This window comes from Cnephaeus nilssonii, assembly GCF_951640355.1.
Source record: "Cnephaeus nilssonii genome assembly, chromosome: 5".
Classification (NCBI taxonomy): domain Eukaryota; kingdom Metazoa; phylum Chordata; class Mammalia; order Chiroptera; family Vespertilionidae; genus Cnephaeus; species Cnephaeus nilssonii.
The window spans coordinates 6,302,036-6,374,124 of NC_137076.1; the positions used below are offsets into that span (position 1 = coordinate 6,302,036).

Sequence of the window (72,089 nt, forward strand, 5' to 3'; positions counted from 1 at the left end):
GTTGAGAACTGATTATCAAGAACTGCTTATCAAAGTTCGCATTGTTGATCAGTTGTTAGAATTCGACCACCATTGTTTGGACTTAATGAACAATGGCATTTTTTGGGATGGGCAACGACGAAAACATTTTGTAACTGTCTCTCAGACGGTACACATCGTACTGCGTGCTAGTAAGCTAGTTAAACAAGTGATGTCATTACAAATCAGCTATTCAGATAATTTAGGTAAGTAATTTATTTATTTATTTCATAAATACATAAATTTTCTTGAATTTATCAGACAGTACTCGTATTATTTATATTTTATAGTGGCGGCAAAAAGTCTAGCGCCGGCCTTGAAAGTGACACTTACGACTTACGTTAAGGCAAATTCATGACCTTTTAAACAACGACAGCAATCTATTAAAAAAAAAATTCACTCAAATGAGAAATATGCCAAAGAATAAAATAATACTATACATAATTTTTTATTTATTATATTTGTAAATTGTACTTATGTTGAAATTTTTTTTAAAATATATTACAATACTATTTTTGCGTTCTATGAAAATTTTTGTTGCTCCATATAGACCAAATTTTTAATCAAGAATCCCCCACCCCCCCTCAGTCAGTGGTGTCCCGCTTTACCAATGTTAAAATCTGGTCCCCTTAGACAAAGAGCACATTATCTGGAAACCAAGAGCTATTGCAGTGGAATCAGTTTCCCTCTGATGGATCCTCAGGTGGGACTTATGGTAGGGGACCCCTTGGAGGTCCAGGGTTGCCATTTGGTGAGGGCAAAACAAATCCCACCCCCAAGCAGTGTGTCTGAAGGAAGCCAAGGTCAGCTCTGGGACGTCACAGAGGTAAAATCTTGTGATTCACTGCCACCTATTGGAAAATAGTAGAAATACCTCTTCAGAGAAAGCTGATAGAGGAAAGTCAATAATTCAAAAATACCTAAACAGAGGAGACCAGCAAATACCATGAATAACCATATTAATGAGGAAGCTCAGAAAGAAAATGAAAACCTCCAGAAAGCAAGCTGCAACACATGGAAATATTTTATTTTTTTAATATATTTTATTGATTTTTTACAGAGAGGAAGGGAGAGAGATAGAGAGTTAGAAATATTGATGAGAGAGAAACATCGATCAGCTGCCTCCTGCACACCCCCTACTGGGAATGTGCCCGCAACCAAGGTACATGCCCTTGACCGGAATCGAACCTGGGACCTTTCAGTCTTCAGGCTGACGCTCTGTCCACTGAGCCAAACCAGTTTCAGCCACATGGAAATAGTTTATATAAATGACAGAGAATTCAATATTGTGGTTCTGAAAATACTCAACAAGATGCGAGAATACAGATAGGAAATTCCGTGCACTCAAAAAACAAATTAATAAACAAAATGAGTACTTTACCAATGAGATTAAAACTTGAAAAAGGAACCAATCGGCCTGGCTGGTGTGGCTCAGTGGTTGAGTGTCAACCTATGAACCAGGATATCACGGTTCCATTCCCAGTCAGGGCACATGCCTGGGTTGTGGGCTCAGTCCCCAGTAGGGGGCGTGCAGGAGACAGCCAATCTATGATTCTCTCTCACCATTGATGTTTCTATCTCTCCTTCTCCCTTCCTCTCTGAAATCAATAAATACATATTTTAAAATAAGTAAATAAAATAAAGAAACAGAGGAAAGAAGTGTGGAATACCACCAAACAAACTCAACAGACAGAAACACAAAGGAAAAGAACCAGTAGAGGCACAGAACTACCAGAAAACAAAAGATAAAATGGCTACAGGAAATCCTCATACATCAATAATTATCCTACCCCTGGGTCCGGGGGAAGCTAGATCCCGGGTCCGGGTGAGGCCGTGCGCCCCTGGATCCAGGTGAGGCCACGCAACCCTGGGTCTGGGAGAGGCCACGCGCCCCTGGGTCCGGGTGAGGCCATGCGCCCCTGGGTCCGGGGGAAGCTAGATTCCGGGTCCGGGCGAGGCCGTGAGCCCCTGGATCCGGGTGAGGCTGGGTCCCGGGCCCGGGAGAGGCCACGCGCCCCTGGGTCCGGGTGAGGCCATGCGCCCCTGGGTCCGGGTGAAGCTGAATCCTGGGTCTGGGCGAGGCCATGTGCCCCTGGATCCAGGTGAGGCTGGGTCCCGGGTCCGGGTGAGGCCGTGGGCCCCTGGATCCGGGTGAGGCCACGCGACCCTGGGTCTGGGAGAGGCCACGCACCCCTGGGTCCCGGTGAGGCCATGTGCCCCTGGGTCCGGGTGAAGCTGGATCCCGGGTCCGGGTGAGGCCGTGTGCCCCTGGATCCGGGTGAGGCTGGGTCCCGGGTCCGGGTGAGGCCGCACACACCTAGGTCCGGGTGAGGCCACGCGCCCCTGGGTCTGGGAGAGGCCACGCACCCCTGGGTCTGGGTGAGGCCATGTGCCCCTGGGTCCGGGTGAAGCTAGATCCCGGGTCCGGGTGAGGCCATGTGCCCCTGGATCCGGGTGAGGCCGCGCGCCCCTGGGTCCGGGTGAGGCCATGCGCCCCTGGGTCCGGGTGAAGCTGGATCCCGGGTCCAGGTGAGGCCATGTGCCCCTGGATCCGGGTGAGGCTGGGTCCCGGGTCCGGGGGAAGCCGCGCGCGCCTGGGTCCGGGTGAGGCCACGCGCCCCTGGGTCCGGGTGAGGCCACGCGCCCCTGGGTCCGGGTGAGGCCACGCGCCCCTGGGTCCGGGTGAGGCTGGGTCCCGGGGCCGGGTGAAGCCGCGTGCACCTGGGTCCAGGTGAGGCCACGCACCCCCTGGGTCTGGGTGAGGCCACGTCCCCCTGGGTCCGGATGAAGCCGTGACCCTGGGTCCGGCCGAGACCCAACCAGAGGGAATCGAACCTGCGTTACCACCATTTGTCCACCATCCAGAGCTGAGGGGGTCAGTGCCGACATGTACACATAAGGAACTGGTGGACATTGATATTGGGTCTCAAAAGAACTGTTGGTCCAGAAAGAAACTCACTACAGACTGATTCATTTCCCTGTCAGCATAACTATTATTGCTCGTCGCACATTCAATTCTTATAAGTATATCTCTAGTGACACATGATCTCGCTCATCTAGGGGAAATGATGAACAACATAGACTGATGAACAAGAACAGAACCAGAAACAAGGAGGCATCGATCGGACTATCGGGCCTCAGAGGGAGGATAGGAGATGGTGGGGGAAGGGGGGAGAGATCAACCAAAGGACTTGTGTGCATGCATATGAGCCTAACCAATGGTTAAGTTCAACAGGGGGTTGGGGCATCCGTGGGGAGGGGTGTGGGATGGGAATGGGGGGATGAGGACAAATATGTGACACCTTAATCAATAAAGAAATTTAAAAATAAATAAATAAATAAAAATAAAAAGACACTGACCATCAAATAAAGGATTAATAAATAATAAAAATTTTACTGCATTAAAAATAATAATTATTATTATTATTATTATTATTATTATCCTAAATGTAAATGGACTGGATTCACCAATAAAGAGGTACAGAGCAGCAAAGTGGATTAAAAAACAAAACCTAACTATATGATGACTCAAAAAACATATCTAAGCTGCAAAGACAAAGTTAGATTCAAAGCGAAAGGGTGGAAAATGATTCTCCAAGCAAATAACAACTACAGAAAAGCAGGTATAGCCATACTTATATCCGAAAAATAGATTTCAAGATAGCATGAGACAAAATGCACATTTTATACTGATAATGGGGATACTACATCAAGAAAACATAACACTTCTTAACATATATGCAGCCAACCAGGGAGCACCAAAATATATAAAACAACTACTCACAGAACTAAAGGGGAACAGGTCAAAACACAACCATAGCTGGGGACCTTAATACTAGATAGGTCAGCTCTAGATAGATCATTCAAACAGAAAATCAAAAAAGAAATATTGGCTTTAAATGACACACTAGACCAAATGGACATAATTGACATTTACAGAGCCTTTCATTGCAGAACATCAGATTACACATTCTCCTCCAGTGCACATGGAATATTCTCAAGGACAGACCATATGTTGGGTCACAAAACTAGCCTCAACAAATTCAAGAAGATTAAAATTATCCTGTGCATATTCTCTGACCATGATGCCTTAAAAGTAGAAATAAACTGCAAAAAGGAAGTAAAGAAACCCACAAATACATGGAGATTAAACAACATCCTACTAAAAATAACGGGGTCAAAGAAGAAATAAAAGATGAGATCAAAAGATGTATAGAGACCCCTGCTGGTTTGGCTCAGTGGATAGAGCTTTGACCTGTGGATCAAAAGGTCCCGGGTTTGATTCTGGTCTTGGGCACACACCTTGGTTGCAGTTTCCTCCCCTGCTTGGGCCCTGGTTGGGACTTGTGCAGGAGGCAACCAATTGATGTGTTTCTCTCACATTGATGTTTCTCTCTGTTTTTCCCTCTCTTCCATTCTCCCTAAATATATATATATGAGAGAGAGAGAGAGAGAGAGAGAGAGAGAGAGAGAGAGAGAGAGAGAGGAGAGAGAAATGAGAATGACTATACAACATATGAAAACTTCTGGGATGCAGCGAAAGCAATAATAAGAGGGAAGTTTATATCATTACAGGACTATCTTAAGAAACAGGAGAAATTCCAGATAGACAACCTAACATTACATCTTAAAGTACTAGTAATTGAAGAACAAAAGCAACCCAAAATCAACAGAAGCAAGGAAATAAAAATTAGAACAATAAAATAGAGAACAAAAAGACTATACAAAAATTTAATTTAAAAAGGGCTGGTTCTTTGAAAAGATTAATAAAATCAGAAATGAAAGAGGAGAAGTTGAGGAGGAAACTGGTCTTGCAGAACTTGTTATCAATGCACTGCCCTGGGGGCGGGGGGTTGTTATCGCTGCCCCAGGACAGATCATCAGATATGGCCTGGGGACCCTCAACACCTGGGGGCCTTCCTGTAAGCCCACGAAAGGGGGCAGAACCATAGCTGCAAGACAAAGACCCCAGCGGGATATATATAGACAGGTTCTCTGCATGTTTCTTCACTCTGATTTGGAAATTATTCCCAGAGTCCACTAGTGTTAATAAATGGGGTCCCTCCCTTTCTCTAGGAAGCGTGCTTGGTATTTCTTTGGTCTTCTGTAACAAAGTCACCACAGACATTACAGATATACAAAGGATCATACTAAAATACTATGAAGCACTATGTGCCACCAAATTCGATAAACTAGAAGAAATGGATAAGTTCCTAGAAATATATAACCTTTCTAGACTAAATCATAAAGAACTGGAAAATCTAAATAGACCAATCAGCAGTGAGGGAATTGAAGCAACCATCAAAAACCTCCCAAAAGTAAAAGTCCAGGACCAGATGGCTTCACCAGTGAATTCTACCAAACATTCAAAGAAGATTTAAAACCTACCCTTCTCAAACAACCAAAAAAATTGAAGAAGAGGTGATTCTTCCTAACACATTTTATGAGGCCAAAATAACCCTGACACCATAATCTGGCAAGGATAACAAACACACACACACACACACACACACACACACACACACACACACACACACAAAACAAAACAAAACAAAACAAAAAAAAAACTACAGACCAATATCTCTGATGAATACAGTTGCAAAATTCTAAACAAAATACTAGCAAGTGAATACAACAGAACATCAGAAAATAATGCATCACAATCAAGTGGGGTTCATTCCAGGGGCACAAGGATGATTCAACATATGCAAATCAATCAAAGTAATATACCACATTAACAAAAGAAAGTATAAAAATCATATGATCTTATCAGTAGATGCAGAAAAAAGTATTTGACAAGATATAACAACCATTTATGATTTAAAAATTCAATAACATAAAATAGAAGGAAAGTACCTCAACATAATGAAGGCCATATATGATAAACCCTCAGCCAATGTTATACTCAATGGCAAAAAACTGAAAGCTTTTCCTCTAAAATCAGGAACAAGACAAGGATTCCCGCTCTTTCCACTCTTATTCAACATGTTGTGGAAGCCCTAGCCAGAGCAATAAGGCAAGAAAAAGAAATAAAAGGCAGCAAAATCAGCAAGAAAGAAGTAAAAGTGTCATTTTTTTGCAGAGGACATGACTCTGTATATAGAAAACACTAAAGACTCCACCAAAAAACTATTAGAAACAACAACAAAATACAGTAAAGTTGCAGGATTGAAATTCAATGTACAAGAACTCCAATGCCTTCCTATATTAACAATGCCTTCCTTTCATTAACAATGAAACTTTAAAAAAATAAATTTTAAAAAATTCCTTTTTCAATTGCAACCAAAAGAATAAAATTCCTAAGAATAAATTTAACAAAGAATGTGAAAGACCTATATACTAAAAACTGCAAAGCATTATTAAAAGAGATTGAAAAAGTCACAACAAATTGGAAAAATATTCCATGTTCATGGGTTGGAAGAATCAACATAGTTAAAATGGACATATTACCCAAAGCAATATACAAATTTAATGCAATCTCCATCAAACTCTCAAAGAAATTTTTAAATAAGTAGAACAAAAAATTTGTATAGAACCACAAAAGAACCAAAATAGCTAAAGCAACACTGAGGAAAAAAGAACAAAGCCAGAGATATCACACTACCTGACTTCAAGTTAAACTGCAGAGCTACAATAATCAAAACAGCATGGTATTGGCAGAAAAACAGACACATGGGTCAATGGAACAGGATTAAGAGCTCAAATATAAAACCACATGTATATGGGTAGTTAATTTTCAACAAAGGAGCCAGGAACACAAATGGAGTAAAGAAAGCTCTTCAATAAGTGATGCTGAGAAAATTGGAAAGCCACATGCAAAAGAATGAAACTGGACTACAGTTTGTCCCATTGTACAAAAAGTAATTCAAAATGAATCAAGACCTAAATATAAGATCTGAAACAATAAATTACATAGAAGAAAAGCATAGGTACTAAACTTATGGGTGTTGGTCATAGAGAACATTTTATGAACTTGACTCCAAAAGCAAGGGAAATAAAGGCAAAAATAAATGAGTGGGACTATATCAAACTAAAAATGTTCTGCACAGCAAAATAAACTGGCAATAACTAAAAAAGAGGCAGCTGACTGAATGGGAAATGATATTTGCAAAAAAACAGCTCCAACAAAGGTATTTAATATCCAAAATATATGAAGAGGAGAAACCAAGATGGCGGCATAGGGTAAACACCTAATTGTTGCCTACCACAACAATTTTGAAACTACAACTGGAAAACAGAGCAGACATCGTCCAGAACCACCGGAAAGCTGGCTGAGCGGATGCTCTACAACTAGAATAAAAGAGAAAGAGACGCTGAGCTTCGGGAGCTGTGGAGGTGCGGAGATCTGTGAGCGCGGAGAGGGCCAGCGGCTGAATACACAACTGGCTTGCTTGCGGCGCGGAGAGGGCGGGCACCAAGTGCACGGCTGTCTCACAGTCCGGGACCCATCACTCCTTACTGTCCACCTGCTCACTGCTCCTTACCACTCGACTCGCTGCTCCTTAGTGCTGCCGCAGAGGTCGGAGAGGCTCCGGCCACAGCCGCTGCGCTTGCCAGCTGTGAGCCTGGCTTCTGGCTGAGCAGCGCTCCCCATGGGAGTGTACTGACCACCAGGGGGCAGCTCCTGCATTGAGCGTCTGCCCCCTGGTGATCAGTGCACATCATAGCGACCAGTCATTCTGGTCATTTCGCCATAATGGTCGCTTAGGCTTCTATTATATAGATAGTATAGGAAGTCCTAGCCACAGTGATTAGACAAGAAGAAGAAATAAAAGGCATCCAAATTGGAAAGGAGGAAGTAAAACTCTCATTATTCGCAGATGACATGATATTGTACATAGAAAACCCTAAAGACTCCACCAAAAAATTACTAGATTTAATAAATGAATTTGGCAATGTAGCAGGATACAAAATCAATACCCAAAAATCAAAGGTTTTTTATACCCCAATAATGAATTCTCAGAAAGAGAAACTAAACAAACAATCCCACTTACCATTGCAAAAAAAAACAAAAAACAAAAAAAAACTAAGATACTTAGGAACAAACTTAACTGAGGATGTAAAATACTTGTACTCAGAAACTACAGGACGTTGAAAAAAGAGATAGAAGAAGATATAAACAAGTTAAAGAATATGCCATGTTCATGGATTGGTAGAATCAACATCATTAAAATGTCCATACTACCCAAGGCAATCTGCAGATTTAATGCAATCCCAATTAAAATACCAAACGCATATTTCACAGATCTAGAACAAATACTCCAAAAATTTACATGTAACCAAAAAAGACCCTGAATAGCTGCAGCAATCTTGAGAAAGAAGCACAAAGTTGGAGAAATCACAATACCAGATTTCAAGTTATATTACAAAGCCACCATAATCAAAACAGCCTGGTACTAGCACAAGAAAAGGCATATAGATCAATGGAACAGAACAGAGACCCCAGAAATCGACCCAAGTCATTATGTTCAATTAATATTTGATAAAGGAGGCAAGACCATACAATGGAGTCAAGACAGTCTCTTCAATAAATGCTGTTGGGATAATTGGACAGATACATGCAAAGAAATGAAACTAGACCACCAACTCACACCTAAACTTATGGTTTAGGACTTAATGGATAAAAGACTTAAACGTAAGTCATAAAACCATAAAAATCCTCTAAGAAACCGTAGGCAGCAAAATCTCAAGATATGTCTTGTATCAATAGGTTCACAGATACATCTCCTAGGGCAAAGGAAACTAAGGAGAAAATCAAAAAATGGGACTATCTCAAAATAAAAATCTCCTGCACAGCAAAAGAAACCATCAACAAAACAAAAAGGGAGCCCACAGTATGTGAGAACATATTTGGCAATGATACATCTGATAAGGGTAAATATCCAAAATATATAAGGAACTCATACAACTTAACAAAAGGAAGACAAACATTTCAATTAAAAAATGAGCAAAGGGCCTAAATGGATACTTCTCTAAACTGTACATACAGATGGCTAAAAAACATATAAAAAATGCTCATCTCACTGATCATCAGAGAGATGCAAATTAAAATGACAATGAGGTATCACCTTACACTGGTCAGAATGGCTACCATTAACAAATCAACAAATGACAAGTGCTGGCGAGGATGTGGAGAAAAGGGAACCCTAATGCACTGCTGGTGGGAATGCAGACTTGGTGCAGCCACTGTGGAAAACAGTATGGAGTTTCCTCAAAAAGTTAAATATGGAACTGTCATTTGACCCAGTGATCTCACTTCTAGGAATATATCTTAAGAAACCCAAAACACCAATCAGAAAGAACGTGTGCACCCCTATGTTCATAGCAGCACAATTTACAATAGCTAAGACCTGGAAACAGCCACGTGTCCATCAGTAGATGAGTGGATAAAAAGCTGTGGTATATTTATATCATGGAATACTATGCAGCAGTAAAATAAGAAGAATCTCTGAGATTAAAAATGGCGGCAGAGTAAGTGGATGCTGCACAGACATGCTTCCAGGACCAAACTGGAATTACAACTAAAATACAGAAAAACTTCCTGAATATCAACGGAAGACTAACTGGAGAGAACCCTGATACTGAAGACAGAAAGTGGAGACTGCACAGAGACTGGTAGGAGGCGTGGAGGTGCAAAAGAGCTGGCTGGGTTCCACAGACAGCAACTGAAGTCCTGGAGAGATAGCTCAGCTGTGGGGGTTCCACTGAGAACTCTGGGGTCTAATCCCCAAGCGGGGCCCCCCAGGAAAGAGCACCAGAACTGAGAAGGGTACCCACACAACATCTGGCTGTGAAAAGCAGTGAGGTTGCTGCCTGCCAGGGAGAGACGGCTGGAAATACAGGCACCCTCTTAAAGAGCCAACGCAGAAAATTCCCTGTGCAGACACTCACCTTGTGCTCCTGTGGAGGGAGGACAGAGTGGACTGGAGATATGTGAGCAGAAGCCAGGATCAGGGGCTCTGGGGTTAGAACTCAGAATGCAGACACCCCGGTTTTCTGTGCTGAATATTCCCTCACGTTGCAGAGGTCATCTTTCTCATGCAGACATTTGCTATGCAGGCGGCTTTGCCTGAGAGGAAGACAGTTGACCTACAGTGAAGGTCCTACACTATTGGAAAACACCTTACCCCACAGGGCGGAATTTCTGAGGCCCATTTAGAGACTAAGAATAACAATTAGCCTCCAGGCAGAAGCAATTGCCCCATCCTATTGAAAAAACTCCCGCCATACCTGTGGACAATTGCCTGAGGGCTAGTCAAGACAGAATCCTATCAGTCTGTAGGCAGAGGCATGTTGGAGAGTGGGAATTTTTGAGCACTACTGAGGCCATAGACTATGCCCCAGATAGAGTTGTCAGTGCTGACACCAGGCCAGGCATTGAGATATGGTCTCATGGCCCCTTCCCAGCACGTAGGCCTTCTTTCATAGAACACTGTCAGCTTTCTGAAGAACAGGATGACCCTGTAAATAACATGGTCATCCATAGCATGATCCTGATGTTGTTTGGGAAAAACTGTTTTGTCTTGGGTTACTTGTTCTGCAAAAACAGGATGTGGTAAATGGGCTTAAAAACGGTCCTACATAAAGGGTCGCTGCTGCTCTCCCGACTTCCTGCATGGAGAATGGCAGAGCAGTCACCCGGCCGGCTAATAAAGGCTCCCTAAATTTTAATTTGGTCTGGACTCCAGTGGTTGTTCACTCGCATTCGCTCCACAACAGGCAGTCTCTGGAGGCTTTGAGTTTTTGCCTGATATATTAGTCAGAAACAGCTTAAGAGGCATAGCAGATCTAATACATAGTCACAAACCCAAAAAGGCAGCCAAAATGAGGAGACAAAGAAACACTAGGTCAAATGACAGTTCCATATTTAATTTTGTGAGGAAATTCCATACCATTTTCCATAATGGCTGCACCAGTCTGCACTCCCACCAGCAGTGTACTAGGGTTCCTTTTTCTCCACATCCTCACTAGCATTTGTTTGTTTATTGATGGTAGCCATTCTGACAGGTGTGAGGTGATACCTCATTGCCATTTTAATTTGCATCACTCTGATGATCAGTGACTTTGAGCATTTTTTCATGTCTCTTGGCCATCTGTATGTCCACTTTGGAGAAGTGTCTATTTCGGACTTTTGCCCCTTTTTTAATTGGATTATTTGTCTTACTGGTGTGGACTTGTATGAGTTCTTTATATTTTTTTTTAATTAACCCATTTATCAGATGTATCTTTGGCAAATATGTTCTCCCATACAGTGGGCTCCCTTTTCATTTTGTTGATGGTTTCCTTTGCTGTGCAGAAGCTATTTAGTTTGGTGTAGTCCCATTTGTTTATTTTTCCTGTTTCCCTTATCCTAGGAGATATATCAACAAGTTTTACTGCCTGTGTTTTCTTCTAGGTCCGGATTTTTATGGTTTTAAAATTTACATTTCAGTCTTTTATCCATTTTGAGTTCATTCTTGTCCATCATTTTTCATATTGGATGTTTTATACTTCAGAGTTTCAAAGTATCTTTTACTCATGTAATCTGCTGTCGATTCTATCTGATGTGTTCTTCATTTTATTGTTTTCTTCATTTCAGTCTGTTCTGTGTTTTTTTATGGTTTCTAAGTATGAGTTCTCATTAAGTTCATCTATTCTCTCCTTAAGTTGTTTGACTATCCTCATAATCTAGTAGATAGCTTGCCTTAATTTTGTTTTAGTTCTTTTTCTGGACTTTTGTTCTGTTCATTCATTCCGACATTTTTGTTTCCTCATTTTGGCTGCCCCTCTGTTTGTTTCTATGTGTTAGATAGATAGATCTGCTTTGTCTCCCAGTCTTGGAAGGGGGGGGGGGGCCTTATGTGGTAGGTGTCCTATGGGGCCCAGTGACTCCCTGATCACCTGAGCCAGGTGTTCCAGGGGTGTCCTTTATGTGGGTTGTGTGTGCCCTCCTGATAATAATTGAGCCTTAATTGTTGTTGACACATCAGTGGGTGGGATTGACCCTCAGGCTGTCTAGCTTTGAAAACTGGCCTTGAAAACTGGCCATACTATAGCAGATGAGCTATTGTATGGGAGCTGTCTCCAGGGATCAGGATTCATTTTAGCAGGGCTCTGGTACCTGCTGAATTTGCCATTTGGGTGCATTGTTTGTGGCGCTAATTGGGTGGTGTTCTGATGTGGTGTGAATCTGCCCATCAGGTGTGTTGACTCTGGGGCATCTTGAAAGCAGTGACTCTGGGGCATCTTGAGGGCAGTTATAATGCAGATCTAAGACAGCGTATGCCTGTTGCCCAACACAGGGCCACCTGGTAGGAGCTACAAATGGATCTGAGGTTTGTAGCTGCCTATGCTGTGAGCCAAGACTGGCTGCTACTAATGCCAGACTTGGGGCCACTTAGAAGTACTGAACATGCAAAGGCCAGACACTGCGTCTTTGGGATTTGTGGACCTTTGAGGGATTTAGCAAAATCCAGAGTGGCCTGAAGTCAGCAGGTTGTGAAGAACAGCCACTGAAAAAGTTTTGGGTTTGTGGGAGGGTTGGTTGTAGCAGTCTCATGGAATCACCACACAGGGGAGAGCAATGTTAGCCAAATTGATGGAGAAAAGATATGGCACCCACCTGAGCCTGCTTGCTGTGTGTGTGAGTCTCAACATAGGAACAGTTGAACATGCCAGCACTTCTGCATGGAACAGAGCTGGCCCTTCATTCCTGGCCCTGAAGCCAAACAATTCCGTTCCTCCCCATATGTCCTGGGCCCTTTTTGAACTGCTGCACCAGTACTGGAGCTTGGAGCAAGTGAGTTCATCAGGGAGTAAGTCCATGCATGGGCCCTTTAAGAGGACACCTTTAAGAGGTCTACAGCAGCCCCTGTCTCACCTGAACAGAATCCCTGCCCATTTTCACAGCCACATGTTGTGGAGCCTCTTCCTAGCACTGGTGGTCCAGGCTGGGGGAGCCTGGTGTGAGAATATGGTCCCTCACTCCTCAGTGGGAACTCCGCAGCTGAGATATCCCTCCTGATTCTCAACCACCACACGTAGGTGGGAACCAGTCTGTTTTGCTCTCTACTCCTCTTACCAGCCTCAATGTGTCTTCTTCCAGCCAGCCTTCAGGTAGGTGGTTCTCAGGGGTGGTTGTTCTGTAATCTAGTTGTAATTATGGTCTGGTCATGGGAGAGGCAAGCACAGCATCTACCTGCTCAGCCGTCTTCATCCTCTATACGTTGCCAGAACATTTTCCCTTGTTTAAAATCTTTGATTTCATCAATTTCAGTATAAAATCCAAACGTCTTAGCATGGCAAATAGTCCTTTTGTTATCTGGCTTCCCCATTCTACTCAATGATTAACATCTGTCATTCTCTTGCTCCTCAGTTCTATTCTTGAGTTTCCACAAAAGTGTCATTACATAGGCAGTCTCCTTTTATTTGAAATGCGTATCTCACCTTCTGGAGGGTACTTATCCTTTCAAATTCTGGCTCAGATATCACTGCTTCCGGAAAGCATTAGATATCTCCAGGTTTCCTTGGTTAGATTCAATCTCCTCTTTATCCTGCTCAAATCTTTACATTCTTACACTGCAATGTATTATCACAAGTCACCTATTTGCCTGTTAACCATATTTACATATTGACATAATAATTTGCTTATTCATCGGCTAGCCCCTGAATTCCACCTCATTTTTCCCGATTCATGGCTTCTCGAAGGGCTGTGTCTTAAAACTCCCAGCCGTGCAGTATATAGTTCCTGCCACAAAGCTGTGATTTTTTTTTTAATTACTGAGTTGCTCATAAGTACTTTTTGTTTTCCTAAAATTTTTGACACGAAAGAACACCAAATAAGAATAACATACTATTTATATCATGAAAATATTGATGTACCTTTTAACATTTTACACAGGTGTTAAGATTCATTGCCCTTCTTTTGAAAACTCCTCTGTTGTGAATTTATATATTCATACAAGAGGCCCAGTACACAAATTCGTGCACGGGTGGGGTCCCTCGACATGGCCTGCAGGGATTGGGCTGAAACTGGCAGTCCAACACCACCAGTCCAATGCTGCCTGCCGCTCCCACTCATCCTGGCCCCGCTGCACCTGCCATGGGCTTGTGCCCAGTTAGTCCTGATTGGGAGAGGCTCACGCCACCACAGTGGCACTCACCAGCCGTGAACCCTGCGTCTGGCGCCCCTCCCGAGGGGTGTGGAGAGGGGGCCAGGACATGATCGGCCCTCTGGGCGGGCAGTGAGATGCCCTTGCCAGCTGGGCTCTGGATCTGTCCCACTGATGTTTGCACCAATTGTTGAGAGCCACCTGGTGGCTGCTTTTATATTGTTTATTCCTTGCAGAGCTCTAGGGAGGAAAAGCGGCCGCAGTGCCTGAGGCCAATTTCCAGGAGGCCAGAGGCACTGTTGAGATAGTGCTGGCGGCCAGTCCGTTGGTGCCTGGCCCATTCTCCAGCAATTGGACCTGCAGGACTACTGAGGGAGTGAGTGGCTGCCGCTGGGCTGGTGGGCTGCTGGGACAAGTCAGTCAGCTGAGTGGCACTCCCGCAGTGGAAGCGCAATGACCACCACTGGGCAGCTCCTGCATTGAGCAACCAATCAATGAGTCATTTGGTCACTTAGGCTTATATATATATATATATCCATATAATATATATATATATATATATATATATATATATATATACATATATATATATATATATATATATATATATATATATGGCTTTAAACTTTACTGATTTTTCCATTTAATACATCTAAGATGAAAGCTCACATTCATAACTTCAGAGAAAAAATTCTGAGAACAGAATTACAAATTGGATACAAAATCCTCAACTCACAGCAATTACTAGAACAAAGAAAGGCATCAGACTTTATTTCTATTTTTAAATGATATCCATGCACAGTTTGACATAAGGTCAGGAAAGGTCAAACCTCAGAAACTGAGAGGTAATTTTTACTTCATTTTTATATTTTATTTGGTCCTTTTCTCCTAAAAATGTATTTCTTTGATCACATCTTTTATATGCTATTAAAATGTTATTTTAAAAAAGTTTTTACCAGTTTACAGTTGTTTTATGAGAAATCCAGTACACACACACACCCCTGGCCCAGATGTTACTGACAATAACATGCCTAGTGTACACTGCTGTAGAAATAAAACAATTCTATTTGACAAATGCCCAAAGTTAATGTCTCTTGCTGTGAATTCATTTCAGGTTATTTTAAAAAGTGTCTACAGACATGAACACTTTCCTCACTATTACACAGTCAAGAAATACCCTTGGAATTTAATATCTGATGACTAAATTATAGAAATGTTTTTTAAGCATCCATTACATTTATTCCATCTCTCATGTGTTCATGTGATAAGCTTTGGTTTAAGGCTTCCTTACATGCAAATCTACTTTCTAGGGGCTCTCGACAATATGAATTTTATAATGATTAGTAAGAGATGACCTGTGGTTGAAAAGTTTCCCACATGTACTACATTCATAAGGTTTCTCTCCAGTATGAATTCTCTGATGAGCGATACGTGATGAGCTTTGTCTAAAAGTCTTCCCACATGTATTACATTTAAAGGGTTTCTCTCCTGTATGAATCCTCCGATGTTGAATAAGAGCTGAACTTTGGCCAAAAGATATCCCACATTCTTCACATCGATATGGTTTTTCTCCAGTATGAATTCTCTGATGATTACTAAGGGATGAATTACACCTGAATGTTTTTCCACACTCATTACATTTATAGGGTCTTTCTCCAGTATGCATTCTCTGATGTTGAATGAGAGCTGAACTTTGTCTGAAGGCTTTCCCACACACTTTACATTTACATGGTTTCTCTCCAGTATGAATTCTTTCATGAATAATAAGTGTTGAGTGGGAACTTAAGGCTTTACCACATTCATTACAATTATAAAACTTCTCACCAGTATGAATTATTCGGTGTCTATTAAGTCGTGAAATAGAAGTGAAGCCTTTTCCACATTCATTACATCTATACGGCTTTTCTCCAGTGTGAATTCTCTCATGTTGAATAAGAGATGCACTCTGACTAAAGGCTCTCCCACATTCACTACATTTAAAAGGTTTCTCTCCTGTGTGAATTCTCTGATGATAACGAAGGGATGAGCTAGACTTAAATGTGTTACCACATTCATTACATAAATAGGACTTCTTCCTGGAATGAATTCTCTGACACCCAGGAAGGGATGTGCTGCAACTAGATGATTTCCTACCTGGGTTATATTTACAGGGGTTTTCTCTAGCATGGATTTTTTGATGTATGAAAAGGCCTGACCTTCGACTGAAAGACTTACCACATTCTTTACATCTATAGGATTTCTCCACAGTATGTGTTCTTAAATGTTTATAGAGGGATGTACTAAGAGTAAAGGCTTTCCCACATTCTTTACATACATAGGGTTTCTCTCCAGTATGGGTTATTTGATGTTGAATAAGAGCTGAACTTTGGTTAAAGGCTTTTGAACATTCTTTACATTTAAATAATTTCTCTCCACTATGGTTTTTCTCATGTTTACGAAGAGATGAAGTGTTAATAAAGGTTTTCTCACATATACTACATTTATAGCGTTTCTCTGCTGTGTTGATTTTTGGTTGATTAATCAAATTTAAATTCTGTTTGAAGCTGTTTCCTTGTATTTCACATTTTGGTAGTGTTTTTTCTCTAGGAACCACCTGCTTCCTAATAAGGACTGATTTGGAGCTAAGGTTTTGGCCAAATTCAGTATTTTTATGTCTTCTTTCTACACTAAGAATATTTTTGTGGGTGACTGAAAGTATCTGAACACTTTCTTTTTTCTTCTGTTTTTTCTCTAATCTGTCTTCATATATGCAGGTTTTTTCTGATTTGAAGACCCAGGGTCCATTCCTTTTGGATCTTTTCATTATCAACTCCTGAATTAAAGAATCTTGCATTTGAGTTGACTTTGTGGTTTTATGACTGCTCTTCCATCCTGGAGGGGGGGAAAAACAAAATGAAGATGTTTCATGTGATACAGCTTTTGGCTACAGAGACAAAATGTATAGAATAAATAAACATTGATTATCTTTAAATAAGGTCTTGGTATCTGCCCAAAAAATAGTAAGAGGAAAATTTTAGGAGATTTAAGCAGTACGGGAAAATAATCAATGAGAGCTGAAGTATTTGGGTAGAAAAAATAATTTTAAAAAACACATTTAAGATGGTGAGTATAGAGTGACTAAGAGAACTGGTGAATGAAGAATGGAGAAAAGAAGAGTATGAATTAGGAAAGGTAATCTGGGATCAGAGTCCAAAGCCCATGATAGATTCCTAAATTATCTTCATGACATTTCTCTTCTTTATGTAATCATTCCTAATCTGGAAAGTTTTCCTCCATTTCCCTCATGCCAAATTCCTTTGTATCCTTTAGATTTAACTTTCCTTTTCCCCCATAAGTGTTCTTTACAATCAGATTAGCATACCCTATTAACCTCAAAATCTTCCTGATGGCATCTGAATTATATGCAAAATGTTTTGTTGTTCTTTCTTAATTGCATATAAATTCCAAATTTGAAAAATGTCACATATTCTCAATTATTTATACATTATTTTCACACACAAACATGATTCAAATACTTGTAGAAGTTGCCTTACACATCAGTACATTACATGGGTGTTGGGAGGGTTTCAGGGCCAGTTCACATAAGAAGGCATTATTGAATTAAGTTACAGAGGAGTCACAAGTAGACCTGAAGCCAAAAGTCAAAAGCTAGGAAGCAGCCTTGCTCATGCATTAAGCATGAGAAACTGCAAACACAGTAGCAAAGTCAAAGATCAAAAATAAGATAGGCATAAATATAAAAAGGGGTGTTCGCAGCCACCATCCCTAATGCCTGCGCTACCTCCAGCTCATGGAGCTCCAGCCAAAGGAGAAGGGGGGTAAGTAAAGAGGTCTCTATACCATGGCTCGTACAAAGCAGACTGCCCGCAAATCCAAGAAACTGGCTACCAAAGCCACTCAAAAGAGTGCGCCCTCTACTGGAGGGGTGAAGAAACCTCATCATTACAGGCCTGGTACTGTGGTATCAGAAGTCCACTGAACTGATTTGCAAACTTCCCTTCCAGCGTCTGGTGCAAGAAATTGCCCAGGACTTCAAAACAGATCTGCGCTTCCAGAGTGCAGCTATTGGTGCTTTGCAGGAGGCAAGTGAGGCCTATCTGGTTGGCCTTTTTGAAGACACCAACCTGTGTGCTCTCCATGCCAACGTATAACAATTATGCCAAAAGACATCCAGCTAGCACGCTGCATACCTGGGGAACGTGCTTAAGAGTCCACTATGATGGAAAACATTTCGTTCTTTAAAAAAAAATTATCTTCTTCCTGTTATTGGTAGTTCTGAACATTAGATATTTTTTTTCCATGGTGTCAAAAGGTACCTAAGTATATGATTACAAGTTGAAAATAGGGGACAAAAATTGGGTATTGGTAGTTTTTCCATTTTTATTTGTGTGTGAATTTTTTTAACCTAAATGCAGGGACATAAAGCATTAATGCAAGTCAAATGTTTCAGTGAACAAGTTTCAGCAGTTCAACTTTATAACAATATAAAAAAACCTGTTAAATTTTTCAGGACAATGCCAGCATTTGGATTTTTTTTAAACAAGTAAATTTCTTATTGATGGCAACTAAATGGTGTTTGTAGCATTTTTATCATACAGTAGATTCCATCCATTCAATATACTTTTCTAATTTAGTTGTCCTACATGCAAATACATGTTTTTAATGTTGTCTGTCTTCTGTGCTGTTCCTGCAAGTCAGCTATTAAAATACATTAAACTAAAATATATATATATATATACACACACACACACACACACACACTGTATATATGTACACATAAGGTAAAAAAAAGGACTAATAAGATGAAGTGGTAAAGAACAAAATTAATTTCAATAAATATTAAAATTGGGTAAGAATACAATTCATTGGAAACCAAGATGGCGGCATAAGGTAAACACCTAATTGTTCCCTACCACAACAATTTTGAAACTACAACTGGAAAACAGAGCGCACACCGTCCAGAACCACCAGAAAGCTGGCAGAGTGGAAAACCTACAACTAGAGAAAAAAAGAGAGGGGGACGCTGAGCCTCAGGAGCTGTGGAGGTGCAGAGATCCGTGAGCGCGGAAAGGGCGGGCGGCTGAATACGCGGCAGGCTTGCTCGCAGCGCGCGGAAAGGGAGGGCAGCAGACGCTGCGTGGCTTTCTCGTTTGGGAGAAAAACAAAACCTCCCGACTGCACTGAAATCCAGCTGCGGTCGGGGAGAAACTGGTCTGTTTGGCAGCAGGCAAGGCTCGAGGGCTGCCTTCTCTCAGAGGCACGCAGCCATTGATTAGGGCACGGAGAAACCGGCCCTCTTAGGGCGGCGCAGACGGAAAGCAAGTTTGGCTGCGCCATTCTAAGACTCCGCCCCATCCAAGCTGAGCACAGCCCTCCCAGTGGCTGGATTTCTCGTTTGGGAGAAAAACAAAACCTACGGTCTGCACTGAAATCCAGCCCCAGCTGGGGAGAAACTGGTCTGTTAGGCAGCGGGAGAGGCTCGAAAGCTGCCTTCTCTCAGAGGCGCGCAGCCATTAATTTGGGCACGGAGAAACCGCCCCTTTTAGGGCGGAGCAGACGGGAAACCAAAGCTTGTCTGTGCCACCCTGAGACTCCGCCCCATCCAAGCTGAGCACAGAAGCTCTCCCAGCGGAGACACTGCTGATCCTCACAGCCAACTGGCTTGGAGATCAATTCCCGCCAGTGATACCAACAATCCCAACCACTCTGAACTCCAGTTTCTGGGGACACAAGGGGGACCCAGACGCCTACGGGACTCTCGGCCATCGGTCGGAGAGTGAGAGTGACTTTTCTGTCGGTGTGGACGACACTAGATTTCAACCACTCATAAGGGACACATTCAAGAGGCAGACTCAGTGAGCACCAAAACCCTACTGTGTCTCCAGCACAGCAATTCTTCCGTTATAGACACAGCAGGCCCTCACAACCAATTGGACCGGAGATCAGTTCCTCCCAGTGTACCAACAGCAATCAGGGCTTTTAACCACACCAAGACTTTCCACTCAGCCCACAAAGGGGAGTACCAAGAGCGACCACCTAGGGTGATTGGGGAAGCTGAGCTACCGGCCCCTATAGGTCACCGACCACACAAAGCCACTCCATCAACAAAGGGAGGCAGCCAAAATGTGGAGACATCGAAGTATGTCACAAGTAGGAGAGATAGATGAAAGCAAACTAATGGACAACACAGTGTTCAGACCATATTTATAAGGTTACTCAAGAATCTTCTAAAAACCGCTGAGAAACTTGAAGAGACCTTCAAGGACCTAAATGAGAATACCAAAAAAATGGAAAAGTACCAGTCAGAAATTATGCATACACTGTCTGAAATAAAGAATATACAGAGTAGACCACCACACCCGAAGAGTCAAACCAAAGATATGGAATATGAGGAAGAAAAAAACACCCAACCAGAGAGGCGGAAAGAAAGAAGAATCCAAAAGTGTGAGGATAGCATAAGGAGCCTCCGGGATGGCTTTAAGTGTACCAATATCCGAATTTTTGGGGTGCCAGAAGAGAGAGAGCAAGATACTGAAAACCTATTTGAAGAAATAATGACAGAAAACTTCCCCCACCTGGTGAAAGAAATAGACTTACAAGTTCAGGAAGCGCACAGAACCCCAAACAAGAGGAATCCAAAGAGGACCACACCAAGACACATCATAATTAAAATGCCAAGGGCAAAAGACAAAGAGAGAATCTTACAAGCAGCAAGAGAGAAACAGTTAGTTACCTACAAGGGAGCACCCATACGACTGTCAGCCGATTTCTCAATAGAAACTATGCAGGCCAGATGGGAATGGCAAGAAATATTCAAAGTGATGAATAGCAAGAACCTACAACCAAGACTACTCTACCCAGCAAAGTTATCATTCAGAATTGAAGGGCAGATAAAGAGCTTCACAGATAAGAAAAAGCTAAAGGAGTTCATCACCACCAAACCAGTATTATATGAAATGCTGAAAGGTATTCTTTAAAAAGAGAAAAAAGAAGAAAAAAGTAAAGATAAAAATTATGAACAACAAATACATATCTATCAACAAGTGATTCTAAAAATCAAGTGAATTAAAAATCTGAAGAACAGAATAAACTGGTGAACATAATAGAATCAGAGGCATAGAATGGGAGTGGATTGATAATTCTCAGAGGGAAAGGGGTGTCTGTGTGGGGGTTATGGGAAGAGACTGGACAAAAATCATACACCTATGGATAAGGACAACGGGGGGGAGGGAACCGGGTGATGGGGAGATATGGGGGGAAAAAAGGAGAAACAATTGTAATAATCTGAACAATAAAGATTTATTAAAAAAGAAAAAAAAAGAAATACAATTCATTGAATATTAAATTTTGCCAGGGGAATGGTTGTGCACATAGTTTGGCATTTTCTTCTGGGCTAGAGGTAACCATTTAAAGGGCTCCTTTGCATCTCATTTGAGATTCCTATCTCACATTCACTTTCATATAAATCCTATATAATAAAGAGGTAATATGCAAATTGACCCTCACACCGTCGCACAAGATGGCCGCCCCCATGTGGTCAAATATGGCCGGCAGTGGAGGGTAGTTGTGGGCGATCTGGCCAGCAGGGGAGGGCAGTTGGGTGGGGGGGACCAGGCCAGCAGGGGAGGGCAGTTGGGGGTAATCGGGCTGGCGGGGGAGCAGTTAGGCGTTGAGCAGGGGAGTGGTTAGGGGGTGATCAGGCTGGCAGGCAGGCAAGTGGTTGGGAGCCAGCAGTCCCAGATTGAGAGGGATGTCCGACTGCCGGTTTAGGGATCGGGCCTAAACTGGCAGTCGGACATCCCCCAAGGGGTCCCAGATTGGAGAGGTTGCAGGCTGGGCTGCGGAACAACCCTCCCCGCCACTCCTCCCCTCCCCCCAGTGCATGAATTTCATGCACCGGGCCTCTACTGTGTATATATTCCCTCTACTTGGTGAACATAATGTATTCTACTTTCCTCCTTTCTTCTACCAATATTCACTTCTCAGATCCTTCATGGATAACATTTTCTGTCCCCTCTTTAAAAACTGGTATTCCTTAGGCTTTGAGATTTATTTATTTTTTTCACTCTACAGACTCCTTGACTAATTTTATATGCACCCATATCTTTACTATTTATTGTAAGGGAACCAGGAATTTTTTACTTCCTGCCAAACACCTTCCTAGCTCCTTCTCTCCATCTAAGTCTTGATAAATTAAATGATCAAATCTGAATACATTATTTGGGCAAAATATGAAAGGCAGTCACAAAAAATGGGGTACTTTCTCCAGTGACTATATTAGTCATTGGTTCTAGGTTTGGTATATGTGATGAGAAGAAGATAGTTAAGATTCTGCAATTTGGATTCTAGCTTGTAATAAAGTTAGAGATCCTGCCTTAGGCCTGTATGTAAAGACTGCAGTTTTGTGACCAACACCTTTACTAGAATCCTGAGCATTTGGCACAAATGGTATTTTGTTTCTCATGCTTTACTGTAGTCTCCCATAGTCTCCTAACTAGTCTCCCTGCCCCAAGCCTTGCTCTCTTCCAATTCAGTTTCTACACTGTAGGCAGAGTCATCTTCCTAAAATCTATCTTATCATGTTACAAACGTCCTTAGATCCTCAAATTTATCTTTAATAATTTATATAATAAGTCCTGAGTACTTAACATGGTGATCAAGGTATTTCATGTTCTGACCTTTGTCCACCTGTCCTCATCTCCCTCCCCTGGCTTCTTGTCAGGTATGTTGAGCTATATGCAGTTTCTGGAGCACTCCATGTTTTTTGTATTTCTTTATCTTTGAATGTGCTGCAAACATCCTTTCCATTAACAAATGGTTATTACTGCCTACTATGGGCCAGGTAATGTTTTAGGGAATGTGATGACTAGGAGTTCTGGAGCTTATACTTCGGTATGTGTGTGAGAGTGCTGGGGGAAGTTGTGAAATGAAATGACAAACAATAATAAATGAAAGCCATATGGATATGTGAAGAAAGGGCTTCCCAGGCAAAGGAAACAACAGCAAACAAAAGTGTGGTGACTTCAGAGGAGCAGCCAAGAGGCTGTGTGCCTAGAATGCAGTGAGCAAGAGGGAAAATGGCAAATAAGACTAGCACAACAGACAGGGTCAAGTCATATTAAGGCCTCATATGTTATAGTAAGGTCTTTGGAATTTTATTCTTAGCATGATAGAAAGCCACAGGGAAACTGCATGACCACACTCAAGCTGGCTACTATGCAGAGAACAGACTGGTGGGGCACAAGTAGAAGCAGAAAAGAGATAAATCACGTAAAAGGCTACTGCAGTTATGTAGCTGAGAAAGGAGTGGACGACATATGACTGCATCCGGATCAACTATTAAGAAAGTGCTAACAGGACTGGACTTGCTGATGTGCTGTAGGATGGGTGCTGAGAGGGAGTCAACAATCAAAATCACCTCTTCCCCCTCGGAAGAGAGCCAGCCGAAGGCCTCCTTCCCACTCCCCACTCCCCATAGTGAGGACGCTCTCTACATACTGCCATGGAAAGTTGCCATATCCAGTGAAAGAGCAGAATGATGTATGTTGTGTACTATCACTGGAGTGGACAAAGGAAAGAGAATATACAGGAGTATTTGTTTATATAAGCATAGAAGAGCTCTTCCAGCTACTGCTGCTTCTTCAAGTCTGACTACAGTATCCTACACTTCACTTCCTCCTGCTCACTCACCACTCGTTGGCTCCATTCTGGCTTCTGTCCTCACCACCACCCTTGCTAAGGCAACTATGCTCTCCATATGGCTAAGACAAGATGCTCTTTCCAGGTCTCATCTAACTTCCTCTCAGCAGCATCTGATAGTGACCACTCCTTTTCCTGGAGACATTCTCTTCCTAAGCTAGTGAAGCCGAACTTTCCTCCACGTTCTTCTCATTGTTCACCAGCCTCACTTTCCTTGGTGGGCTTCTCAGTCTCCTTTGTGCACTTGCTTTACCTCCTCTTTGATCCTTAGAGTTCCTCAGGGTTTAGTACTAGGCCCCCAAATCTTCTCACTCTGCACTCTTTCCATGGGCCAGCTTTCATTATAAACATACACCTCATGCATGACTTCTCTACTCTCTACACCCATTTATACAACAACCTACTCCAAATAGCAATTTAAATGTCTCAAAGACACCTCAAATTCAACATGCCTAAAACTCAATTCATGATTATTCCCTCCAATCTTTTTTTTTTAATATATTTTATTGATTTTTTTACAGAGAGGAAGGGAGAGGGAGAGAGAGCTAGAAACATCGATGAGAGAGAAACATCAATCAGCTGCCTCCTGCACACCTCCTACTGGGGATGTGCCCACAACCAAGGTACATGCCCTTGACCAGAATCGAACCTGGGACCATTGAGTCTGCAGGCCAATGCTCTATCCACTGAGCCAAACCAGTTAGGACCCTCCAATCTTTATAATCCTTCGGCTCTGTAAATGACACCAGTTCTGAATTAAACCTTTAAGAGGCATCAGTAATATCTCTCCCTCATAACCCTCAGCTAATCAATTATCAAGAATTGTTTATTCACCCTGGCCAGTTTGGCTCAGTGGATAGAGCTCCGGCCTGTGGACTGAAGGGTCCCGGGTTCGATTCTGGTCAAGGGCATGTATCTTGGTTGCAGGCACATCCCCAGTGGGGGGTGTGCAGGAGACAGCTAATCGATGTTTCTCTCACATCTATGTTTCTAACTCTCTATCCCTCTCCCTTCCTCTCTGTAAAAAATCAATAAAATATTTTTTAAAAAGAATTGTTTATTCTATCATCTAAATATGTCTCAAAAACATCTATTTCTCCCAAGTTCTACTGATAACAATCCTACTATGAACCTTGACTTCAATGACAACTGACTTTCCCGAGTTTCCTCTTATCACAGCCCTCCATTTGCCTTCCCTATGGCTTCATTTCTCTCTACCTTACCCCTAATATGCCAGAGTTTCTCAAATTTGACTCAGAGGCTCTTTCTTGCTCTTACTATAATCTGAACTCCATAAATTAAGTCAAATTCAGCCACTGTTTCAATTAGCCTACCTTGACCAGGATCTCCTAAATTTACATTTCACACCAAGTCTATATTCAGAGGGGTGGTACTCCAAATCTAAGAGGCTATTTGACATCTCCACTTGGATAACGAGGTCAACCAAAGACATCTATATTTAACACATCCAGAATCAAATTTATATCATCTCTCAACTCTGATCTTCCAGTGTCACTATCTCAGTGAATGCTGTCACTGTCCATCCCAGAACAAGCCACAAACCAAGCAAGCATCCTGGACAACTTCATCTCCTTCATCTTCCATATCCAATCCATCTCCAAGTCCTGCTGCTTTTGTCTCCCAAAAGTCTCTGAAACTCGTTTGCTTCTTTCTGTCTCCACCAAGTCATTCACACATTCAGTAACTGGAAGCCTACTCTGACCAGGCACTGTTTTAAGTACTGGGGAAATGGGAACAAATGAAACAGACAACCCAGTATAAGGGCGTTTACAATTCAGAGGAAGAGACAGATAATAAATAAATATGTACTATTAGGCATTGATAAGCACTCTCAGGAAAAATAATGCATAGTGAGGGGGAAAGGATGAGGAGGAAGGATCCAAGATGGCAGCAGAATGGGTGGGAAGTTACACTGACCTCCCAGAACTACCCTGGGAATTACAACTAAAATACAGAACAAGCTGAATAAGCAATTGAAGACTAGCTGAACAGGAGTCTTTTAACCAAGAACTGACAGAAGAAGCCACATCAAGACTGGTAGGAAGGGCGGAGATGGGAAAGTGTTGGCCTCACACCCGTGTGCAGTGGCTAAGAATCCAGAGGGATATCTCAGCTGCAAAGGTCTCCCCTGATACTGTGGAGTCTTAACCCCTATTGGGCTAGCCACGAGAGCCAAGAAAAGGAGCCCCTATGACATTTGGCTATGAAAGTCAGCAGGAATTCTGTCCACCAGGGAGAGACAGGAGTCTGCCAGAAACCCAGGCACCCTCTTAGAGGACCAGCACACAAAGTCTTGTCTGCAGACATTTCCCTTGGGCTCTTGCAGAGGAAGGCTCAGCGTGGATGAGAGTCGTGTGAGGAGAGATGGAGTTGTATGGCTCCGGGATGAGAGCTGAAGGGAGAGCCAACAGGGTCCCTGTGCTGACTCCCTCTCCCACACTGACAACAGACGCCATCTTTCTTGGGTTGAGCACTTCCCTGCATATGGCATCAGCCTGGAGGAAAGCAATAGTTCCTCCCACCTACCTCCCTCTCATCCCACCCTCCGGAGCTCATGCCCAGTGGAGGAGGCAGCTGCCCGGGCCTGGGATGCGCATGTATGGGCAGACCCAGGGAGTTTCAGAGACGAGTTGTGAGATCCACTAGCCCCATCCTCTCAATTCCTGGAGGCCCACCCTGCGGAGCTCAGGCTCTCAACAAGGACTGGGCGGCATCCGGGACAGACGGACTGTGTGGCTCTAGGAAGGGGGCATAGGCCCCTCGCACACCTGACAGGTGCAGAGCCCTCTCTTCGGTTTGGGCCTGATAAATTCTGCTGCCCTCCCCAACGACTCCCTTACACCAGCCCCACCCTGAAGGTCTGTGGGCACCTGGTGGGTGGCCACTGGCCATGGTGTACCCGGGGCTTTTGCTGAGTGTCCTCAGGCCAGCACTGGCACCAAGTCTGAATCTGTATCAGTGTGGTGAACACCACTCACCACCATCTGGTGACTCACTGAGAAGCTACCTCTGGAACTCGCACACTGCCGGAGGCACTTTCTGACACTGAGCTGAACAGGCAGCCAGCAGGCAGAGGCAGGCGGGGGCCAACCTCAGGGTGATTGAGATTTGCACCCTGTTCGGGAGCTCGATGCTAGTGAAAGCTGGCCTTGGTGTGTGGCTTGGCCTTCCTGCATGCACCCAGCCCAGCGGAGGCAGCCCAAAACTGTGTATCACTTTGCAGTTCCAAACAGGTTGCCCAGGGCCAGTCACGAGTAGTGTCAGACACTGACCTACGTGAGTCCCTTTCAAGAGACCCACAGCCAATACACCCACTGCCAGGCTTCAGACATCGAAACAGGATCCCATTAGCTCAACAAGTACATCCAAAGGGAGAGCTAGCAGGAACCAGACCATCCTGAGGAGAATTCTGCTTCATGTGGTCAGCACCCACAGTGCCTTGCACGCTGTGGTCAGAGTCAATCCTCACAGTCAGCCAGCTTGAGAGTTGACCCCATGTAGGGGACATTCCTAGGGCACCCAACTCAGGCGGTCAGGGAGACTGCGCCACTGGGTCTCCCGGGACACCTACTTGGTGATGCTACCCTACCAAGGCTGGGAGACAGCACCCTCCTCTCGCTCACTCCCGTCTGCGCACGCTGGCCTCCTTTCTCTGGAAGCTCACATGTGCCCTTTTCTACGTCTGGAATACTTGTTCCCATCCTCAGATCCACCCTTCCTCAGGGAAGCCTTCGCCGACACCGCTTCCTCCCTTCCTCCCAGTCTCCGTTCTCAGCACTCTGGATCCTTCCCAGGAGGCCCTGGCCATTCCGCACCCCGTGCGCACTCAGCTCATGAACACTTGTCTCCCTACTCGACGGCAAGCTCCACAGCACAATCTGCATCCTTCTGTCCCCAAGTCCCATCCCAGCAGCCTCTCCCATTCCTCTCCCGATTCATCTCTCTAACCCACCTCATAAATGTCGAGATTTCATGGGACTCTGTCCTTTGCTCTGTGCCCTCACTTGGTCAGCTCAAGGCTTCAAATGCCACCTTTGTACCAATGGCTCCCTGACCTCCCTGAGTCCCAATCCCATATACTTACACAGCTGTCCATGGAGAGCTCTACTAGAGTACCTCACTCACATCTCAAATGAAACCAATCCCACACTCAATCTGTCCTGTACCCTTAACAAGCGGCCCCTCCTCTTCCCTGCTGAACCCCACTGCACGAGCCTTCATCCCTAGTTACGTCTTGCCTACATTATACAATGGTCTCCAGAAACCTCCCATACCCAGTTTTGCCTCGCTTTAAATCTATCCCCTGCAATGCTTCCAAAGTGACTGTTTTTAATTTGAAATTACTAAGGAATTCATGAATTATTCTGCATGTGAAAAATCAAAAGATTACATATAAATAACGTCCCCTTTCATCCCACCTATTCTGGATCCCATTCCAAACTTACTGTTACCAGCTAAGCTGTGCCCCTAACTTCTCTGTATATTATACCTTAGACAAACGCCCACATAATTTTCTTTAAACATAAATGGTGACACGTGATAACAATGCCCCTGAACTTGCTTCAGTCCTTAACGTGCCTTGGAGGGAGCTCTGTGCACGTCAGGTGCTCTTTCTGGCCGTATGCCAGAGGAGGGACAAACCAGCTCCTTCAGCGGCGCTTCACTGAAGGACATTACATTGTTTCTGATTCAGACCAAAGTTTCTAAAATGTCAATGGCCACAGAATTCTTCTGCCTAAAACCCTCTGCAGTCACCCATCGCGCAGTTCACATCCCTAAGAAGTGTACCAAAGCACTTTATAATGGGGCCCAATCCAATTTTCCAAAATCGTTCCCTTCATCTCCTTCTTTCCCCATGCACACACCCTGAGCCTCAGTCAGAATGAACTACTTGCAAGCCCTTACATACACCACGTTTGCTGAATGAACACAAGAACGCGGCCCTCCTCTGAAACAACAGGAAAGAGTAAGAAAAGGTCCTGACAGATCCATCACGAAGTGATTAGCAGGGAAAAGGAGGAAGCTTGTGTCTGGGTCCTCGGCGTCCCTTCTCCACCACTTCTGAGGACCAAGAACCCTGGAGAGCCTTTCCCGGCCATCCTCTGCAAGCCCCCCCCCCCCCCATCCACTAATAACCAGACCTTCGCCTGGGGGTTCCCGGGCACCTCAGCCCCACTCACCGAGAGAGGAGCCCCCAGGACTCTCTTCCTCCACCTTCCACGGCTCTTCTCCTTGCTGCAACAGGGAGATCACTTTTGGTTTGGAAAATAGGAGCCCTGTTCATAGACCAAAAAAAGAAAGAAAGAAAAGACTTGGTTTTGTTTTGACACAAAGAGGTAGCTCAGATCTGAGTGGAAACTCGGGGGATGGTACAAAAGCTTCTGTGGGGTCTTCAAGCTGTGCCCACACGATGTGAGGGGTGTGCTAGGAAAAAGGAAGGGACTTGTAGCACACGACTAAGTAATAATTAGTTGTACATTAGAGAAATAGCATAAATATCAGCCTTGATTATTAGGGTGTTATTGGCTTCCTATAGAATGTATAGACTGAATTAAATTTGTAAACAGATAACTATGGAGAGGATTATGTACCAAGTAGCTTGTTTAAAATGAGAAACACAATCTGACTCCCTTTAATGATGGCAGTGGTCAGCAAAGTATGCAAAATCGGCCCATTGTCTAAAGATGCCCTTGAACAAAGAATGGCTGACAAAATAAAAGCAGGTTACAGAGACCACGTGGCCCCCAAAGCCTAAAATATTTACTACCTGGCCCTTCACAGAAAGTCTGCTGACCCCCGGAAAAGACAAGTAGGAAAGGCAAGTGATAGGTCCAGAGACTGGACAAAGCCTCTGCTGAGAGACTTGAAAACAAACCACAGAACCATCGGTGCGAGGAAATAATGCCTTAACCCTGAAGAAAGTTCTAGTGTGTAATGATACAGCGGGAAGGGGTGATTATCAATACCACCCCCCCATTCCCATGGCCAACTCCATGCCTACAGGGGGAATGTGTTTTTAAGGTTTACTTTTAGAGATAGCCCATAAGGACAATCTCACAGCAAACGCAGCAGAAGTTTATTGGACAACCCATAGCACTTACCCAGGGAAGCAGGTGCTAAATTAGCTCAGTTTCTGAACTGGAAAAGAGAATTAGGAAAGGCAAGTGGTAGGTCAATGAAGAGAGTGGAGGGACGCTCCGCTCCCTGCTGAGAGGTGAGCAACCAAACACAGAACAATCATGATGGGAAATGATGCCTCAGTGGGAGGGCATTTCTAATGTGGAACTGCAGGCTATGCCTTCCATGGGCAATTCAGTGCCTACAGAAGGGAAAGGTTTTCACTATTTATTTTTGGATCCAAAGTGTACAATCCTCAGGCAAAACTCGGCTAAAGTTTCTGATGACCCAAAGCTTTTATTCAGAGAAGCAGGTGCTGAGTTACCCCCATTTCTATAGGGAAATGTCTCTCCAGGGCAACTTCCTTACCCAGCGAGACCAGGTTATTGTAGTTTTCCAGCATCACGTCCTGGTACAAGTGTCTCTGAGGAGGACGCAGCTTCCTCCACTCATCCCGCGTGAAGAGCACAGCCACGTCCTTGAACGTCACTGACATCTGTAAAGACAAGCCATCCCAGCTCACCCAGGACCACCCACACAGAGTGAAGAAGGTGGCAGTGGGGCGGTAGACGGGCTACTAGGAAATGCTTATTCAGAGATTTCCACAGCCCACTCCTCGGGTTCGATTAATTTGCCAGAGTGACTCACAGAACTCAGAAAAACAAGTTACTTACAAGATTACCAGTTTATTATAAAAGGATGTACCTCTGGAACAGTCAATGAAGAGATGCACAGGGCAAGCTTTGGGGAAAGGGGCGCGGAGCTTCCCCACCCTCCGGGTGTGCCACTCTCCTTGACTCTCCACATGTTCATTCAGCAACCAGGAAGCTCTCAGAACGCTGTCCTTTTGGGTTTGTATGGAGGCTTCATTACAAAGGCATGATGGATTAAATCACTGGCCATTACATGTACACAACTGGTTAACTCATTACAGGACTGAGTCAACCTCCAGCCCAAGACAGGCAGCGGGGTAGAAGGCTGAAAGTTCCAACCTTCTAGTCAGGGTTGGTTTCTCTGGCAACCAGCCCAACCTTAGGGCTTTCCTAAAGTCACCTCATTAATACAAACTCTGGTGTGATTGAAAAGGGCTGGTTATGAATAACAAAGCATAGCCACTTCATCTTTATTGCTTTGAAGTTATTTCAGGAAAACACCCACATATTACTAATCACTTAGGGAATTATAAGTGCTTTGGAAGCTATGTGCTAGGAACAGAGACGAAGACCAAACATATATTTTATATTATAAATCACAATATCACAGCTGCTCAGTGGTAGAGATGAAATTCCACCTCAGGTGGATGTCCAAGGTGCCATTCTTTACCTGTTCGCCAAACTCCCTGTCAATACCTACTCATAGGTCAAGAAATAAATGAGATAATCCATATAATGGAGATGGACAGTAGTGATTGTCACCCAACGTGAATGTGCTTAATGCCACTGCATTATACATTCAAAAAGGGTTAAAGTGGTAAATTCTGTCACAATAAAAAAGTTAGAATGATAAAATAAATACATACATATGTACATGTATACATATGTACATAAACAAAGATGCATAAAATACTATTCTGAGGTATGCATACCAAAGAGCTGATGGTGATTATTTCCAGATGTTGGGGTAAGAGTGCGCTTATTTTTTTTTGTTAATCCTCATCCAAGAATACTTTTCCATTTATCTTTTAGAGAGAGTGGAAGAGGGAAAGACAGAGAGAAACATCGATGTGAGAGAAACACATCCATTGGTTGCCTCCTACACATGTCCCAACCAGGGCTCGGGCCAGGGAGGAGCTTGCAACCAAGGTACATGGCCCTGACCGGAATCAAACCCGGGGCCCTTTGGTCCGCAGGCTCTATTCACTGAGCCAAACTGGCTGGGGCAGGGTAAGAGTGATTTTAATTTCTTCTTTATATATGCACTAGAGGCCCAGTGCACAAAATTCATGCACAGGGGAGGGGGGCCTCAGCCCAGCCTGCACCCTCTCCAATCCAGGACCACTCAGGGGATGTCCGACTGCCGGTTTAGGCCCGATCCCAAGGATGTCCTAAACCGGCAGTCGGACATCCCCCTTACAATACGGGACTGCTGGCTCCTAACTGCTGACCTTCCTGCCTGCCTGGTCACCCCTAACTGCCCCCACCCCCCGCCAGCCTAGTCACCCCTTACTGCCTCCCTTGCCAGCCTGGTCGCCCCCAACTGCCCCCCTTCCCGACAGCCTGGTCACCCCACACAGCCTGCTGTTCAGTCATTTGGGCATCCCTCACTAACCCCCTGCCGGCCTGGTTGCCCCACGCATCCTGCTGTCCAGTCGTTTGGTTGTCCCTCACTAACCACCTTACTGGCCTGGTCGCCCCACGCAGCCTGTGTTCAGTCGTCCATCTGGTTGTTTCGGTCGTGACGGCCCCTGGCTTTTTATATATTAGGATTTTTTTTATTCTCTGAATTTTTAACATGAGAGTGCAACACATGTATAATAAGATAACTTATTGGCATATGGGGGAATACAAAACAATCTTTTCCTAAAGAGAATTTAAAACCCAACTGGTAGAGAAGAAAAGCTCATGAAATGATTTGAACAATGAAAGAAAAAGTGTAGCCATACAGGACTGTACACCATCTCCTAGTTCAATCCTCATTTCAGAGGTGAGGAACCCAAAATCCAGGGCAGTCAAGACCCCAGGTCACATAATTTATTAGTGACAGAGGCAAGACAATAATTAGTTTTCTTTTAATCTAGTGCTTAGTCTATTCTCTCTCTGGTCATAAACATCCCGTCAGTGAGATATCCACACAGGTCCATGCAGTACTGACGTGTGGGCAGCAGGCAAGGTTAGGGAGAATGCCATACGGGATGCACTCACACACAGGATGAAGATGATTCTGGGCAAGAGACCAACTTGGCTCTGTTGGAATGGAAGGGCAAAACCTTGGGTAAAAAGCAGCCCACATGTGCAATGGGAGGCCCTAGCCACAGCCTCAGATCAAACACCACCAAACTTCTTGAGTCCAAAACAGAACATCACGGTGCAGAAGAGCCTGGTAACACATGGCGGGGTCTGCGCTGTGCTCTGAAGATCACCAGAGCAATGGCTGGACGATAACAGTGTGAACTTAGAGGCCACACACACTTGGGTTTGAATTCAGGTTATTGAGTTCTCTGAGCCCCCATTTCCTTACGTGTAAAACGAGGAAAATATGCCCAGCCTGTGTTACTCAGTGGTTGAGCACTGACCCATGAATCAGGAGGTCACAGTGTGATACCTGGTCAGGGCACATGTCTGGGTTGTGGGCTCAATCCCCAGTAGGGGGATGTGTAGGAGGCAGCCAATCAATGATTCTCTCATTACAGCTGTTTCTCTCTCTCCCTCTCCCTTCCTCTCTGAAATCAATATAAATATTTTTTAAAACATAATAATAAAATAGGGATAACTGCTACACTGTTATGAGAGTGAGAACAAAGGTAAAGCCCTCAAGGCATTCCCAGCAACATTGCCTGTTATTATCAGATGAAGATGAGTAAAGAAAGGACAAGTATTTATGGGTTCTATGAACATTATATAACACTAGAGGCCTGGTGCACAAATCCATGCACCGGGCCTCTAGTATGCATACAAAATCTTTGGTTAATCTCTTCCCGCCCCTCCTCCTCCCCCCTTCCCTCTGAGATTCATCAGTCTGTTCCATGTTTCCATGCCTGTGGTTTCCTCTCCTGCATTGAGCATCTGCCCCTTGGTGGTCAGTGCGTGTCATAGCTACTGGCTGGTGAGCCAGACGGCCAGTAGCTTAGGCTTTTATATATATAGACTAGAGGCCCGGTGCACAAGGGGGGAGGCTGTCCCTCAGACCAGCCTGCACCCTCTCCAATCTGGGATCCCTCGAGGGATGTCCGACTGCCCATTTAGGCCCGATAGGGTGAGGGTTCCTTTGTGGTGTGGGGGCGGCCTGGGCGAGGGGCCTGTGGTGGTTTGCAGGCTGGCCACGCCCCCCAGCGACCCAAGTGGAGGCCCTGGTATCTGGGATTTATTTATCTTCTATAATCGAAACTTTGTAGCCTTGAGTGGAGGCCTGGGCCTGCCAGGGTGTGCGGAATGCTTGGCTTCCTCCACTGCCCAGGAAACCCAAGCCTCCTGCTCGCTCCATGGCTGCAGCCATCTTGGTTGGGGTTAATTTGCATACTCGCTCCTGATTGGCTGGTGGGCGTGGCTTGTGGGTATAGCAAGTGATGGTTAATTTGCATATTACTTTTATTAGATAGGATTATGTGTCTATCTAGCAACATTAATGGTATTATTACTAGAAAAACATTGTTCAGCTACCATGATGATATTTTGCTAGGCCCTGCTCTAAACACTTTGCATGCACTAGTTCATGTGAGCCTCTCACTTAAACTATAAGGTAGGTACTTTTTCTTATTCCCATTTTACAGGTGAGGAAACTGATGTACAGAGAGGTGAAACTATTTGACCAAAGCCCAGAAATGACAAGAGGACATGGGTTCAAACCTGGCCATCTGGCTCAAAAGCCCTACTTCCTAACCACATACACACTGCCTCTCCACTACCAATATCCCATGAAACCCTCCCTGCGCTTCCTGCAGTCTTCTCTCTGCCCCCAGAGTCAAGAGATCTCTCTGACTATGTCCCCTCCAGCATGGCTATCTTTTGTCCAAGCACTGGCTCGCCATATGGGGCCCTCCCTCATTCACACACATAAAGATGAAAACAACAGATCAAGATCAGTTTTCAAGAGTGCAGAAGCAAGGCACACGATCCAAAGTTAACAGGGAGGTGGTGAAGGCCTGGAACGGGAGTCGGGGCAGGCTAGCATGGGGGAAAATAGGGAACATATGTAATACCTTCAACAATAAAGATTAAAAAATAAATAAACAAAGGTAACAGAAAGGAAAAGTTAAAAACTATGGATTGCAGAAGCCTGGGGAAGGTGTCATGAGGATTCTGAGGGTGGAAAGGAACAGGAAAGCACGACTGCCAAGGGCAGGGAGGGAGATGGGGGTGAGCGAGGAGGCAGGGCCAGGAAGGAACTCTGCCAAGTGAGACGTTTGTTTGTTCGGTCCCCAAGTGAGCTAAGACACATGGCATCTGACCTGTCAAATTAGTCATCATGTAGGGAGTTGAAATTAATGAATAAGAGTGTCTATTAGGGAAAGAAAAGGGAACACCAGACATGGAGGGGGGGGGGGGGGGGAGAGCAAGATTCACTACCCAGGTGGACCAGCTCTTCAATTGGAAAAAGACTTGCGCTCCAAATCCTGGAGAAGACTGCATGGGGTGGAGAACTTCAGTTCGAGGGAAAACAGAAAACAAAAAAGAACAAACAAAGAAACATCTGTCCCCAAGACCTGAGATGCAGTGAACTCACCTGAGGGCTTGCTCCTCTCGGCTCAGCAGCCATGTCCCCTCGCTGGGCTCTTCACCCCGAGGATGGGCAGAGTCTCCAGAAGGCTGAACTGAGAGAAGAAAAGGGGCGCCAGGAGGGAGAAGCCCCTTCTATTGCCACCCTCAGACTCACCAGCTCTCGGATCCCCACACCTGAGAATGGAGTCAGGAGGAGCGAGGGGCAGACCGGACCAGAGAGAGACCGGCCACCCAGGTCAGGCCCCTTCTCCCCGGCTCAGGGGACAAGGCCGAAGACTGCGCCAGCAGCAGCGAACCACGGCGCCTCCCCAGTGCCAGGCAGCGCCCATGTCATTTTGTCCACAGCACCGCCCGCAGTGTCTGCACCCCCGGTTTACAGGTCGGGAAACTGGGGGCGGAGCGGGAGCGGGAGCGCTCGCCCCAATTCACACAGCCGGCGCGGGCGCCCAGGATCCCCACCACGGCGCGCTCCGAACACCCCCTCCAACCTCACGGGCGCGCGTGCGACAACTTTCTCCACCACAAGCTTTCCCCACCCTACCGGCCCCTCCTGTAAAGTTATCCATTTCCAGAAACTGAGAGAAAACAGCTTCGGGAAGGTAAACATCCCTTCCCTCCGGCGCGCGGGGGCTGCTGTCCGAGGAGAGGGCACGGACACCAAAGCTGGGGGTCGAGGTCCTGACTGCCGCCGGGCGAGGCAGCAACTCCCTCCTCGCGGAAAACGGATCGCTCCGCCTGCCTCCGGGAGGGCAGAGGCGACGGCGAGCGGAGGAAACCGCGTCCTCACGGGCCGACGGCCGGATCGCAGGGTCGGGCAGGTGGCGCGCCGGGACGGTGGGAAGGAAGCCGGAGGGTGGAGGGTGGCGGGGCCTCGGGCCCGAGGGGACGAAGTGCCCGACCTGCCGCGTTCAGGCGCACGTCTGCGGGGCGGTTCCCGGGGGCAGGCGAGGAGAGGCGGGGTGCCCGGCCCGCGCCCACAAAGGCCCCGCGCGCGCCCCTCGGCCTGTGCGGCGCATCCTTCCAGGGCCGCCTCCCTCCCCCGCACCCCGCGGAGCCGCCGCCGCTCACCTCGCCGCGCTCCGGGGGCCGCGCCTCCGCCTGCCGCGCTCCGCAGGAGGGAGGCTCGGGAACCGCCCGGCCGGACCGCCGCCTCCAGCCCAGACTCCTCCAGGGGTCCGGCCGGGAAGGCGCTCACTCCCGCGGCAAAGGTCCAGCGCCCCACGCAGGTCCGGCCGGGGCGGGCAGTCTCTCTGGGAAATGGAGCCCACGCGAGAACCGAGGATTCTGGGAAGTGTAGTCCTCAGAGCCTGTCTGCGCTCCTGGTCAGGAAAGGGAGGTTCCCCAATCGGGGTCTTCTCTGCACCCGCATAAAGATGTAAGGCAGACAGACCACAGGCAGCACCAACTAACTTCCCCTCGTCATTCAAGGAAAGTGCGCGTGTGCCAACCCTGTTGTAGCAGCTGGAAATGTGTCCGTGAAAAAAACGAAGGTCATTGGTTGCTCACTGCTCTCCAGAACTCTTTGAGGAGGTAAAGAGCATACATAACCCATGAACATAACTATATAACTTGTGTGGACAAAAAGGGGACACATACTAACCTGATTAGCTCAGGGGAGGCCTGCTCCGCAGCCTTGCAAACTCAGAGACCTAAAGTAACCACAAAGGATGGTCTGAAATGAAAACTTTTTAAACTAAAGAGCCGTTTACGGTGTGTAGTCATGTCCTAGGCCAGTATCTTCCCAGACAAAAGTCAATCTTTACCTTAACTGAGCCTGTCCATTGTGTTTTTGCATCTACCATAACATATTGTTGGAATGTCTAAGTAATTTTCCTTTTTCCAGATCCCCTCAAGGCACAGGTACTGCTCTGCAGAGATGCCCTCATTATTATTGAGTTACCGTATTTTCCGGCGTATAAGACGACTGGGCGTATAAGATTTTCCTGGGTTAAAAAGTCATCTTATACGCCGGAAAATATGGTACCTGACACTCTATTCATGAGAGAGACTTGGGCGAAAAGCCTATTTACTATTACCGTATTTTTTGGCGTGTAAGACTACTTTTTAACCCAGGAAAATCTTACATGCCCAGTCCTCTTACACGCCAGAAAATATGGTAATTGTTGACTGTTAACTATCCTGCACCCACCTATATAAGAAAGTATATATCTATCATTTTACTTTTCATCCAATCAATCCAAGCTTTCCCCACTTTGATTTCTCCTTAATCGATTACCAATGGATTTCATGTAACCCACTTATGTCTCCTCCTTTGATTACAATGTATCAAACAAGGTGCATTCTCTCCAAGCATTATCTCAATCCATTAAAATTTTGCTTCCTGGTATTTGTCGACAATTTGGCTCAAATAAACTCACAAAAATTCTTCACAAGTTTGAGTGTCTCTTATGTTAGGGTTGCCGAAGGAGGAATGCATAAGGCAAAAAGGGGTAAAGAATATGAATTTACTAGGGGCCCAGTGCACGAATTCGTACACCTTGAAAGGAACTGTGGGCCATGAGGCTGCAGTGGGCACAGAGGCGGGTCTCGGCCTATCCTCCGCACCCCCTCCTGGCCCCTCTCACCGTGGCTCCCGGCCCCTTGTCTGCAGGCAGCCCCGCTTCCGCTGCTGCCACTCCCAAGGACTGATGGTGCTGACCCCACTTGCACCTGCTAACAGCACAGCGAAGCAATTGGGGCTGGTGCCAGCAGTGGGTGCGGGCGCTGGGCAGGACCGTGGCTCACGGGAGCAAAGAATTTTCAGTAACCACCAGAGGTTCACTCCAATGACAGTGACCGGCACCTCGCCTTGGTCTGGCACCCCCACTCACCTGCTCCACCATCCCCCCTGTGCCGACACCCACCATGTTCCGCACGCACCCCCTGGTGGTCAGCGCATGTCATAGTGATTGGTTGTTCAGTTGTTCCACCATTCGGTCTATTTGGCATATTAGGGTTTTATATATATAATTAGGTCATCTGGATACCCAGATGGGCTGAGTCCCAAAATGGCACCAGCACCCAAAGTTGGGGAGTCAGAGGTTTTTAAAGGACTCTAGGCGGGCTCTGTCTGGGCAGAGAATTCTCTGTGCAGGTCTGGATTCTAGGAAAGTCTGGAGGAGAGAGATAATGGTCTCAGCAAGTGGAACGTCCGTTGTGAAGTGGCCTAAAGGTCAGTTCTCAGGGGAGGGAGTATTGATTCAATTATTTGATCGGTTCAGTAGCCATGTTTTTTGTCAAGTTTCAGCTACTAAAATCCCTGATAACATCTTACGTTGACACTTTTTAGATTAGAAGATAAGTGTTATGGGGGAAAGCAAAAGCGTAGAATCAGTAGGGTGGCCCCTGCAGTCCACAATGTGAGAATGGAGGGAAGAGTCCCAGGCAGCGTGGGAGGGGAGGGGCAGTCCAGGCACTGAGAAACCAACTATAATTTTTAAAATTTTACTAATGGAACACGTGTCCCATTTAAAAGGTTGATAATTTTTTTCTTAAGTAAAAGAAAAATGCACTTGATGCCAACCACGCAGAAATAAGCAGTTAACATTTTGGTGAACATCTTTTAACAGACCTCTGAACTACACATATTCATTATCAGTCAATCACTGCAGCTCTCATTTTAACAAAATGGAATACTGCAAATTGCAGTTGTAACTATCTTGGTTTTTTTCTCCACTTAAGAATATGTCTTAAACATTTATTTGAATTTGCCTATAAGTATTGTTCCTCAGTCGTGTTTTTTAATGGCTTCCGTTCATGCCATTTCACCTAATTAATTCTGTTGGTTAAATATATTTAACTAAACTGAGTTCATTTATTAAAATACTAGAGGCCTGGTGCACGAAATTCGTGCATGGGGGGGTGTCCCTCAGCCCAGCCTGCACCCTCTCTAATCTGGGACCCCTTGGGGATGTCACAATCCGGGACTGCTGGCTCATAACCGCTCACCTGCCTGCCTGCCTGATTGCCCCTAACCACTTCTGCCTGCCGGCCCAGTCGCCCCCAACTGCTCTCCCCTGCAGGCCCAATCGCCCCCAACTGCCCCCCCCCCTTGCCAGCCCGATCATCCCCAACTGCCCTCCCCTGCTGGCCTGGTTGCCCCCAACTGCCCTCCACTGCTGGCCTGATCTCTCCCCCAACTGCCCTTCCCTGTAGGCCATCTTGTGGTGGCCACCTTGTGGCGGCCATATTGTGACAACAGGGGGGCAGCCATCTTGTGATGACATGGGGGCAGCCATCTTGTGATGGCGTGAGGGCATCATGCGAGGGCACGAGGGCCACCTAGGCTTTTATTAGTATAGATATTGTTACCTAGACCAACCACTAAAAAAGAAACTCTAAAGCCCTAGCTGGTTTGGCTCAGTGGATAGAGTATTGGCCTTCAGACTGAAGGGTCCTAGGTTCGATTCCGGTCAAGGGCATATGCCTGGGGTTGCAGCTCAATTACTCTATCCTGCAAAGCTATCATTTAGAATCAATGAACATATAAAGAGCTTCCCAGAGTAGAAAAAGTTAAAGGTGTTCATCACCAAACCAGTATTATATGAAATGTTAGAGAATCTTCTTGAAGAAGTAGAAGATAAAAAACTATGAATAATAAAATGGCAATAAATACATATCTATCTACAATTGAATCTACAAACAAAATGAACAAGCAGAACAGAAACAGATTCATAGATACAGAGAACTTTTTGTTGATTGCCAGATGGAAGAGGCATTGGGGGAACCGGTGAAAAAGCTGAAGGAATTAAGAAGTACACATTGAGATGAATGGAGAGGGGCAGCCGAGGAAGGCGGGGGTGGGGAGGTTGGGGTGGGAGGAGACACGCAAAAAAAAAAAAAAGAAGAAGAAGAAGAAGTACACATTGGTTGTTACAGAATAGTCATGGGGATGGAAAGTACAGTATAGGGAATGCAGTCAATAATATTCTAATAACTAGGTGTGGTGCTGGATGGGTGCAGGATTTATTGGGATGACCACTTATTAAGTTACATAATGCCTTGTCACTGGTTGAATATGTGAAACTAACATAATGATGTATGTCAACTGTAATTGAAAATAAAAAATGATAATGGATGCTTCAAATGGCAGAGAGAGAGGTTTTGAAAATAAGCAATAGCTGTCGTGAAAAATATTTCAAAATGGATGTCTATCAGGACCTTAGTGGGCTTACTTGCTAACGTCAACTCTGTCTGCAGCTCTGCAGCTCAACAGTCATCCACAGAAGGGCTCATTAACTGTCCAACTTGTAATTTTCCAACACCACCAAGCAATTAACTCAATTGTGATGCTATTGGCCAAGTTAAAAACAATTGCAGCTGAAAGCTTTTCTGAAACAGTTTATTGAGCCATACGCTAGCCAGAGAAAAGGGCCAGGACCTGGGGCATACAGTCTAAAGTGCCAGCAGCCAGCTACGTGGAGAAGGCAAACACATCTGCCATCCTTGAGCTGATGGGGCTCTTTTATACAATGTGTTTGGGGAAGAAAGATGTAAGTTGTTTTTGTGGATAAATAAAGGGAAGTAACTTTTCTATGGAAAGTAACTTCACAGAGTTATTTGATCATACATTCCCAACTGGGCAGGTCACGGTGGGTATATAATTTCTTTAGTTAAAGGCTCATCTTTGTCTTAAGCAAGCCAGGCCATTGTTTCAGTACATCTAGGTCAATGCACCTTTGAAATGCCTCTTTTCAGACCCTTCCTTCTAAAGCGTGACCACCCTTTCAGACACCTTCTCCAGGAGAGGACCCTCAAGAGAACACCTAACTTTGCTAACCTGAAATCGGATGCCTGCCTCTCTCCCACCTTCATATAATCTTCCTTAAGGTCTCTTATTAATTCCAAGTTAATAAAAGAAACTAGAAATTGTTATTTTCTGGAGCATTTGTCTCAGGCTGTTGAGATATCTTGCTTCCAGGCATATCCTCTGTTTGAGGATATCAGCAAAATTCTCTAAATATTTGGAAATTAAATAAAACATTACTATATATCCCATGGGTCATTAAGGAAGTCTCAAGGGATTTCATGTAACCCACTTATGTCATTCTTCCCTTTCTTTATTGTGGTAAATATACATAATGTAAAATTTACCATCTTAATAATTTTAAGGGTACAGTTCAGTAGTATTAAGTGCACTCACAATGTACAACCACCATCACCATCCACTGCCAAAACTCATCTTGTAAAAGTGAAACTCTGTACTCATTAAATAATAACACCCCATTCCCCCACCCCCTGCCCAGCTCCTGCTCCTAACAACCACCTCTGTCTCTATAATTTGACTCCTTTAAGTGCCTCATATAAGCAAAATTATAGAGTATTTTTCTTTTTGTGACTGGCTTATTACAGCTGCATACTTTTTTTTCAAATCCTTACCTGAGGATATTTTTTTCCATTGATTTCTAGAGAGATTGGAAGGGGGGAAGGGAGGGAGAAGGAGGAGAGAGAGAGAGAGAGAGAGAGAGAGAGAGAGAGAGAGAGAGAGAGAGAGAGATTCTTAGAGCTGAGAGAGACACATCAATTGGCCACCTCCTGCACTGGCTTCCACCAGGGCTGGGGAACCTGCAACCGAGGTATGTGCCCCTGACCAGACCTGAGACTCTTCAGTCCTTAGGCCGACACTCCAACCACTGAGTCAAACCTGAAAAATGTAGGAAAGGTAGTGCAAGCAGAAAAAGGAAATAATAAAGACAAGAGTAGAAATCAATTAACTTGGGAACAATTGAAATTGTTGTAGATATGTATAAAATTGTCACAAAGTACACTTTAAGCACCTTACAATTTTATTTGTCAAATATACTTCAATAAACATGAAAAAATAAAAAGAAACCCAAAACACTTATTGGAAAAGACCTATGTATTATCCCTGTGTTTATTGTAGCATTGTTTATAACAGACAAGATATGGAATCAGCCTAAGTGTTTATTGGTGGATGAATGGATAAAGAACAGGTGATACATGTATACAGTGGAACATGACTCAGGCATAAAGAATAAAATCTTGCCATCTGCAAAAGCATGGATGGAGCTAGAGGGTTTTATGCTAAGTGAAATGGGTCAGACACAGAAAGACAATGCCATGCAATTCCATTTATACTAGAAGTAGAGGCCCGGTGCACGAAATTCGTGCACAGGAGGTGTGTGTCCCTCAGCCCAGCCTGCACCCTCTCCAATCTGGGACCCCTCAAGGATGTCCGACTGCCCATTTAGGCCTGATCCCAGTGGCTCCCAGCCACTCACCTGCCTGCCTGCCTGATTGCCCCTAACTGCTTCTGCTTGCCAGCATGATCACCCCCTTACCACTCCTCTGCCAGCCTGATCAATGCCTAACTGCTCCCCTGCCAGCCCAATTGCCCCTAACTGCCCTCCCCTGCCAGCCTGGTCACCCCTAACTGCCCTCCCCTGCAGGCCTGGTCCCCCCCAACTGCCCTCCCCACAGGACTGGGTTCCCCCAACTGCCCTCCCCTGCAGGCCTGGGTCCCCCACAACTGCCCTCCCCTGCAGGCCTGGGTCCCCCGCAACTGCCCTCTCCTGAAGGCCTGGTCCCTCCCAACTTCCCTCCCCTGCTGGCCTGATCGCCCACAACTGCCCTCCCCTGCTGGCCACTTTGTGATGGCCTCTTGTGTCCACATGGGAGTGCCATCTTGTATGTTGGAGTGATGATCAATTTGCATATTACTCTTTTATTAGATAGGATGTGGAACCAAAAAACAAAATAAATGAACAAACAGAACAGGAACAAACTCATAAATACAGAGGACATTTTGACAGTTCCAAGATGGGAGGGGGTTCAGGGGATAGGTGATAAAGGGAAAGGGATTAAGATGTGTAAATTGCCAGTCACCGAGATGTAAGTCATAGCCTGGGGAATATAGTCAATAATATGGTAATAACTATGTATGTATCAGATAGCTACTAGATTTATGTGGGCGATCACTTCTGTAAGTTACATAAATGTCTAATCATTGGGGTATACACCAGAAGCTAATATAATATTGTACGTCAACTGTAATTGAAATTTAAAAAATATATATTTAGAAAATATAAAATATGTTTGCATTTAATAAGTGTATTAGTTTGCTAGAGCTACCATGCTACCGACTAGGTGGCTTACCCAACAGAAAGTTATTTTCTGACAGTTCTGGAAGTAGAAGTCCAAGATCAAGGTGTCAGCCCGGTTGATTTCGTCCTGAGGCCTCTCTCCTTGTCCTGCAGATGGCTGTCTTCTTCCTTTGCCCTCACATGTTTTTCCTGTGCTCATGCACACATCTGTCTTCTAATCTCCTTCTCCTATAAAGAACACCAGACATATTGTATTAGGGCTCCCATATGTTCTCATTTTATCTGAATTACCTCTTTAAAAGCCAAATACACTCCCATTCTGAGGTACTGGGGATTAAGACTTCAATATATGAATTGGGGGAAGCACAATTTAGCTCATAAAAATAAGGTTTACTATTCATGTTGTACATTCTACGGATTTTTGACAAATTCATGGTTGTGCCTTTAATCCATTTTCAGTTAATTTTTGTATATTTTATAAGGTAAGGATCCAACTTCATTCTTTGCCATGTGGATGTGCTTAAAAGGCTGTTCTTTCCTTATTCAATGACCATGGAACCCTGTGCAAAACCAATTGACTATAGACAGACTCTGAAGTGCACAAAAGGCCCAGCTTGTTTTGGGTGCTGCCCCAAGCATCTGTGTGGGCCTTAGGGGGGTGGGATTCTCATGGGAGATTTGCAAAGTGCGGAGGAGATGGGAGCCCAGGAGAGAGAACAGGAGAGGACTGGACAGCAGGGACAAAAAAACTTTTTATGAATTGACCATATTATACACTAGAGGCCCGGTGCACAAAATCGTGCATGGGGGGGTGTCCCTCAGCCCAGCCTGCACCCTCTCCAATCTGGGACCCCTCAAGGGATGTCCGACTGCCTGTTTAGGCCCAATCCCACTGGGCAGTCGGACATCCCTCTCACAATCTGGAACTGCTGGCTCCCAACCGCTCGCCTGCCTGCCTTCCTGATTGCCCCTAACTGCTTCTGCCTGCCAGCCTGATCACCCCCTAATCACTCCCCTGCCAGCCTGATCAATGCCTAACTGCTCCCCTGCCGGCCTGATTGCCCCTAACTGCCCTCCCCTGCCAGCCTGGTTGCCCCTAACTGCCCTCCCCTGCCAGCTGGTTGCCCTAACTGCCCTCCCCTGCCGGCCTGGTCGCCCCCAACTGCAGGTCTGGTTTCCCCAAATTGTCCTCTCCTGCAGGCCTGGTCGCCCCCAACTGCCCTCCCCTGCTGGCCCGGTCACCCCTAACTGCTCTCCCTTGCCAGTCTGGTCGCTCCTAACTGCCCTCCCCTGCCGGCCTGGTCGCCCCCAATTGTCCTCTCCTGCAGGCCTGGTCGCCCCCAACTGCCCTCTTCTGCTGGCCTGGTCGCCCCTAATTGCCCTCCCCTGCAGGCCTGGTTGCCCCTAACTGCCCTCCCCTGCTGGCCTGGTTGCCCCTAATTGCCCTCCCCTGCAGGCCTGGTTGCCCCTAATTGCCCTCCCCTGCAGGCCTGGTTGCCCCTAACTGCCCTCCCATGCCAGCCTAGTCGCCCCTAATTGCCCTTCCCTGCTGGCCTGATCGCCCACAACTGCCCTCCCCTGCAGGCCATCTTGTGGTGGCCATCTTGTGTCCACATGGGGCAGCCATCTTTGAGCACATGGGGCGGCCATCTTGTGTGTTGAAGTGATGGTCAATTTGCATATTATTCTTTTATTAGATAGGATAGGGTCTATTTCTGGGCACCCTAGCTCATATATCTACATGTCTGCCTTTTTGCTAGTACCACGCTATTTTCATTACTGTAGTAACTTTGAAATCAGGAAGTATATGTTCTTGTTCTTTTTCAAGATTTTTTTGTCTCTGCAGGGCCCCTTACAATTTTATATGAATACTAGAAGCCCGGTGCACGAAATTCGTGCACAGCGGGGGGTTGTCCCTCAACCCAGCCTGTACCCTCTCCAATCTGGGACTCCTGGAGGGATGTCCGACTGCCCGTTTAGGCCCGATCCTGGTGGGATCGGGCCTAAACGGGCAGTCGGACATCCCTCTCACAATCCAGGACTGCTGGCTCCCAACTGCTTGCCTGCCTGCCTTCCTGATTGCCCCTAACTGCTTCTGCCTGCCAGCCTGATCACCCCTAACCACTCCGCTGCCAGCCTGGTTGATACTTAACTGCTCCCCTGCCAGCCTGTTTGTCCCCAACTTCCCTCTGCCAGCCTGGTCACCCCTAACTGCCCTCTCCTGCAGGGTTGATCACCTCCAACTGCCCTCCCTTGCAAGCCTGGTCCCTCTCAACTGCCCTCCCTTGCAGGCCGGGTGCCTCCCAACTGCCCTCCCCTGCTGGCCATCTTGTAGTGGCCATCTTGTGTCCACATGGGGGCAGGATCTTTGACCACATGGGGGCAGCTATATTGTGTGTTGCAGTGATGATCAATCTGTATATTACTCTTTTATTAGATAAGATAGAGGCCTGGTGCACGAAATTCGTGCACGTGGTTGGGGTGTCCCTCAGCCCAGCCTGCACCCTCTCCAATCTGGGACCCCTCAAGGGATGTCCGACTGCCCGTTTAGGCCCGATCCTAGCCTAAACGGGCAGTCGGACATCCCTCTCACAATCCAGGATTGCTGGCTCCGAACTGCTTGCCTGCCTGCCTTCCTGATTGCCCCTAACCACTTCTGCCTGCCAGCCTGATCACCCCCTAACCACTCTCCTGCCAGCCTGATCAATGCCTAACTGTTCCCCTGCCAGCCCAGTCATCCCCAACTGCCTTCCCCTGACAGCCCGGTCACCCCCAAATGCTCTCCCCTCCTATTACCTCTTTAGTAGATAGGGTTTTTTCTTTAACATATTGGACTGTGTACCTGCCGTGGTCTTCACAAACCAGTAAAAAATGTAAACCCAAACTAAAAGTGTCATAAAATAAACTTAAACAGGAATTTCATGAGACCTTAGAAAGGTGATATGATGTGGTTGTTTCTTTCTTTTTTCTTTCTTTCTTTTTCTTGATGTTTCAACTTTTGTCCTTTCTTTCTTTTTTCCTTTTATTCCTTTTCTGTCCTCTCTTTCTCTTAACTTTTCCGTTGGTAGAATTGTCAGTACTTGAATCTGTCTTGCTTCCAGAAGACAAAGAAGAGGGAAACACACAGTCATCTGAAGAAAAAGATGATCTATGATGGGATCGGTGGTGTTTCTGGTTTTGCTCTTTTCCCGGTTTGATTGTCATTTCGGCCGGCCCTGGCATCTTCAGGACTTGTGCGTGGGCACTTCTTATTCATGTCTACAAAACCTCCCTGCCTTGGTGAAAACTCCAGGGGAAAAGGCCTTCCTGGGTGTGCTCAAGCCCTGCCCAAGGTGCTGAGGAACCAGGGTGGGGAGCACTCTGCACCGCCGCTGCAAGAGCCAACTTCCGGACCTCGGGGTACTCTCCAGTAATGTAACTGCAATGTCCAGGTTTGCCTTCAGAAATTAGTTGTAAGTTACTTCCGATGTGAAACCCTACCTCAGACATTTCCATGTGGTTCCTAAAGATTTTAAACAAAACCCATTTACCTCCCTAACCTGGTCAGAACTTTCTACCCAATGGGAGAGGTTTGCTGGGCAGCATCGCCCAGATATCACCGCCCATCTGGAATCACTCAGCTGGCGACAAGGGAAGTTCCAAGGCTATAGTGTGTGGGGGGGATCACTCCATGGGGGTGCAGCCTGACACCCCAGGCTGCCTCTTGGAGGGAATAGCTCTGGGGGGCACGGCTGCCTCCCAGGCCTACACCCCCCAGCTGCAGATGGGAGCTGATCTCAGAGGGGGCAGGGGGGGGGGAGGTGGGGAGGGAGGTGTATAGGCAGCCTGGGTCTCCCAGGCCCACAGCCCAGGCTGGGACAGGCAGCAGATGGCTCCTGCCCTGCACGGGAACCTCGCAGGCCCAATGCCCAGGCCACTGTGGGCAGCTGATCGCGCCGGCCTTGTGCAGTCGCCTCCCAGACCCACAGCCCGGGCCTTGACAGGCAGCTGATTGTGCACGCCTTGCACAAAGTAACTGCAATGTCCAGACCAGACCCACGGCCCCCCAGACCCACGGCCCGGGTCCAAGCAGGCAGCGGATCAAGGCGGCCCTGCATGGCGCCTCCCAGACCCACGGCCCGGGTCGCGGAGGGCAGCTGATCAAGGCAGCTGGTCTCAGAGGGCAGATGATGGAGGCAGCCTTGCGCGGGCGCCTCCCAGACCCACGGCCCGGGTCGCGGAGGGCAGCTGATCGAGGCAGCCAGTCTCTGAGGGCAGCCTATGGAGGCGGCCGAGCGCGGGCGCCTACCAGACCCACGGCCCAGGTCTGGGCAGGCAGCTGATGGAGGTGGCCGTGCGCGGGTGCCTCCCAGACCCACGGCCCGGGTCGCGGAGGGCAGCCGATGGAGGCGGCCGTGCGCGGGCGCCTCCCAGACCCACGGCCCGGGTCGCGGAGGGCAGCCGATGGAGGCGGCCGTGCGCGGGCTCCTCCCAGACCCACGGCCAGGGTCCGGGAGGGCAGCCGATGGAGGCGGCCGTGCGCGGGCGCCTCCCAGACCCACGGCCCGGGTCCGGGAGGGCAGCCGATGGAGGCGGCCGTGCGCGGGCGCCTCCCAGACCCACGGCCCGGGTCGCGGAGGGCAGCCGATGGAGGCGGCTGTGCGCGGGCTCCTCCCAGACCCATGGCCAGTTTCAGGGCTAGAAGAGGATCTGGCCGGAGGGCAAAGCTGCCTCCTAGGCCAACAGGCTGGGCTGCTCGCTGCCTTCTCTCAGCGGCAGCCTTCCCTGGGACTGGGGGACTCCTGCGGGCCTGAGAGGACTGGGCGCCGCCATCTTGTGTCTATGGGCGCCGCCATTTTTGTCGCGGAGTGATGGTTAATTTGCATATTACTCTATTATTAGATAGGATGAGGATTAGCTTTTATATTAATGCAAGAAATAAAGGTCATTTGAATTTTGATAAGCAGCACAGCAAATCTATAGATCACTTTAGGTAGTATTTTCTTCTTAACAGTATTAAGTCTTCTGATTCATGAACACTGTATATCTTTTCATTTATTCAAATCTTTACATTTTCAGTAATATTTTGTAGTTTTTCAACGTACAAGTCTGTCCATATGAACAACTGTAAACCTACTTTTGCCCCACCCTGTATAAGTGAAACCATATGTTGGTCTTTCTCTGCCTGACTTGTTTTGCTAACATAATACCCTCTAGGTCCATGCATGTCTTCGCAAATGGTAAGATTTCATGCTTTTATATGGCCGAGTAGTATCCATTGTACATAAGTACCACATCTTCTCTATCCCTTCTTTGTCCTATGGAAACTTAGGTTGCTTAAATATCTTGGCTATTGTAATTAACACTGCAGTGAACATAGGGATGCATATGTCTTTTCAAGTTAGTGTTTGGGATTTCTTCAGATAAACACCCTGAAGTGGGATTGCTGGGTCATATGGTTGCTCTATTTTTAATATTTTGAGCAATCTCCATACTATTTTCCATAGTGCCTGCACCAATTTGCAATCCCCTCAAGAGGGCACGAGGGTTCCCTTTTTCCCACATCCTGGCCAACATTTGCTGTTTGTTGATTTATTGATGATAGCCATTCTGGCAGGTGTGAGGTGATATCCCATTGTGGTTTTAATTTGCATCTCTCTGATGACTAGTGATGTTGAGCATTTTCATATGTCTGTTGGCCATCTGTATGTTCTCTTTGACGAGTGTCTATTTAGGTCTTCTGCCAATTTTTAATCGATTTTATGGTGAGGGGTTTTTTTGTTTTGTTTTTTGGGTGTTAAGTTGATGAGTTCTTTATATATTTTTGGATATTAACCTCCTATTGGATGTATCATTGGCAAATATCTTCACCCATTTGGTAGGCTGTCTTTTCATTTTGTTGGTGATTTCCTTTGCTGTGTAAAAACTTTTTTGCTTTACGTGGTCCCATTTGTTTTTTTATATATATATTTTTTATTGATTTTTTACAGAGAGGAAGGGAGAGAGATTGAGAGTCAGAAACATCCATCAGCTGCCTCCTACACACCCCCCACTGGGGATGTGCCCGCAACCAAGGTACATGCCCTTGACCAGAATCGAACCTGGGACCCTTCAGTCTGCAGGCTGACGCTCTATCCACTGAGCCAAACCGGTTTCGGCGGTCCCATTTGTTTTTTGTTTTGTTTTTTCTTTTTTTTCCCTCGCCCAAGGAGACATCCACAAAACTATTGCTAAGCAATGCCAAAGGGTTTACTGCCAGCACTTTCTTCTAGGAGTTTTATGGTTTCAGGTCTTACATTTAAGTCTTTAATCCATTTTGAGTTTACTCTTGGATATGGTGTAAGAAAGTGCTCTAGATTCATATTTTTGCATATATCTTTCCAGTTTTACCAACATTATTTACTGAATTGAATGTCTTTATCCTATTGTAATATCTTGCCTCCTTTGTCATAGATTAATTGACCATATGGATGTAGGTTTACTCCTGGGCTTTCTACTCTGTTTCGTTGGTCTATGTGTCTGTTTTTATGTATCTGGTAGAATGATACCTCCCACTTTGTTCTTCACTCTCAAGATTGCTTTGCCTATTTAGGGTCTTCTGCAGTTTCATGTAAGTTTTAGGATTATTTGTTCTAGACTAAAAAAAATGCCATTGGTATTTTGATAGAGATTGCATTAAATCTATAGGTTGTTTTGGGTAGTATGGACACTTTAAAAAGGTAATTCTTCCTATCTATGAGCATGGTATATGCTTCCATTTATTTGTATCTTTTTCAGCTTATTTCTTCAATGTCTTATAGTTTTCTGAATACAGGTTTTTTACCTCCTTGGTTAAATTAATTTCTAGGTATTTTCTTTTTAGGATCTGATCAAAAATAAAAATGTTTTCTTAATTTCTTTCAGAAGTTAATTATTGATGTATAAAAAATGCAACCAATTTCTGAACATTGATTGTATATCCTGCTACTTTACTGAGTTCATTTATCGATTTTAATAGTTTTTTGGTGGAATCTTTAGGGTTCTCTCTATATAGTATATCATCTGTAAATAATGACAGTTTTACTTCTTTTTTTCTAATTTGAATGCTTTTTATTTGTTTTTCTTGTTTGATTGCTATGGCTAGGACTTCCAATACTAAATTGAATAAAAGTGGTGAAATGAACATCCTTGTCACATTCCTAATCTTAAGGAAACCACTGTTAGCTTTTCACCATTGAGTATGTTGAAGTATGTCTCCTCTATTCCCACTTTACTGAGTTTTTATATTAAATGAATGCTGGATTTGGTCAAATTATTTTTCTGCATATATTGAGATGATTATATGATTTTTCCTTTGTTTTTTTAATATGGTATTTCACATTAATTGATTTGCAGATATTATACCAACCTTGCATCCCAGGAATAAATCCCACTTGATCATGGTGTGTGATCTTTTTAATGTGATGCTGAATTCAGTTTGCCAATATTTTGTTGAAGGAATTTACATCTATATTCATCAGGAATATTGGCCTATAATTTTCTTTTTTGTAATGTCTGTGTGGTTTTAGTATCAGGGTAATGCTGAACTAATAAAATGAGCTTGGGAGCCTTCTCTCCTCTTCAGTTTTTTGGAAAATTTAGAAGTATAAGTGTTAATTCTTCATTGGATATTTGGTAATATTCACCTGTGAAGTCATCTGGTCAGGACTTTTGTTTGTTGCATTATTTTTTATTACTGATGCAACTTCGTTGTCAGTTATTGATTTGCTCAGATTTTCTGTTTCTTTTTTATTCAGTCTTGAAAGATTGTATGTTTCTAGGAATTTATACATTCTTTCCAGGTTGTCCAGTTTGTTGGCACATAATTGGTCATAGTATTTTCTTATAATTTTTTGTATTTTTGTGGTGTCAGTTTTTACTTCTCCTATTTCATTTTTTATTTCATTTATTACTGTCTTCTCTCTCTCTTTTTTTTCTTTTTTTTAATATATTTTATTGATTTTTTACAGAGAGGAAGGAAGAGGGATAGAGAGTTAGAAACATCGATGAGAGAGAAACATCGATCAGCCGCCTCTGGCATATCCCCTACTGGGGATGTGCCTGCAACCAAGGTTGACCAGAATCGAACCTGGGACCTTTCAGTCCGCAGGCCGACGCTCTACCCACTGAGCCAAACCGGTTTCGGCTCTTTTTTTTCTTGATGTTTAAATGTTTTATCAATTTTGTTTATCTTTTCAGTGAGCCAGTTCTTGGTTTCATTATCTTTTGAATTCTATTTTAGACTCTATTTCATTTATTTCCAGCCTGTTCTCTATTATTTCCTTCCTTCTGCTCACTTTGAGCTTTGTTTGTTTTTCTTTTCCTAGTTCCTTGAGGTGTATGGTTAAACTGTTTATTTGAGATTATTCTTGTTTCTCAAAGTAGGCCTATAGTGCCATGAACTTCCTTTTATATCTGCTTTAGCTGTGCCCCATAGTTTTGGGGTTGTTGTTTCCTTCTTTTTTTTTTTTTTTTTTTTTTTTTTTTTTTACAGAGAGGAAGGGAGAGGGATAGAGAGCTAGAAACATCAATGAGAGAGAAACATCGATCAGCTGCCTCCTGAACACCCCCCACTGGAGATGTGCCCGCAACCAAGGTACATGCCCTTGACCGGAATCGAACCCGGGACCTTTCAGTCCGCAGGCCGACACTCTATCCACTGAGCCAAACCAGCTAGGGCTGTTGTTTCCATTTTTATTGGTCTCCAGGTATCTTTTGATTTCTTCCTTGATCATTGTTAACCCATTCATTTTTTTAAATAAATCTTTATTGTTCAGATTATTACAATTGTTCCTCTTTTTTTCCCCCATAGCCCCCCTCCACCCGGTTCCCACCCCACCCTCTGCCCTTACCCCCCCCCCGTCCTCATCCATAGGTGTACGATTTTTGTCTAGTCTCTTCCCACACCCCCACACCCCCTTTCCCCTCAGAATTGTCAGTCCACTCTCTTTCTATGCCCCTGATTCTATTATATTCACCAGTTTATTCTGTTCATCAGATTTTTTAATCACTTGATTTTTAGATTCACTTGTTGTTAGACATGTATTTATTGTTCATAATTTTTATCTTTACCTTTTTCTTCTTCTTCCTCTTCTTACAGATTACCCTTCAGCATTTCATATAGTCCTTGTTTGGTGGTGATGAACTCCTTTAGCTTTTTCTTATCTGTGAAGCTCTTTATCTGACCTTCAATTCTGAATGATAGCTTTGCTGGGTAGAGTAATCTTGGTTGTAGGTTCTTGCTATTCATCACTTTGAATATCTCTTGCCACTCTCTTCTGGCCTGCATAGTTTCTGTTGAGAAATCAGCTGAGTCATATGGGTACTCCCTTGTAGGTAACTGTTTTTCTCTTTTTGCTTTTAAGATTCTCTCTTTGTCTTTTGCTCTTGGCATTTTAATTATGATGTGTCTTGGTGTGGTCCTCTTTAGATTCCTCTTGTTTGGGGTTCTCTGTGCTTCCTGCACTTGTAAGTCTATTTATTTCACCAGGTAGGGGAAGTTTTCTGACATTATTTCTTCTAGTTGGAATGATCACTTTATTATTATGAAATGCCCTTCTTTCTCTTTTTTTATAGCTTTCGTTTTAAAGTCTATTTTGCCTGATATGAGTTCTGTTACCTCAGCTTTTTTTACCCATTTCCATTTGCATGAAGTATCTTTTCCATCTATTTATGTCTTTGTGTGTCTTTCAATCTGAAGGGGGTCTCCTGTAGATAACATATATAGGCCTTGTTATTTTACTCATTAAGCCACCCTATGTATTTTCATTGGAGCATTTAATCCATTTACATTTAATTATTCACAGGTATCTAGTTATTGCCATTTTATTAATTGTTTTTCTGCTTGTTGTGTAGTTCTCTTTTTCTTTCTTATTCTCTTGCTCTCTTGTATGCTGATGATTTTCTATAATGTGTTTGGATTCCTTTCTCTTTATTTCTGGTATCACTTGTAGATTTTTGATTTCTGGTTATTATGCTTCAAACTGTGTTTGTAGTAGTATACTTTAAGTTGATGATTGCTTAAGTTTGAACACATTCTATATTCACTACCATTTTTCTCACCCCCTCCATGTTTATGTCGTTGTCATTATTTTTTGCTTCTTTTGTGTGTGTGTTTGTATGTATCCTTTAGTTTGCTTTTATAATTACATGATATTCCTACTTTTGTCTTTTAACTTTGTACTAGTTTTATAGTTGGTTGATCCACTGCTTTTATGATATGTTAGCCTTTGTCAGTAGAGTATTTTTTCTTATCCATATTTTTTATTTTCTTTTTTTTTAATCTTCTTAAAGGAGTCGCTTTAACATTTCTTGTAATACTGGTTTGGTGGTGATGAACTCCTTTAGCTTTTTCTTGTCTGGGAAACTCTTTATCTTTTTTCTACTCTAAATGATAGCTTTGATGGGTAGAGTAATATTTGTTGTAGGCCCTTGCTTATCATTGCTTTGAATATTTCATGACAATCTCTTCTGGCCTACAAAGTTTCTGTTGAGAAATCAGCTGACAGTCTTATAGGGGCACCCTTGAAGGTAACTAACTACTTTTCTCTTTCTGTTTTTAAGATTCTCTCTGTGTCTCTAACCTTTTGCATTTTAAGTATTTTTTTTAATTTCTTTATTGATTAAGGTGTCACATATTTGTCCTCATCCCCCCATTCCCATCCCACACCCCTCCCCATGGATGCCCCAACCCCCTGTTGTCCTTAACCATTGGTTAGGCTCGTATGCATGCACACAAGTCCTTTGGTTGATCTCTCCCCCCTACCCCCACCCTCCCCTACCCTCCCTCTGAGGCCCGACAGTCCGATCGATGCCTCCTTGTTTCTGGGTCTGTTCTTGTTCATCAGTCTATGTTGTTCATCATTTCCCCTAGATGAGTGAGATCCTATGTTACTAGAAATATACTTATAAGAACCAAATGTGAGACGAGCAATAATAGTTATGCTGACAGGCAAATGAATTAGTCTGTAGTGAGTTTCGGACCCAGGGGCCCGTGGCCTCTCCCGGACCCAGGGGCGTGGTCTCACCCGGACCCGGGACCCAGCCTCGCCCGGATCCAGGGGCGCACGGCCTCACCCGGACCCGGGATCCAGCTTCACCCGGACCCAGGGGCGCGTGGCCTCACCCGGACGCAGGGGCGCGTGGCCTCTCCCGGACCCAGGGGGGCGGCCTCACCCGGACCCAGGACCCAGCCTCACCCGGATCCAGGGGCGCACGGCCTCACCCGGACCCGGGATCCAGCTTCACCCGGAACCGGGGGTGCGCGGCCTCACCCGGACCCGGGACCCAGCCTCACCTTGACCCAGGGGCACACGGCCTCACCCGGACCCAGGATCCAGTTTCACCCAGACCCAGGGGCGCGTGGCCTCACCCGGACCCAGGGGCGCGTGGCCTCTCCCGGACCCAGGGGCGCGGCCTCACCCGGACCCAGGGGCGCGTGGCCTCTCCCGGACCCAGGGGCGCGTGGCCTCTCCCGGACCCAGGGGGGCGGCCTCACCCGGACCCGGGACCCAGCCTCACCCGGACCCAGGGGCGCACAGCCTCACCCAGACCCGGGATCCAGTTTCACCTGGACCCAGGGGTGCGTGGCCTCACCCGGACCCAGGGGCGCGTGGCCTCTCCCGGACCCAGGGGCGCGGCCTCACCCTGACCCGGGTGAATTTTAATTATGATGTGTCTTGGTGTGGGCCTCCTTGGGTTCATCTTGTTTGGTACTCTCTGTGTTTCATAGACTTGTATGTCTAGTTCCTTTACCAAATTAGGGAAGTTTTCTGTCATTATTTTTTCTAGAATGCCATGGGAGTAAGAGTATCTTGTGAAATTAAGATATCTCTGAAAGATTGAATAATCTAGAAGACAGATGGGTCATATGCTCAGAGTAAACTAGTGTTTATATTACCAAGGGAATTTATATGTCCTTATAGGGACCTTATTCTCTAGGACCTCAGGGAGTCCTTATATAATCAGAGTACTATCCTATGGGTTCACCTGGTCTCAGGCTAGTAAGCATACCTGTGTAGTCTCCAAGTGTTTTGTTGGATTATGACATTCTAAATTGTCAGAGTACCCTGGGGAAGCAAGAGGGGATTGTTTAGAGGATTCTAGGATATCATATAGGACCAAATGCTTGAAAGATAAAAGTCACAGAGTCTGGGAGACTTGGAGAGTCTTGGGAAGACAGGGGTATTAGAGAGAAAGAATGTCATGGGAGGCAGAGTGCTCTGAGCCTCAGGATTTTTATCATGTCAGAACATTCTTGAAGTGTCCTTATAACATCACTAACTTTGAGGTTAGAGTGTCCTGGAAGGTGAAACTGTTTTCAAAGAATCAGGATGTCTTGGAGGTTGGAGTGACTGGGTGATTCAGAGTCCTGGAAATTCTGGGAGTACAGTGCTGGCAGGGTTTTCAGGTAGATCAGCCTACCCTGTTGGTATCTGAATGTGTGAAATCAGGCATTCTAAGTAGGTCAAAGTTTTCTGGAGAGCTGGTGGCCCTTGAGAGTTTGAATAGACCTGCCATGGAGTAGAGTGTCAAGGTGTTCTTGTGGGGAATCAGAGGGTCTTGGAGGAGCAGAGGATGCTAGGCAGGAGTGACGACAGTATCCAGGGAGTCAAGATACTTTGGCAGTTCAGGGAATGTTATGGAGTAAGTCTCTTATAGGGAATGGTTTCCTTGAGAGACCAGAATTTTTTTGAGGGTTAGAAAAATCATGTTTTGGATTCAGAAGGTCCTGGTGGGTCAAAGCTGTTCCGGGCTGTCTGGGTGTTGGGAGTAGGAGGAAGTGTCAGTGATTGTGGTACCTGTTGAGAAGTCTAGGGCTGAGAGAGTCAGTGATCACTAAAGGGTTAAAGTGTCCTGGCATCAGATGTCCTGTTATGCCAGGGTGCATCAGATAGTCGGGGTGCCCTGGGAGATCAGGCTATGTCTTTACCTGGCCGACAGGGTCAGGTCTGTATGATCAAAGTATCTCCTGGGTTGGGTCAGGGGTTGAGTGGTTTTTTAGTGTCAGCATGCCCTTTGGAAGATTAGAACCAACCAAGGGTTCTGAATGGACTGAAGGGCAGGATGCCCTTGAGTGTCTAGATCCTTTAGGTCAGGAAATTCCTTATAGAGTCAGAGTTTCCAAAATCTCTATAGATCTGCATGTCCTAGAGCAGTGGTTCTCAACCTTTCTAATGCCACGACCCTTTAATACAGTTCCTCATGTTGTGGTGACCCCCAACCATAAATTATTTTCATTGCTACTTCATAACTGTAATTTTGCTACTGTTATGAATCGTAATGTAAATATCTGTGTTTTCCGATGGTCTTAGGCAACCCTGCTAGCGGTTCTCAGGTCGCGACCCACAGGTTGAGAACCGCTGCTGTAGAGCCTAAGACCATCAGAAAGCACAGATATTTACATTACGATTCATAACAGTAGCAAAATTACAGTTATGAAGTAGCAATGAAAATAATTTTATGGTTGGGGGTCACCACAACATGAGGAACTGTATTAAAGGGTCATGGCATTAGAAAGGTTGAGAACCACTGTCCTAGAGTATCGGGGAGTCCTTGTGAGTTTAGGCCACCATGCTGTTTATAAGGTACTCAAGTCAAAACTTGCTGGAGGGCCCATTAGTCCTAGAGAGTGAATGCATTCTTTGTGCCTTAGGGCTGTGGTCAGCAAACTGCGGCTCACGAGCCACATGTGGCGAGCCGCAGTTTGCCGCTCTGTTGACTAATGAGTTTGCCGACCACTGCCCTAGGGAAACAGGAATCTGATAGGGTCAGGATGATTCTGAGAACTAGAGTCTCTTAGAAACTCTGGTAACTATCCTACATAATAAAATGGTAATATGTAAATTACCATCACTCCGCTACGCCCACGATTGGGCCAGCAGGAGGCGCAGGGGGCGGGACTCAGGGTGGCCGGGGTAGCTGATTGGGCCAGCAGGACGCTGAGCCGGAGGCTTTCGGAAGGCCTGGTGCACCGACGGACAGCCGGCCAGCTCCCCCGCGATCAAAAGCCAAAGCGGGGGAGCTGGCCGGCTGTCTGCTCCGGCACAAGGCCTTTCGAAAGCCTCTGCCGCGCCGGAGGCTTTCGGAAGGCCTGGTGCATGATTAAATCATGCACTGGGCCTCTAGTAATAATGATAACAAGGTAGCATTTTCATCCATGCTTACTATTTCAGACATAGTCCCAAATCCTTCTCTCTTCTGAATTTTCAATCACTACTTCATCAGGTAGGTACAGGTGGTCCTCATTATTTGTGGAATCTGTATTTGCAAATTCACCTACTCACTAAAATTTATTTGTAACCCTCAAGTCAATACTCTTTTGCAGTGCTGTTTGGCATGTCTGTGGTTATTTGCAGCCATGTGCATGCATGGAGGGGTGAAAAATTTGAGTCTCACATTCCTAGGTGAGGTCAAACAAGGCAACTGCTCTACCTTTTTGTCTCAGCTCTCATACTGTATACAGGTGTCTTTTTCAGTCTATTTAGTGCCATTATTTTTCACATTATTCAATAAGCTTTGGGGGGTAATTTTGCTGCTTACCCTTTTGCACTCGGATGTCGAGATTAAAATTACTCTTTGAATGTATCAATAATTTGAAATATTAAAAAATCCAAATAAATAAGTTTGTATGAAAAGAAACTCCAGTTTTTTATTCTACTGCCGCGCTTTGTAAAATCTGGGGTATTTAAAAAATTAAATCCCGAGTAGAATAAAGGAATCAAGAAAAAAGCAAGCGAGTGCAAAGGGTTAAAATACATCAAAGTTGAAGTGCCATGTGGTGTTCCTAAGTGCAGGAAGGCTGAGACATGCCTTGTGGAGAAAATACATGAACTTAGATGAGCTTTGTTCAGCACAAGTTATAGGACTGTTGGCCAAGAGTTCAATGTTAATGAATTAACAAAATGTGTTAAGTAAGGTATCTTTAAACAGGAACACACATGCAACAAGGTTATGTATTGACCAGCTGACAAAAATATTGTGTCCAGAGGCTAACAGGAACCTATTTCTCATAGGAGCAATGGTTCAGTATTCACTAATCCAGTGTTTGTAATAACTTTATGCAACATAACTACCTCTCAAATAAAGAGAGAAGCTGTGTTAATTACCCCAGGTGATAAAGCTGTGGCACGGAGCTATGAAGTAATGAGCTCAGAATCACGTAGCTAGTAGGAGGTATAGGTAGGATTTGAACCCATGGCAGACTGGCTCCAGAACCTATGCTCTTTTTCCTATCACATCACTGTTTCTCATAAGACAAGAGGTTCCTGATCAGGGTTCCTTGAAGGTCAAGTTTGGGGGAACCAGGGTGCCCTAGAAAACCAAATGCCTCTAAATCTCCCAGCCTCCTGAGGGATTATGATATTCTGGGATGTCAAGTCAAAGTTATGGTGTCTCCGTATCCTCTGAAAACAATAATGGATCAAAGTTTCTTTGTCATATCAAAATGTCCTGGGAAATTAGGCTGTCCTGGAAGGCTGGGCAGAGTTCTCGTGTAGTGTTAGGGGATCTTGAGGCATCAGGGTACATTAGATTTCAATGCTTGCTTGTGGGTCCAAGTTGACTACATGTTACTGGGTCTCTGAAGGCTATGGCTGTCATGGAGCTCAGGTTGTCTAGGAGGTCACGGTATATCTTGGGGTAGAGGGAGAGGGGCTGGTGTCTTGGGTCAGTGTTTCTTTTTTTTTAATATGTTTTTATTGATTTCAGAGAGGAAGGGAGAGGGAGAGAGAGATAGAAACATCCATGATGAGAGAGAATCGTTGACTGGTTGCCTCCTGCACTCCCCCTACTGGGAATCGAGCCCGCAACCAAGGTACATGCCCTTGACCGGAATCGAACCCAGGACCCCTCAGTCCGCAGGCCGACGCTCTATCCACTGAGCCAAACCAGCCAGGGCGGGTCAGTGTTTCTTGACTTTAATGTTATTATGACTGAATGTGCCTCCTTCCAGTTCATAAGTTGAAACCCTAACCCCAGTGCGATGGTATTTGGAGGTGGGGCCTTTGGGAGGTGGTTGGGTTTAGAGGACATGGTGAGTGTGCGGCTCCCACGATGGCACTAGTGTCTTTGTAAGAAGAGGAAGAGACACCAGAGCTGGCTCACTCCTGCACTATGGAGACGCTGGCTGTCTGCAACCTGCAACAGAGCTCTCACCAGGATCTGAATCAGTGGGCACCTTGATAGTAGACTTCCCTGGCCTCCAGGACTGTGAGAAATAAACGTCTATAGTTTAAGCCACCCAACCTTTGGTTTTGTCTGTTTGTTTGTGGGTTTTGGGTGTGTGTTTGTGGGGGGGTTTGTTTGTGATTTTGTTTGTTTGTTTGTTTGTTTGTTTGTTTGTTTGTTTTGGGCAGCCTGAGTTGACGAAGACAAATGTACATTCAGTTCTCCTGGGGATCCTGTTGCCATTCAGATTCTGGTTCAGTAGGACTGTGGTGGGGCTAAGATTCTAAATTTTTAACAAGCTTTGATACGTTTCTGATGCTTTTGATTCATGGACCATATTGTAAGTCTCAAGATCCTAGAGGATTTTGATGATTTTCTGTCTTAACTTGTCAGGGTGCTTTTAAAGGATGTGTGTGAAGGATTAGCATGACCTTGAGGATCAGACTGTTGTATGGGTGCCGTGTGTTCTAAGGGGGTTAGGGTGTCCGCTTTGGGGCAGTGTGTCCTGAGAGCTCAGAGCTTCATAGTGGGGACAGGGGCTTTCCTAGTAGAGGTGGAATGTTCTGGGTTTCAGTGTGTCCTAGATTCCTGGGATATCAGGTTGTTTTTAAAGAATGAGGATGTCCTAGGATGTCAGAATGTACTGCCTGGGTCTGTGTGGCCTCAAGACCAGAGTACTGTGGGTGTCGGGGTATCCTGGCTGCTCGGGGATTCTGGGTGTATCCAGGTTTCCTTGAGCAATCCAAATGTCAGAATGTCATGGGAATCCCAGTCTCCTGCAGAGTCCTGAGGCCCAGGGGCTTCAAGATGCCCCTGGAATTCAGATGCTTTTCTGGGTCAGAGTTTTCTGAAAGTCTAGGCAACCTTGGAAGATCGCGGAGTCCGGGGCCCTGGGTGAATGAGGTGGTGACATGTGGAGGAGGAAGCAGAGAGCACTGAGAACTGTGGTGTCCTGGAGACTCAGCCGATGTTGTCCTCGGGGGTGTCTGGTGTATTCTGAGAATCAGGGTATCTCGGAGGGGCCAGAATGCACTTGTATCTCTTGGTTTCTTAGTTGTCTGGAAACAGGCCTTTGGGCAGCACCCACAGGCTGAGGTGCCAGGCAGGCCCTGCTCCCGGCCCCCTTTGCCCCCTCCCCCCAGGTCGGGTTCTGAGGAAGGGTCTTAGGAGGAATGCATTTTCTCCTCCTTCCCCTCCGCTCCCAGGAGGGGATTTAACAGGACAAAAGAATGTTGTCCTCTGGGAACAGGAGCTCTTGGCCCCAGTCCCCGGACCCTCCAGCAGAGCACCTTCCCTCATCCGGCTTGTGATCCTCCCCTGATGAAGGGGCTCTGGTGACCAGGCAGTGATTGGACGGGCCCACAGGGCCAGGAGGAGGTCATTCCTCCAAGTCTCGGGGAGAAAGAGGTGGTGTGGGGTTGCAAGCTGGGCAAGGAGGCAGCTGAGAGCAAAGGGAGGACGGCGTGCAGGAGCGAAGGGGCCGGGGAGGATAATAGAGGCAAAAACAGACAAACAGGGTGAGGGCAAGACAGAGAAAGAGGTGAAGCTCAAGCAAAGAACTGGGGGAATAGAAAAAAAGGAGACAGTGGAAAAAACAGAGGTATCTATCTATAGCTACAGAGAGAGAGAGACTCGAGAGAGGTATAAACAGAGGGACACAGAGCGAGGTAAGAGGCATAGAGGGGAACAACAGGAAGAGAGTAAGACTGCCCCGAATTAGAGACTGGGCCACAGGACAGGACTGTCCAGGGTGCTGTTGTTAGGCATGGAAGTGGAAGGGAGGAGTGAGCAGGGTAAGCCAAGGAAGGGGCGAGTTTGCAGCAGCCTCTGGCTGGAGAGCTGCCCAGCCGCCAGGACTCAGACCTCCACGGTGGGTGAGTGAACCTCTGGGGGGGCTCCTGCTGAGGCGGCAGGTGTGGGGGCTCCATGCCTGGGCTCCGCAGGGCAATGGTTTGACACAAGGAAGGTGAAGAGAAGAAATGAGACACAACCCTACAATGTTAAAGCCGTGGGAACCTTGGAAAGCCTGGGCAACTCCTTCGGTTTACAGACTGGAGGACGGAGGCCCTGGCGTGGATGAGCTGTGGGCAGAGGGAAAGCTGGGCCTGTCTCCTCGCTCCTGACCTCAGTTTGCCCACTGCACTGCCTTCTCTGAAGGAGGGAGCTGGAGGGGCCAGGGTTTGGGATCTGAGGAGAGCGGGGGACCAGTGGCTCAACGCATCTGGGTCCCCAAGACCGAAGGTGAGCACTGGGTGGGGCCATACCCCTGAGTCCCCATGGGGATGGGGTGCCGTGGCTCCAGACGTCTCCTTTTCTCAGTGAGTGCCTTCCAGGTGTTTCTTTTCTCCCCCTGTTCTCTCTTCCCCGCTGGCTCTCAGACTAATTAGTGTGGGGGCTTAGGGAGCCTGTGGGAAGGACAGACAAGCCTTTCCCACGAGCTCAGGTTCCTGCAGCCCAGTGGCCCAGCCAGGGCCGGAATAAGGGAGAAGATGAAATGTACAGAGGGGAGGGTGTGTCTGAGCGGAAGAGGGGGAAGCGTTTTGTCTTCCCCGTGAGGGGCGTGGGAGGATAGGAGCGGCATAAAGAAGGTTTCGCTGACCGTGAGCCCTAAGACAGGGACCAGTGATGGGGTCTTAGAGACCTGGACAGTTGGTTGGGTGTCAGAGCAAATAGGACAGCCACAGGATAAGACTCAGGAGGGCGGCTTGTGCGCTCAGAGCCGTGAAGCCCACGGAAGGCGCGTGCAGGGGGTGGACCTGGGAGAGTGGGATGGGGTGGGCATGCCCTGCAGAGGCCAGGCCGCCAGAGCTGAATGCCCAGGAGGAGGAGCGAGTCTGAGGAGTGGATCCCATGCGGAGAGGCGGCCTGGCTTAGGAGACTCGAGGTGAAGCAGGGCCAAGGCTGAGCTGGGTCCAGCTCGTTGTGAAAGCTGCAGGGTTTCTGTCTGGGGCAGAGCGTATGTGGACAGCATAGAGGCGCTGAGCAGACTCGGGGGGAACAGCATCAGTGTCGGGAATGGGTGGTGGGTCCACTGGGCAGCAATCTCTCCCTCCCTCCATCGCAGACATGAGCGCCCAGCCCCACAGGAGCCTCTCTGGTGTGGGAGTGGGGACACCAGGGCTTTCCCCGCAAAGACAGAGAGGCCACCTGCACTCCCGGCGCCGCCACCGCACCACCTTCAGCCCTGCGCAGTTGGAGCAGCTGGAGTCAGCCTTTGGGAGGAACCAGTACCCTGACATTTGGGCCCGAGAGGACCTGGCCCGGGACACCGGTCTCAGCGAGGCCAGAATCCAGGTGATGGATCCTGGGCAGAAGTGCGGTTTGGGTGCTGAGGAACTACTGGGACACACATTTTCACAGGCATTCTGACCCTGACCTAAAATTCACCAAAATATAGCCTCATCCAACAGTCACCAGAACCTCCTCTGCACCGGGAGTGCCCCTGAGTGAACCCAGAGCTAACCTAATCTAACTTGCATTTCAGCACCTACCCCCACCCTTAACAGTGATTGAATTCCAACAGAAATCAATCTTAACTCTACACCTACATATAGACATTTAACCTGGTCCCTAACCATGGCCTCAAAACTCAACCAGCCTGAGGCTCCCTCAATTCTAACCGTGGAGTTCATCGATCTTAAGCAGAAACCCGACCCTAAGTTCAACCCTGTCTACAATTAAACTTGTCCATTGTCTGAATGTCTAATAATCCTAGGGGAAATGTCCTATTCTCTGGGGAGGGAGAAATGCCATTGTGTCATATTTATCTCTTTCTTGTTGCAAGTTAACATTTCTTACCCAAAGTTGCAGTAGGGCAAATGTAGATACAAGTCGGGGATAACAGTATGCGTCTCGCTTTGTCAGGAGGTCTGGCGCAGACATGGCTCCTGGAGAGCATTGCTTCCTGTGGTGATGTGGGAGACATTCGTGCCCTGTACCTATACCTTCTGCCATTGGGGAGGGGGTTGCCTGTAACAGCGCCACCTAATTGAGAAGAGGGCTCTGACATGGCTCTTCTCCCCCTCCTCAGGTCTGGTTCCAGAACCGCAGAGCTAAGCAGAGGAAGCAAGAGCGGTCACTGCTTCAGCCACTGGCCCATCTGTCTCCTGCCACCTTCTCTGGTTTCTTGCCCGAGTCCCCTGCTTGCCCCTACTCCTACTCAACCCCATCTCCACCGGGGACCTGCTTTCCTCACCCCTACAATTATGCTCTTCCCTCTCAGCCCTCCACAGGTGGTTCCTTTGCTCGACCCCACCAGTCTGAAGACTGGTACCCCACCTTGCACCCAAACCCCGCTGGTCATCTTCCCTGCCCCCCACCCCCACCCATGCTTCCTCTCAGCCTTGAGCCACCAAAGTCCTGGAACTAAGGTCAAACAAGTGCGGATAAGGTAATTAATTGCCCAGTCTCTGACCTTCAGGAAACAGAGAAAAGTAGAAATATGGTGAGGGGCAGCTCAGAGAGTAGAAATTTAAAAACAGGAAATCATGATAAAGGCTCACTGAGGTGACTGAGAATTTAGGGAGGTGAACCTACTGGAAGATGCACATAAGCCTCCATGGAGGTGACTGGGGGAAGGGTAGTTTTGATGGAAGCAATTGTTGCTGCTGGCGAACAGAAAGGGTCGAGGGAGATAGAGCTTGTGGGGCTTCATTCATTGAGATCACAATTTAAGATCTTCATCCCAGCTGTTGCTAGCTGATTTCAAGAAGGCTTTTGATTTAAAGGCTCCCCATAGATTCCTTCCCAATCATCCACCCTACACCCCAAATCAATTACTAACTTTTCTTCATTCTGTCCTAGAAATATCTCTTGAATTTATTCTTCTCTTCTCCATTCCAGCAGACATTGCTTTTGCTAGCTCAATATTTTCTAATTCTCATTGGTTTCCTTAGCTTCAGTCTTTCCAATTCCAACAGACCTTGCAAATTCAGTCATCAAAGAATGGCTCCCAAATGTCCTATAAAAAATAAATAAGATCTGATTCACTTGGCCTGTAAGAGACTTAACATTCTTTCAACCTAACTTTTAAGGTGACTGCATGTTTTATTTTCTTGTGGGTTCTTTTTTTAATTGGAACAAAGGAAGAAGATTTTTTTTGTGTGTATATAGATACCATAAAGACTGTGAAGAAATCTATATGATCTAAGCCAGGCAGTTTCATTTATAGCACTGTTTTTTATGTAGTTACATGATGTGATGGTAGTGTTTTAAACTATGAAACCCCTGAGAGATTGTACCTCCTAGTTGAAATACTCTATCTACACTAATAAAAGAGAAACATGCAAATTGACCATACCTCCCCTACACCAACAGCCACGCCCACAAGCCAATCAGGAGCAGGTATGCAAATTAACCCAGCAAAGATGGCGACCACCATGGAGCTGGAGCGAGCAGGAGGCTTGGGTTGCCCCCAGCAATGGAGGAAGCCAAGCTTCCCACCTGCCCTGGCCGACCCTGGCCTCCGCTCAAGGAGGCGCTGAAAAAAAAAAAAGAAAAAAAGGAGAGTCTGGGAACCTGGATTGCCAGGGTGTGTGGCCAGCCTGAAAACAGCCTCAGCTCCTCACCCAGGCTGGCCACACCCCCATGGGGCGAGGGTCCCTACTGAGGGGCTTGGCCAGCCTGCAAATAGCCCTCAGCCCCTCACCCAGGCTGGCCACACCCCCATGGGGCGAGGGTCCCCACTGGGGGGCTTGGCCAGCCTGCAAACAGCCCTCAGCCCCTCACCCAGGCTGGCCAGGCACCTCAGCAGGGCCCCCCACCTTGAAGGGGGTGTGGCCAGCTTGAGAACAGCCCTCAGCCCCTCACCCAGGCTGGCCACATCCCCCCAGCGGAGACCCTCACCCCATGGGGGTGTGGCCAGCCTGCAAACCACCACAGGCCCCTTGCCCAGGCTGCCCCATGCCCTAAGGGAACTCCCACCCTGATCTGGGACACCCTTCAGGGCAAACTAGTCCTGAAGGGTGTCCCAGATAATAAAAGGGTAATATGCAAATCGACCAAACGTCAGAACGACCGGTCACTATGACACGCACTGACCACCAGTGGGGCAGATACTCAACACAGGAGCTGCCCCCTGGTGGTCAGTGCACTCCCACAGGGGAAGTGCCACTCAGCCACAAGCTGGGCTGATGGCTGGCAAGGGTAGCAGGGGTAGCAGGGGTGGCAGGAGCCTCTCCCGCCTCCATGGCAGCACTAAGGATGTCCGACTGCGGGTGTACACAGCCAACATGGGATGTACCATCACCCAACCACTTCCACAAGTGACACACTCAAGGGAGCGGGCCTAAGCCGTCAGTCAGACATCCCCTGAGGGCTCCTGGACTGCTAAAGGGCGCAGGCCGAGCTTAGGGGACCCCCCCACCCCCCAGTGTATGAATGTTGTGCACTGGGCCTCTAGTCCTCTCTAATAAAATGGTAATATGCAAATTAACCATCAGTCCGCTACATAAACCACGCCCACCAGCCAAGCCACGCCCATCAGCCAATCAGGGCGTGTATGCAAATTAACCCCAATCCAATATGGCTACAGTCACAGAGAGCAAGGTTTCCCAGGTAACAGAGGAAGCCAAGCTTTCCATAGCCGTTGCAGGCCTAAGCCTCCACTCAAGCTACAAAGTTTCAATTATAGAAGGTAAACAAATTCAAACAAATGGCGGCAGAATGGAGCTTGAGAGAGCAGGCCAGGGTTGCCGGCGGCAACAGGGGAAGCAAAGCTTTCTGCACACCCTGGCTGGGCTCACCCGCTTAAGGCTACAAAGTTTCAATTGTAGAAGGTGAATTAACTGCCACAGAAATGGCTGCCGCCCCGGAGGGAACAGCAGGCTTGGCTCTGCTCCAGGCTACAAAGTTCAATTGTAGAAGGAAAATAAATTCCAGATACCAGGGCCTCTGCTTGGGTTGCCAGGGGGCGTGGCCGGCCTGCAAACCACCACAGGCCCCTCGCTCAGGCCGCCCCACACCCCAAGGGAACCCCCACCCTTATCTGTGACACCCTTCAGGGCAAACCAGCTGGCCCCCACCCGTGCACCAGGCCTCTATCCTATCTAATAAAAGAGTAAGATACAGATTGATCATCACTGCAACACACAATATAGCTGCCCCCATGTGGTCAAAGATCCTGCCCCCATGTGGACACAAGATGGCCACTACAAGATGGCCAGCAGGAGAGGGCAGTTGGGAGGCACCCGACCTGCAAGGGAGGGCAGTTGTGAGGGACCAGGCCTGCAAGGGAGGGCAGTTGAGAGGGACCAGGCTTGCAAGGGAGGGCAGTTGGAGGTGATCAACCCTGCAGGAGAGGGCAGTTAGGGGTGACCAGGCTGGCAGAGGAGGGAAGTTGGGGGCAAACAGGCTGGCAGGGGAGCAGTTAAGCATCAACCAGGCTGGCAGCGGAGTGGTTAGGGGGTGATCAGGCTGGCAGGCAGAAGCAGTTAGGGGCAATCAGGAAAGCAGGCAGGCAAGCAGTTGGGAGCCAGCAGTCCTGGATTGTGAGAGGGATGTCCGACTGCCCGTTTAGGCCCGATTCTACCAGGAGTCCCAGATTGGAGAGGGTACAGGCTGGGCTGAGGGACAACCCCCCGCCGTGCACGAATTTCGTGCACCGGGCTTCTAGTTTATAATAAATCATGCTTCAGAAAAAGGAGAGGACTTCCAGGCAAGATGGAGGTGTAGGTAAATGTGTTACTCACCTCTTCCCACAACCACATCAAAATTACAACTAAACCACAGAACAACCATCATTCAGAACCACCTGAAATCTGGCTGAATGGAAGTCCTACAACTAGGAAATTAAAGACACAGTCACATCCAGACTGGTAGGAGGAGCAGAGGCAGGAACAGGCTAGTCCCACACCCATGTGTGGCAGATAAAAATAGGTCCCTGGCCGATGTAACTTAGTGGTTAGAGCATCAGCCGTGCACCAAAGGGTCTTGGGTTCAATTCTGGGTCAAAGGCACATACCTGGGTTGCAGCTTCAATGCCTGGCACTGGTCAGAGCACATGCAGGAGGCAACCAATCAATGTGTCTCACAGCGATGTTTCTCTCTCTCCACTTCCCTCCCCCCATCTCTTCCACTCCCTCCCTTCCAATCTCTCTAAAAATCAATGGAAAAAATATCCCTGGCTGAGGATTAACAAAACAAAAAAAAAAATGGGCCCAGCTGGTGTAGTGGTTGAGCGTCAACCTATGAACCAGGAGGTCATGGTTCAATTCTGAGTCAGAGCACATACCCAGGTTGCTGGCTCCATCCCCAGTGGGGGTGTGCAGGAGGCAGCCAATCAATGATTCTCTCTCATCATTGATGTTTCTATCTCTCTCTCCCTCTCCCTTCCTCTCTGAAATCACTAAAAATATGTATTTTTTTTAAATGAGAAGGATATCTCAGCCATGGAGGTGCCACCTGAGGGGCAAGGGGGTCCCAGCCATAACCAGGCTCCTCAGCCCCGGGTTCCAGTACCAGAAAGGGAAGTCCCATAACTTCTGAATGTAAAGTCCAGCAGGGATTATGGCTCAGTGAGACAGATTATTGCTGGAGTCCCAAGCAGTTCCTCTTAAAGTGCCCATCCATGGACTTATTCAGACTCACTTCCTCTGAGCTCCAGCACTGGGGCAGGAGCTTGAAAGGCACCAGAGACATATAGGGAGGAACTGAATTGTCAGGCATCAAGGCAAGACTGGGGTGTGGGGGGTACCTTTCTCATAGACAGAAGTGCTGACCGAGGTCATTGTTCCTTTGCTGAGCCTTCTGTCCACAGAGCCATCAGACAGGAGCATATCTGAAACTCTATAAACTAAGCTCACACTGTTTTCCCCACCCTGGTGATTCCCTGAGGCCCTGCTCCACCCAACTTTTAGGCCCACACAAACTGTTTCCAGTGACTTTTCTATAGGAATGGCCTGTCTTGGCTCATGCTTCTGATTTTCCCAAAATCTCTCAAGTAAGCAGCATCTGGCCTCAGCAAGCCCTGTACCTCTCCCTAAGTGGCCCCAGGCCTGGTACTATCAGCTGCCAGCCTTGGTTCACAGCATGGCCTTGCCTGGGAACTTCCAAGCCCAGCATAAGTAGCAGCCATCTGCAAATCGCTTTGTAACTCATACTGGGTGGCCCCAGGCAGAACACAGGCAATGGCTGTCCTTGGCCTGTACTTCCTGAGAGGCCCCAGAGCCAGCGCACACAGTAGGCAGCTTCCGATCACATTGAAGTACAACCACGCAACCACCTCCACAAGCGACACACTCAAGGGAGACACTCAGTGGGCACCAGAGTCCTGCTAAAGTAAGTACTGTTCTATGGGGTGGGCCCCTGCACAGCTGCTGCTCCACTGTGCTCAGAAATTGGTGTCGGTAGTCACAGCCAGTTCTTCCAACTGACTGGTCAGGTGGTAAATCTCTCCCATTGACATGCCAACAGCAAACAAAGCTCAACTACAAGAGGAGGGTGTACACAGCCCACATGGGGTGCACACCTCAAGTGAACAGCTTGGGTCATTGGGGAGGCTGAGCCACTGGACCCTACAGGTCACTTAGTATACTAGGCCACTCTACCAAGCCGGGGAGGTATAGCAGCTCTACCTAATACAGACAGTCCTTGGATTACGTCGGACTCAACGTATGTCTTTTCGTGGTTACGTTGCCATCTCCCATTTATTTATAAAAATAAAATAAAAAAGTTCCGTCATTTCAACGTATGAACATATGTGCTTTATGTTTTTTATTATTTATTTACCACAAGTAAAGGTCATGAATTGTTATCTTTCTTTTAATTTATTTTTACTGTTTCACTTCATTACTGCTGTGTATGTGCTCCATGTGAGTGACGTAAGTGCTTATATAGGTGGGTTCCGACTTACCAGCGAAAATCGCATTGCGACGTGCTGTAGGAACAGATCTCTGATGTAACCCGAGGACCTACTGTATATAGAAACAAACACAGGAAGACAGCCAAAATGAGGAGATAAAGAAACATGTCCCAAATGAAAGAACAGAATAAAACTCCAGAAAAAGAACTGAACCAAGTGGAGATAAGCAATCTACCAGATGCAGAGTTCAAAACACTGCTTATAAGATGTTCAATGAACTTAGAGGAAAAGTAGAAGAACTTATGAGAACTTCAACAAAGAGATAGGAAATGTAAAAATGGACCTAGAAACCAGAAAAAAAGAACCAGTCAGAAATAAAGACTACATTAACTGAAATGAAAAATACATTACAGGAATCAACAGAGGAGTAGACAAAGCAGAAGATCAAATCAGAGATCTGGAAGATAAGGCAGCAGAAAACATCCAAGCAAAACAGCAAAATATAAATGGGGATAATATAAGGAGCCTCTGAGACATCTTCAAGCATACCAACATTCACATTGTGGGGGTGCCAGAAGAAGAGAGAGAACAGACAGCTAAGAGACATAGGAAAAAATGCTCAATGTCAATAATCATCAGAGAGATGCAAATTAAAACTACAATTAAGTATCACCTCACACCTGCCAGAATGGCTACTATCAATAAATCAACAAACAACATGTGCCGGTGAGGATGTGGGGGAAAGGGAACCCTAGTACACTGCTGGTGGGAATGCAGACTGGTGCAGCCACTGTGGAAAACAATATAGAATTTCCTCAAAAAATTAAAAATGGATCTGCTGTTTGATCTAGTGATCTCACTTCTGGGAATATATCCTAAGAATCCCAAAACACCAATCAGAAAGAATACTAGTATATACACCCCTTTGTTCATAGCAACATTATTTACAATAGCTAAGAACTGAAAACAGCCCACGTGCCCATCAGTAGATGAGTGGATAAATAGGCCATGGTATATTAACAGCATGGAATATTATGTGGCATTCAAAAAGAAGTACCTCTTACTCTTTGCGACATCAAGAATGGACCTGGAGCTGAAACCGGTTTGGCTCAGTGGATAGAGCATCGGCCTGCGGACTCAAGGGTCCCAGGTTCGATTCCGGTCAAGGGCATGTACCTTGGTTGCGGGCACATCCCCAGTAGGGGGTGTGCAAGAGGCAGCTGATCGATGTTTCTCTCTCATCGATGTTTCTAACTCTCTATTCCTCTCTGTAAAAAAAAATCAATAAAATATATATATTTTTAAAAAATGGACCTGGAGAGTATCATGCTAAGTGTACCGGGCCTCTGGTTGGTGTATAAAAATGCCATCAATTTCTGGATATTAATTTTGTATCCTACTACTTTGCAAATTCATTTATTAAACCTAGTAGTTTATTGGACGAGTCTTTAGGGTTTTCTATGTACAATATGTAATCTGCAAATAATGTGTTTTACTTCCTCTTTTCCAATTTCAATGTCTTTTATTTTTTCTTCCCATCTGATCACTGTGGCTAGGACTTCCAGTACTATCTTATATAATAAAAGCCTAGGTGATGTCACGCCCTCGTGTGACACCCTTGCACAACATTGTCACAATGTGGCCGCCACAAGATGGCTGTCCTCACGTCATCACAAGATGGCCACCACAGGATGGCCGGCAGGGGAGGGCAGTTGGAGTGACCAGGCTGGCAGGGGAGGGCAGTTGGGGGCAAGATCAGACCGGCAGGGGAGGGCAGTTGGGGGCGATAGGGCCAGCTGGGGAGGGCTGTTGGGGGCGACCAGGCCGGCAGGGGAGGGTGGTTGGGGATGATCGGGCTGGCAGGGGAGCAGTTAGGGGGCGATCAAGCTGGCAGGCAGAAGCGATTAGGGGCAATCAGGCAGGCAGGCAGATGAGCGGTTAGGAGCCAGCAGTCCCTAAACCAGCAGTTGGACATCCCCTGAGGGGTCCCAGATTGGAGAGGGTGCAGGCTGGGCTGAGGGACACCCCCCCATGCACGAATTTTGTGCACTGGGCCTCTAATGTTAAATAAGAATGGTGAAAGGAGCCCTGGCCAGTATGGCTCAGTGTTTAGAGCATCGGCCTGCTCACCAAAGAGTCGTGGGTTAGATTCCTGGTCAAGGACACTTGCCTAGGTTGCAGGTTCATTCCATGGTTCAGGTCAGTGTATTTGGGAGGTAACCAATTGAAACATGTCTCACCTCAATGTTTCTCTCTCCCCCTGCCTCCCTTCTACTCTATCTAAAAGCAATGGAAAAATATCCTCAGTTGAGGGTTATAAAAAAAATATTTAAATCCTGTGCTTAAGGGACATGCTTTTAGTTTTTGCCCATTGAGTATGATATTGACTACAGATTTGTCATATATGGCCCTTATTATATTGAGGTATATTCCCCCTATTCCCACTTTGATGAGAGTTTATATCAATATTGGGTGATGGACTTTGTCGAATGTTTTATCTGTATCTATTGATAAGATCATGTGATTTTTATCCTTCATTTTGTTTATGTGATATATCATGTTTATTGATTTGTGAATATTGTATTAATCTTGCATCCCAGAATAAATTCCACTTGGTCCTGGTGTATGATCTTTTTAATGTATTGCTGGATCCAATTTGCTTATATTTTGTTGAGGATTTTAGTATCTATTTTCATCAGGGATATTGGCCTATCATTTCCTTTCTTTGTAGTATCTTTATCTG

General features: G+C 46.2%; 2 protein-coding genes and 1 pseudogene across 3 annotated transcripts; 2 read left to right on the top strand and 1 right to left on the bottom strand.

Moving 5' to 3' along the window:
* Window positions 1-14,871: 14,871 nt before the first annotated feature.
* Window positions 14,872-36,547, bottom strand: ZNF354A (zinc finger protein 354A). The gene is made up of 5 exons (XM_079772777.1): window positions 36,389-36,547; window positions 35,325-35,412; window positions 30,315-30,441; window positions 29,009-29,104; window positions 14,872-16,979 (listed from the first exon to the last, which is right to left on the bottom strand). The coding sequence occupies exons 2-5, from the start codon at window positions 35,355-35,357 to the stop codon at window positions 15,415-15,417; spliced, it is 1,821 nt and encodes a 606-aa protein (XP_079628903.1). The 5' UTR covers window positions 35,358-35,412; window positions 36,389-36,547; the 3' UTR covers window positions 14,872-15,414.
* On the top strand, window positions 17,704-18,802 carry LOC307100561 (histone H3.3A-like; annotated as a pseudogene). Its single transcript has one exon. The product of its transcript is annotated as a histone H3.3A-like (transcript).
* A 24,765-nt stretch (window positions 36,548-61,312) lies between the features above and the next one.
* Window positions 61,313-63,916, top strand: PROP1 (PROP paired-like homeobox 1; the record flags this gene model as incomplete). The annotated part of the gene is made up of 3 exons (XM_079771697.1): window positions 61,313-61,421; window positions 62,612-62,841; window positions 63,578-63,916. The coding sequence occupies 3 exons, from the start codon at window positions 61,313-61,315 to the stop codon at window positions 63,914-63,916; spliced, it is 678 nt and encodes a 225-aa protein (XP_079627823.1).
* Between the last annotated feature and the right edge of the window lie 8,173 nt (window positions 63,917-72,089).

Excerpts from the sequence above, each read along its gene's own strand:
- ZNF354A (XM_079772777.1), bottom strand. The coding sequence starts at position 35,357 with ATGGCTGCTGAGCCGAGAGGAGCAAGCCCTCAG. Across the intron at positions 29,105-30,314 it reads CAATAACCTGGTCTCGCTGG|GGCTCCTATTTTCCAAACCA; the intron begins GTAAGGAAGTTG and ends GTCTATGAACAG. Across the intron at positions 16,980-29,008 it reads TCCTGGGGGCTCCTCTCTCG|GATGGAAGAGCAGTCATAAA; the intron begins GTGAGTGGGGCT and ends CCCCCCCTCCAG.